The sequence below is a fragment of the Netta rufina genome, assembly GCF_964035555.1.
Source record: "Netta rufina genome assembly, chromosome: 13".
In the NCBI taxonomy this organism is placed as follows: Eukaryota; Metazoa; Chordata; class Aves; order Anseriformes; family Anatidae; genus Netta; species Netta rufina.
In genome coordinates, this window is record NC_140136.1 from 9,395,915 (window position 1) to 9,458,006 (window position 62,092).

General features: G+C 41.7%; 2 protein-coding genes across 2 annotated transcripts; both read left to right on the forward strand.

Annotated features, from left to right (window-relative positions):
* Window positions 1–250: 250 nt before the first annotated feature.
* Window positions 251–49,736, forward strand: BEAN1 (brain expressed associated with NEDD4 1; the record flags this gene model as incomplete). Its single annotated transcript, XM_084294427.1, has 6 exons — window positions 251–357; window positions 1,057–1,131; window positions 11,163–11,297; window positions 35,242–35,451; window positions 38,022–38,163; window positions 49,388–49,736. The coding sequence occupies exons 1-6, from the start codon at window positions 327–329 to the stop codon at window positions 49,734–49,736; spliced, it is 942 nt and encodes a 313-aa protein (XP_084150553.1). The 5' UTR covers window positions 251–326.
* A 6,180-nt stretch (window positions 49,737–55,916) lies between these two features.
* LOC311214058 (uncharacterized protein) lies at window positions 55,917–60,088 on the forward strand. Its single transcript, XM_084294454.1, has 2 exons — window positions 55,917–56,337; window positions 58,130–60,088. The coding sequence occupies exons 1-2, from the start codon at window positions 56,011–56,013 to the stop codon at window positions 59,633–59,635; spliced, it is 1,833 nt and encodes a 610-aa protein (XP_084150580.1). The 5' UTR covers window positions 55,917–56,010; the 3' UTR covers window positions 59,636–60,088.
* Window positions 60,089–62,092: the final 2,004 nt, after the last annotated feature.

Below are 62,092 nucleotides of genomic sequence, written 5' to 3' on the forward strand. Positions count from 1 at the left end.
CTGCAGCGCTCCCGTTCCCCAGAGCCGGCACCGGGGCGGGGAAGGGGCCGGGCGGGACCCCCCTAGGCCGCGGCCGGCCCCCGGGGATGCGCAGCCCGGAGCCCCCCTCCCCGCGGCCTGCCCCGGGGGCGCCCCTCCTCTCCCCCCGGCGGCGGCGGCGGGCAGGGCCGGCCGGGGGGGGCCGCGGCGGCCGGCCCCGGCGGGGCGGAGGTCGGCCGCCTCCACACGCCCCCCGTCCAGCAGCCGGCGGCGGCTGAGGGAGGAGGAGGAGGCGGCGGCCGCGCCCGCCTCGCCTCCCGCCCGCCGGGGAGCCGCGGCTGAGGCGCATGGAGACAGCGGCCGGCGCCGCGGGCTGGGGTAAGGCGCGCTGAGGCGGCGGGGCTGCGTCCCCACGGGGCTCTGTCCCGACAGGGCTCTGTCCCGACAGGGCTGCGTCCCGGGGCGTGGGGCGCGATCCCGCGGCGGCTCGGGGCCCCCCGGTGCTCTCCGTGCCGAGGGGCAGCGGGGCGGGCGGGGCGGGCTGAGGGGAGCCCCGCAGCTCAGCGGGGGCTGACAGGAGAAGCCGAACCCCGCGGGGTTTGGGGGGCTCGGAAGGAAGCCCCGAGGTGCAAGTGGCAAATGCCGAGGCTCGGTGCGCCGGGCGCTGTGTGCCCATGAGGTGTGCTCCTGCCCCACGCAGCCCGGCGGCGCTGAACTGGGAACCAGTCCCTCGGTGGTACTGGGCGCCTGCCCCCCGACTGGGGACGACCTCCCAGCGATAATTACCATATTTACATAACCCGTTGTTGTTTATACGTGGGCTTCTGAACCCAGAGGCATTAAAGTCCTGTAGAATATCATTTCCTGAACGGGAGGGATTCCTGGAAGTATGAAGCAACGACTTGCTTATTTATTTTTACCCCATTCAAGCTCCATCTGTGTGCATATCAGGTCAGAAACGTGTAACGCTGCCCTAGAGAACAGGACCCTGTTAACCACACCATGTCTCCATCTGACATCTGGTCCCCAAACAAAACCAAACTGCTATTAAGGACCTTTTTTTTGTTCCCTCCTTAGTTCTTTTCTTCCATCTTCCTCTGATCTCTGGAAGCTCCATCCGTATTGGAATAGGCAGCAATTATTCCAATCTCTGTAAGTAGTCTCTCTTTTTTTTTTTTTTTTAACTGCATTAATGGCATGCCTTGCAGTCATGTACAGCTGTAGGAATATTGTATTTAAAGTCCTCTAGCAGATAAACATCAATCCATTAAAAAGCAAATAGCTTCCTGACTAAGAAAACAACTGAGTTAACTGAAACTGACTCGAGCTTGTGATCTCTGTACAGGCAAAACTCGCAGAAATTAGAGAAAGAATTGCCTGAAATAGAGGACTGTACAACTAGTCCCAGGCACAAGTACTTCACTATTTCTTTTTCAAAAAAAAAAAAAAAAAAAGCTTCCTCCTTCTCAGCATTTTCTCCTACAAGAAATTAGCACATAGCTGCTGAAACTGATCGACAAATTGAGCACACTGACATCAGTCAGAATTTATGTCATTTTGGCACTCACTACTGAAACAAATGTGGCTAAAAATTACTTCCACTCACCGAAATACAACATAACTCCTGACATTTGACTTCCTTCCATTCTCCTTTTAATGACTGACTTTTGTAGTTATTACATGAAAGTTTTTTGAAATGAAAATATGACATTGTAAGAGCCAACTCTGCCTATGTCACTGGCTGTATTTCAGTAGAAAACCACGTGTATGCAAGGAATCACATTAGCACATCCAACCTCTTCGATAAAAGAATGCATAATGATAAAATACCTAACAAAAAATACCTAACAAAAATTAAACTACCAGGGTATCTCAGAGCAAGTGCTGCATCTCAAGAAAAGTCATACTGAAATGTTATAACTAGATTATGTCTTCTATAACAAAACTTTCAAGCCAAGATGTCCTTCATGGGTGAGAAATAATAAAACCTGAAATTTACAGAAACAGGCAGCAGGCAAAAAGTTCTCGCATTTACTTTGGAATACACATAAAGCATGACAGAGTCAGGCAGCTGTTATCTTCATAGACTGGAAAAACTACCAAGGTGAGTGAGTGCTGCATGCCCTACCAACTTGGAGGAGCTATTCGTATTGTCACCACCAGCATCTGTCAGCACTAGGTATTTGGAGGCTCTAACCCTAAGAGGCTCTATGGCAACTAAGAGCAGAGTTTGATCAGTAAAGTTGGTTACAGTGCAAAACCAAGTAAACACAAACTGCTTTTCTTCAGACAGTCTGGTAATCCCTTAAACTCCTAAATAAAACCGTGCTAAAGTTGGGCTTGAGTAAGTGCAAAACTAGTAGCTGCTAATTAAAACTTTTCATCCTCTGTCTACCTAATGTATGACCAACTAGCATCACCTAAGTCATAGAAAAAACAAAATAACACAAAAATGACAGGAAATTGTAAAAGCTAACATTGCTATAGCCACGTGTAGCAGTCTATAGATTTATTAAAAATTTCCTGTAGATATGGCAAAAAAAAAATAAAATGTACTTGCTCATGTTGTTACAGGTTAATATTACAAAATATCATTTCCATTATTTCCCAAGATAACCATTATTTTAGTATTATGCGCACAATGACATTCCACAGCACTTCATTGCATACAAAGTCACTATGTGCTTAGTTTGGGAATTCAGAGCAGAGTAATACAGTTCTCTATCCAGTCTTTGCTTTTGTGTTTTTTGACCCTTCCCTACCACTGCCCCTCCCAAAGAGACCAGTTCTTCACAGCAAGACAAGTTAGGATTGCATTAACTGTATGTTAGAGGAGCTTTGTGAAGCAGGTATTGCAGCAAACATAGTTCAGAGTAGTCCAAGTATTGCCCTAATTTCCAAATGGGTGCCTACTTCTCTTCAAAGTTAAGTGTTGGTAAGAGAGCTTTTCTGAGTTCAGTTCAGGTAGGCCCAATGTTCTGGCCTTCTTTGTGTTTAATTACTGTAACGTTTGGACTGTGAAATGTTAAATTATGTATTATATCTAATGAGTTAACACAATAACAGGCGGGTGTTAGCCAAAAAGAAAACCCCATAAAATGTGGCTTGTGCATTTACTGCAAACCCAGAAAGTGTCTCCTGTTACATATGAATTCATGTATACCCAGTACTAGACCCATCTACTGTCCAAACACTGAATTTCCTACGTGAATGGAAAAGCCCAGGAGCAGGACTACAACTCTTCTCATGCCAGGTGTCCGCTGTGCCTTGAGAACACCGCATCTCGTACAGGACAGAGAGGTGAAGTCACTCAAGCCAAGTCCACGCAAGCTAATACTCAGGAATGGAGAGCTGTGTGACTTCAACCACACAGTACCAAGGCAGGTGGAGAATGTCAATGTTTAGTGGAACTTTCTGATTAGAAATAAAAATTGCAATTAGTTTTGTTGCTTTGCATATTGCAGAGAAAAAAAAAACAACTGTATTTTTTAGCTTTTGGTCAGAAGATTGTTTTAATAAGTAGTAAGTCAAAATTCTCTCTCAAAAATGTTGATGTTATGAGTATTAATCATTATCAGCCAGCAGTCATGAACCACAGCCACCATGTAATAGATGAATGAAGGGGCCCAGAACTGTCAGAGCAGTAGAACAGCAGAGAAATATTTGTAACTAAATTGCCTTCCCTTCTTGCATGCTTCCTCCTCGGGAGGTCCTAGATTCACCTCTGAAGAAAAGTGTTTCAAGCGTAGGAAAAAAAAAAAAAGACTTTTTCAGTCAATTACACAGTCAATACTTATCAGCTATTTTAAGAACATAGCTATTTTACAACTGTCAAGTGACTGTATAGTTTTGTATTTAAATATTAATATGTCTTGATGATAACCATATTTAACTATAATATCTCAGCTGTTACATCTAAGAGCACAAGGAATGTCCAGAGATTTGTAAAATGTTCATTTTGGCACAGAAATCAAGAAAAATAGAACTATAAGATATGCAGACTGTTTAAAATTCAGCCTTAAGACTCCTGTGTTATAACCTTTGCTCATATTAAACAGTGTTATCTCACAAAATCAAGAAGGAACAAAAGAGCTCACACTGCGGCTTTCTGTATGAAAGCACACCCAGCCAGGCACAGGGACAAACTCGCGTTAAGAAAACGGTGCAGCACATCCTTATCCTACGACCAGTAGGCCCCTGACCAGACACTCTGGCTGCTGTCCCTCACATCCAGCTCCCACAGCTGGCTCCCAGCTGTGTCGCTGACTCCAGCACTGCGAGCTGTGCTTGGACACCCCAGGAAGACAGTGGAAGGTTGAGCAAACTCAGAAGCAAGGAAATCTTTCTGTACACAGCAAGAATAAATTACTCTCTCCCCTGCTATAGACTAGGGAGTCTTTAGCTCTTGTTCTTGATAGAAAATCCTGCATTTTTTCCCAGAATGGTCTCCAAACCCAGCCAGGTTAATACAGTCGGCTAGATAGCAGTATTCAAGGAACGTAACATCAAATTCGTGTGCCAGTGGAGCCCAGTGCCTCAGTTCAAACAAGAGAAGGAACTGGCTGTGTAGGTATCTTAGAGTGGTCTGTTAGCTGCACCAGCTGTGAGACATACAGAGGGACAAGAGATTGCTTCTAGCCTGTGTGTGACAGCTCTGCTGCAAGCTGTGGAGCCAGGATGATGCCAGGATGTGCTGTGGAGCGAGTGATGGGTGTGCACTAAGACTTGTACCCGCAGGATGCCTTGAGAAGTGTCAGCGACTGAAGCACCACCATCTGCCACTCACTTCCAGCCTGTCTAGCCACAGAACGCCAGAGACCACGTAGGTCTGTGATGCCAGGCAATGGGGCAAGCGCACGCTCTACTAGCCTCCTCTTCTCCAAATACACAGCAAAGTTTAATCTAGAAAAATTGGCTCTTTCTTTTCTTCCACTGTCTTCTTCTCATAGCGTGGATGTTTTCTGATGGCACCAGAGGCTCCCTAATCCCCTTCCTTCAAGGTGCAGCCCATATCTCCCCACAGTTTCCCATGCAGCATTTCAGAATGTGCAGAATCAAGGACATTCGAATGCTTCCAAAACTGTAACTTAGCATTCTTTGTTCTTCTCCCCTAATAAGTCATATCCTGCTCAGTATCCTTCTGCCATCAATTTATTTTGTGATGGCTTGGTATCATTTCAGTTATTCACATCAGGAGTGTTTTTTCACATTTTAATTTATTAGATTGGATCCTGCACTAGGAAGGTATCTATTTCTCACCAAGCCTGACAATTTCTCATTCTCCTCTATGAGGATGTAGGCTGACTATTCCAAATCATTCATTTCCACTTCAGCTACTGACTTGATTCCTCAGTTTCAGCAGCTTCTCCCCACTCCTACCTCCCATGCCTGACTTTTGTTTATTTTTAGTGTGGAGAACAATAGACTGAAATTCATTCCGTGCAACTACTAGGCAAAAACACACGGATTAGAGACCAATCCTGCTCCCTTTTACATAGAAATTATGCTTTAGTTTTTGAAAGGAACTGACCACACTGGTACAAGGAACAAGACTGGAATAAGAGCAGGAGGGAAGTTGAGTTTTAGAAGTGTTGATCACTATTAATTCTGTCCTTCTGTCACTTCATAACTGTGTAATGACTGAGCTAGATGTTAAAGCATCTAAAGCTGCCCAGCCACCTCTCATTCAACATTGAGGGGTAGACACCTAATTGATTAGCAGCTCTTGTAAAGTCTACTCACAGTGTCTGTCTTCAGATGCTTTGAAACTTTGGCTGCAAATTCAGAGCTGGCAGAAGCAAGCAATTCAGTTAGCTTTGGCAGCATTCAGGCAAATAGTAAGTTTGGTTGCAAAACTGAATCCATACAACTCGCTACAACTTCCTGAAACATATTTTATTTTTTTTAATAACGTCATTGACACACCTACAGTCTTCAAGAGTCTGTGTGAAGATAATTTGTTGCAGCCTTTCAGACAAAGCCACCTGATCACCATCTAGTCTCAATGCAGATCTTGCTTCTACAACACTTTCTTTTCTGGGCCTAAATTTCTTATCTTTAATTGTTATTTTTAGCTGCAAGCACGTTAATCCCTTCTCTATTATTAAAATGGAGATTTTCCTTTCAGCAATTGTGTTACTGCATTAAAAGACTACATAAATAAATAATGAAATACATGCGTTTTGGTCACTTTTTGCTTTCGAATCTCTTCTGTTGGCAATTAGTCTTTGTTTAGTTTCAAGGTTTAATAGAAACAGCTCTCCAAGCATACAGTCTTGACAGGCTTTCAGCATCCTCACTTTATTTGGATTTAGCTACACAGTTGTGACATGATTACTTCTACCAGTATGATGGACACTTAAAGACCCAACTGAGACCAAAGCTTTATTGTGCTAGGTCCTGGACAGAGAAATGGGCCCTGTCCTTCCAGATTGTATAGATAAGACAAAAGGTTGGAAGAGAAAGAGAGTGGCAGAGAAATTAATTGCTTTGGATTACACAGCAGTTTAAAGAGAAAGCCAGGCTCTCCGGGCTGCTGGACTGCTATCTGTCCTTTGCTTGGCACACACACCCCGCAAAGAAGAGCAACAAAAATTAGCTATTTGGGATGACTTTTATGCATCGCTTGAAGTGTGTGTTAAACTATGCTAATAATCCAGCTCCTCGCACTAAACACATTTATGAAATCAGATGTTCCTTTGTAAAGAACATGGGGAATTCAACAGTAGATTGACAAAGCAGCTCTGACGTATTTGTACTGTTGTGTGCTGGGGTATGTGCTGCATGGTAAATTACTTAGCATCAGTCCCAATCAGGAGCTGTCAAAACATACAGGAAGAGCAAGAAATTGGTACATCAAGAACAAAAATTTTGTTGTTTCATTTTGTGCTGCCCCTTCCAGCAAACATCATGTTTTTGTTTTCAGTCTTGCAAGACAGTTTGAAGCAGAATGAGCAACTGAAAAAACGCATGGACACTTTTAAAAAGGGCTTTGATTTTAGAACACCACAGCTCTGAATGGGAACATGAGTGGAAACTATGATTTTGCAACTTGATCCTATTAGATAACCTGATCTGAGTGCATATGAAAGCCTAAAAAACTACTTCGTTCAGCAGTACATTTCTGTGTTTCTGATTAAAAAATATTTCTGCTGAATGAAGCAAGCTGCAAATTGGAAACTTTCCCAAAGCTTGAAGACATAAGGTAATAAAGTCCTGGAACATCTTTAGAAAAAGAAATAATATATTTTTGTCCAGACCTTCAAATGTGAAGCTGATTGCCAAGTACAGCATTGTGAAATGCTGGAGTAAAGGTGGTATTAAGATACTTTAATAGTGTAGAATTGACATCTTCTCTAAGATCTCCACTTCAGGATTAATGTAAATTTCCTTAGTTGCAATCAATGCAAGAACTCTTAGGAACTGAGGGGCACAAGAAGTCACCACAGATCAGAATCTCTCTTCTTTATATGGTGTGCATGCTCCTCTAAATCATACAAGCACAGTAGAGCATTAAGCATCAAGTTAACACGTGCCACAGGCTTTCTCTTTCATCTTCTCACCAAACTTAAGAGCGGTTAAATGATCTCTATGTAGCTGGAGGATCCTTCTTCACCAGGCCTATTTCCCACAGCTGGCTGCAAAGGTTTCAAAGCCAGGCTGCAGTCAGGAATGAGGACCATGCTTTTACAAAGCCCAGATGTTATGTTGCTGGTGGATGATCCGGGCATTATCAGACTCAGTGGTTGATGTAGGAAGTGTGCTCCCACTTTAGCAGATAAATTGTTACTTGGATTTTTTTTTTTAAATAGTGTTAACAGAGAAATAGAAATTCGGCTAACCTAAATCTAAAACAGCTGTAATTTGTTATGTGTATTTTAATGGCACGGGTTCATTTTCAACTTGTGGATTAATTTCATGCATCACAGTTAGATAAAACTGCACCTTAACCTAAATTTAATAGGATCGCTCTATGTTTTTAAATTATTAATTTTGAAGTCATAAATTAATTCAATCGTGTATAGATTTGGAGTACAAACCCTGAAAACCATCATCATGCCTGTGCCTGGCACACTCAGATTGGAACAGGTGGGCTTAGAACTGGCAAGTGCTTCTCCAGTGGAGACTTTGTTAGCTCCCTGTCATCTGTAGTAAAGAATGTTTTCAAATCAATTTACCTCAGGGTACAATGTCCTGTAAAGACAAAACACTGTGTTCTGGCCTCTACTGAGATAGAAACATCATTTGGAAAGTAATTCATTTTTCACAAATGAAGCTATCTGTGCTCCACAAGAGAAATCTGATTACCTGAAACTTAGACAGTATCATGTGTTCCGTCAGAACTAAGACCAAATTATATGCCTATGTCCCTGACTGCTCCACGAGGCCCCAGCCTTGATTTCCTCCTAAAAATCGTATTTACATATTTTTAGTCATCGTGTTTTACCAGGTATTTTGCAGCTTCCCTTGGCAATAGCTGGAACATTTACATCATCTGGATTTACTAAAGACATATTTTACTCTTGCTATATTCTGAACAGGCAGCTTTATGGGAAAGGTTTGCACACCCTTCTGTGACTGCCACTGTCCCCCACTGCTCTTTAGTCCAACAAACTGCATCTGCCCCTATCATTTCTTACAGCATTCAGTCTTAATAGTTTTTCCTGAAGATAATAAAACACTGCTGTGGTTTTCTAACATTTTCATAAGGAGTGTACCCCAAAGTGGCTTAGACAGTTCAACAACAACTAGCAGAAACATGTACAATTACTTTCTGGATGAGGCAGGAGGGGCATTTATTAACTGACCTTCAAAGAGAAGCCAGTAAGGTGGTAAAAAGTAAAACAGAAATTTGCTGTCACAGGAACTGTAGAAAAATTTCTAGCGTCAAAAATGGATGCAATTGTAGCCACTGATAGAGGGGAATTGTGTTGAACTAAAACAGGAACTGTGAAGAAGAAAGATACGAAAGGGTATAAACTGGAGCAGGTTCTAAGAGGATTAAAATAATTAGTGCACTTTTAGATTAGGTTATGAACTAAATGGGCATTATAGAAAACATAAATGTGTATGTGAGATGCATACGGGGACCAATGACTTGAACAAATTTGCAAGCACTGTATTTTTTCATTGGCATCATTTCTTGCAGGTGAATTCCTTCTTGATATTTGCACTGACGATGCAAACAGTCTAAAGCTAACAAAGTTGTTGCACTTCCACGATGGCTACCTTTGATACCACAAAATAATTATTGCTTAGCTGCTTCTTCTGTAATACTTTAACTCTCTAAAAAACAGACAGGAATCCCGGCAACCTTAACTGCTGGGAGCTCTATTCCATTTTACCCAAAGATTGTCTGAGATACCCACCAGAAATACAGAAGCCATTTGGGAAATGCACTGCAAGATGTTCTGAAAGTACATAACACTGTGATCTGATTATTGGCCTCTGGATTGCTGAGCTGCCAGGTACAAGCACACAGCATAAGATTTACTGTAACAGTATGTCCTCGTGCTGGCGGCATTTGGGGTACCGACGTTTTCCACTGCAGCAGCTGTGTGGAGAACTGGAAGTCATGAACAATTACTCCTAGCTGCATGATTTTGCAGATATGAAGACTGACAAAAAAGCACCAAATTAAAAACATTGGAGAGGAAACAAAACCCTGAAGTAGCAAAATTGTTGGTGTTCTGTTGGGTACCAATTTGAACGCTAGTCCTCTGTGCATTTGCTTTCAGGAGCTGGTGTTTCTCAAGTTGGGCCTGAACTTTTATTTGTCTGCATTTGGAGTATTTTAGATTGGTTAGAAAGCATATATATATTGGTTACACCGTATATAACCATATATACATATATTTATATATATACGTATATATATATATACACACGTATATATATATGTATATATGGTTATATATGGTTATATATATATATATATATATATATATATATATATAGGTTTAGAAAGCACATATATATGCTTTCTTTGAAAAATACACTTTTTCCCTCTCTTTTCCCCAATAACTTTCTGACTTCCTGATCTCCCATGAATTTGTTTGCCCCATACAGTATACAAGTAGATTTTAACCTAATGAGCTGGAATACATTTGAACATAACCAGCTCTTCTTCCAGCTTTCTGTCATTTTCTCAGCCTGTTTTCTATGTATGGCTAGGCACTGGCATTCCATGGGGTATTTTGCAGTGTGCAGTTATTATGTCCAAAAAAAAAAACAACAGATCCTCTTCCTTGCACAGAGGTAGTACCCCCAGCTCCTTTAACTTTTGAATCGGGATGCTATTGATTGTTTATGAAGATCAAATGTAACAGCTATTTTGAGGAGCCAGTAGCCACTCTCTCCTCAGGCATGCCCTTAGGATATTTGGATGAGGAAAAAGAGGTGCTGTTCAGACATGAGAAGTGACATCCCTTTACACAATGCCTCCATTTCTTGTGCAATATTATGACTCAAAACCCTATTTTTCTTAAGTAACGGGGTTTAGGCAGATATATATCTCTCGCTTAAGAAAATTTGGTTTCCCAAAGGAATCAACAATTCTGCTGGGAAGGCCCTGCACTTAAGCAGCCAGAGGCATGGTGTGTACACAGAGCTGCAAACCCTACCACAAAGTATCTAGGAGCTCCACAAACCAAACCTAAACATTTGTCTCCATAAATTTACCCAATGGTTTAAGTTTATTCAAAAAAAAGAAAAAGCTTTCCCACCCTATCAGATTGAGTTCCTATCTTTCTCCATCAAAGGGTTGAGAGAAGCCCTTAATCCAGTCCTTCAAACCTATACAAGGTAGTACACAATAATTTATTTATTCACCTCCATACATTTTGTGTTACTAAACTGGGGTAAAGAGGGATTGTTTTGGTTTGGAGTTGATGCCTAGAGGTAAGGAGGCTAGGTGCCTCTCAAACACGGTGCCCTGGTGTTTTTGTTGGAGTATTTCACCCAGACCTCATCCTTCTCTAACACTATTTAAATGAGCAGCAACAATAGCCTAGGAAGCATTTGTTTAAGTCTCAGACCCTTCCCAAGTCTAACAGAAAACAGAGTATTTTCATCCACCCAGGGCTTTCAGAAGCAGGAAGGCTGCCTTGCAGTAGACACTGCGCTGTTACCCAGGAGGGAGTTGCTTGTTACACAGAGTCATCAACCGTTTCTTCTCCTTTCAGACGAACAGAGCATTCTGCCTTGTAAAAAAGAAGAACTCCAGTGTGGTAACGGCCTCTGCCTCTCAAACTGGCTGCGCTGTCACTACAAGAAGGACTGTGGCAGAGACTACATGTCCATCAAGCTAACCTGCTCAAGTGAGTTACCCTGCACCTTCCTAAATTGTGACAATGTCCTATATGAATGCAAATCCATTTTCTCACTGAATCTGTCTTTGTAGCAATATACTGTTCCACATACGAGATTTGATCTGGTTTTGCTGTTGCAAGGATACAGATATTTAGAGCTTTACTTATGTCTAAATCATTTATGCTACATGCATTTCAAGTGGAATAGTAATCAAGTATCAGCGGTAGCGGGAAATGGAAGATTTGGTCCAGATCAAAATGCATTAAGCTAATGTATTGTGAAGGAAACTGCTCTGAATTGCCAGTTGGGAAAATAAAATATAATAAAATAAAATAGAATAAGGCCTTAAAAGGCAGTCATCACTGCCGGAAACAATTAAACACTGGCGGCTCTACAGAGCAGTAGCTGCTGGCTGGGCACTCTGCCTTTGGAAATGTTGATGCGAATAAACAAACTGCCAGTGGATTAAAATTATACTTTGGGGGAGCAGAGGAGAGGTAAGAATTACTGTCAAGTCAGTGATATCCAGTGTATTTAAAGGAGTAACAGGGTAACCACTGTAAACAGTGCAGATAGCTTTAGCCATTTGTTTCAGACCATTCTGTCAAACAGGTTGAAAGATAAGTTGGAGAATTTCTGATGAAGGAGCATGTTGTAATCTCAGCATAGCCATTTACTAGCAAACCTGGTGGTTTAACCATCTTATCTTCTTCTGTTCCTACTTATTCTCATCATGTTTACTTCTTAATTTCAAGCTACAGCTCTAACTCTAAAATCTTCCTTTTAACATACCCATTTTGTAGCTAGCAACATCCAAGAGCACAAATACTTTTAGACGCCTATTTCATGTGGCAAAAACTGGAATGATCCCATACTGCTGTCACTGCTTGCCAGAAATATTTGTTGACTTTGGTTTTCGAGTTAACACAACATTGTACACAGAAGAGCACAGCCACAGGTCTGCAAAAATACCACAAGTTACAATAGGGAAAGCAAAATGACAGCTACTGGCAGATGAAAGTAAACCCAAAACTGAGCTTCAGGAGCGAGCCCAGTACACCCATCCTCTAAGTGGTACTCAGATCCACAGAGGCAAGGCAGAGCTAAAGCAAAGTCAAAGCCTTTGAAACATGCACACCATAGACAGCAGGTCCTCGACTCCAAGTGTTTAGTCCACAGAGCTGTGCCTGTCACAACCCACTACCTGGCTTTACACTGGAGTTCAAACATTAATACAGCACGAGCACTCTATAGAATTGCTCACAGCCCATTAAATAGAGCGGGCTCTGGATCCATGGAGCATGGAAAGATTTGGGGTTTATAGACGAGAATACAGAAGGACTAACATGCCCAGGAGGACATGAGCTGAATTTAGGCAAGACCTCAGCTCTCCGTGCTTTAGTCATTAATCTAATCAGCAGAGATTAGAGCTAGACATGTTTTGTTTTGTTTCTGCAAGAATGTGTTGGGGAGTGGTGGTGGAAGATTAGTAGGAACAGCTCAGTTTTGATGATCTTATATATCTTGCCTAGATCACATGAAAACCTTTTAACAACTTATATCTCACAGTAGTATTATTTTCTGCCCTTCCACAAAGGTGTGCATAAAGTAGTGAGTGGCAACTGGCTCTTTTTAATATACAATAAATATATATTTTTTGAAATGCAAAGCTGTCAATTCGGTAGTAAAAAGCTACAACAGTGACAGCTGACAAAACAGAGTCAAATAGTCACACATTTGCTCTGAACACATTACAGTTTGAAGAGCTCAAAAAGACAAAACCAACAGATCATTTGCAATGGTTACAGAAGCGCACACAAATCAGAAACTGCCTAGAGGAGTTTCCATTCCATTATTTGGAATGGAAAGACTGGTTTCTTGTTCACAGCTGAACTTGAGAGCAGAGTGTTATCCAGCAAGGCACTAACATCTGTCACTTCATCTATACTTCACAGACACAGAAATGTTTCAGACAAGACGGGTGCCAAAGCACCTCTGTCGTGTGTTGATTTTGCTGAATAGCAGCAAGACCTGCTAAAAAATCAGCACCAACAGAAAATCTACACAGAAAGGCTGTGCAGTTAGATCCGGTTTTGTGGTTCCTTTCAGCCTCATACCGTCCGAAACAGCAGCACTACCTATTAAAGGAGGACAAGGCAGTGACAGAACTAGATAAAACTGAAAACCTGACAGGTTTCCATACACAGCAGCACTTGCAGTAAGAAACCTGAGCACGTGGCTGTGTGAGTACATGAAAATGAAGTGCTTGTGTACAAAAAAATCCCCTTGTGACTAAACTACAGATAACATTATATAATTTGTAAGACGACTGTTTACATTTAAATATTTCATCCATATTTTCTTTCTTTCTATAGATGTGTAAGATAGAGCCATTCCACTGGAATTGCTGTTTCTAACTCGTTTTTTGTAATACTAACATCTAAACATTTAACCCACAAGACAGACCTTAGTTCACGCTGGCTCATCCTAGCACATTTTAGAATTTCCTGGCAGGAGCCATGCACCTGTGAAGCTCACTGAAAGCAGCACTCATTTAAAGCATTTTACCCTTGAGCTGCAAAGCTTGTGTGAAAGTATCAGGAAAACATTTTATATATTAGTTACCATTGTTCTTTCTCATCCCAAATTCGTTGTTTACTTTACAGTTAGAGTAAATGTCTGGTAATAGACATTTTTCAAGATGGTCTCAACAAACACACTCCCAGTGAGAATTTTGGCCTGTTTATGAAAAGCAGTGCAGTTCAATCCCCGGGAGCTTCCAGACTTCTAAACAGACGCCTAACTTCAGATCATAACATCCAGAAACATGTCATGTTGTGCCTAGTGCAGCTTTTCAGATCAAATAGGTTTTCCAGAGTCTACCTGTTAGAAATTTATTTGCCCAGCATTTTTCCATAAATGGAAAAACAAATGGCCAAGTTCCTCAGTTTGTTTTAGGTGCACACTGTATATGTACATTCACTCCAGGGGATTTCAGATTTGTCAGAATCTAAGGGGAACGCGTGAGATCTAGCTCTTAAAACACTGGCAGTACATCAACCACAGAGGCAAACTAATGATAGAGTCAAAGGGAAATTACTTTCAAATCACCTCCTGCTCAGTGTGTCATTAATGCCTAACAATATTCTGGATTCACTTACATAGGCATTGCGAGTGAATAAAATAAGAACTTTTTGTCCTAGCATTCATGAAATCAGATAGAATAGTGTCTGTAGAGGGGGCTCCCTGTAACCAGTAACCACCACTGCGTGGTCTCTACTCATTTAGCATCAGAGGTTGCTTTGTAGAAGCTATGCAGGTAAGCAGCACCTCAGAAATGGGAAGGGCAAAGAAAAAAAGAGACCGCTCCCACTGCAGAACTCTCCAGATTGTGACTTGCCCAGTTCTAAGCAAATGGCAGAGACTGCAGCATATCCTGAGACAGTGAGAAAGATTCCAGAGGGCTTACACAGTGTGCTATTTATAAGGGAAAGACAGGCTGTAGTATTTTACACATCCTTTCAGAGCCAGGCACGTATGGGAAAAGCTCTGCAGCTAGCCACGGTAAAGTGAATTTTCGGGGACAGGAAGGAAATCAGGAAAATATTGTGTCCTCCAAATCATGAATCAGCATCTACTTAGATGAAAAGCGGACTTCTGAGTGAGGCTACATTCCAGGGGAGATTTCCATCCTACATTTAGCACACTGCTACAAGATGGAAAACGTTTGTACTGTTGTCATCACAAACCATATTCTAGTTCACAACAAGTTTGCAGGATAAGCTCTCTTTAGAGGAGGGATTCTTTGTTCTTTTTGTAGCACCTCACACATCCAGGTTCCTCACCATGTTACCATAATGTCTAGAAGCCTTAAGTAAAAAACAGTACCAGTCTGCGTGTTAAACCACAGGCCTGACATTTCTAAAAGGCTGTTTATGGCACTACAGTAAGCAACAGCAGCTTGATGAGCTGTGTGTGTGCATTCAGAGATGATTCTTAAACAGCCAAGAGTATATGCTTACCGACAGGTGATATGTGCATTTGTATATATAAACATATTTCTGTAAAAGAGGTGACAACTTAAAAAACACAATTACTCATTTCACACTGCAGGATTATAAATTCCCACAATTCTGTTGATTTTTACCCTCCCTGTGTAGGTAGATTTTACCCTCTAGAGTTATTTTAGTGTTCAGAAACAAATAATTACTCTCTTAGCATACTCTGGGAGCTTAGTTTTAGCATTTAAGAGGCAAAACTGACACAGAAGTATTTCATTTAATGTGCAGCTACCAAGAAATTTCAGCCTAATGGGAAAGAACTTGAACTATTTAAAGTGTATTTCAAGCCTGAATATATTTGCCTATATACTTCCTGTATCAGCCAAACAGAATCACCACAAGAAACTGGATTCTTGTGTCTTTCTTCCTCTCTCTTTCTCCCCCTTTCTCTTTCTTGTGCTCCCTTTTCTTAAGTTGACTGACAGTGATTTTTTTCCCATTAAATTCCCTTGACTCAAACGTAGAACCAGTGCTAAGTCATAACAAAAGCAGTGTACTGCATGTACTCCACAGAAACCGCCCTGAGAAGCAATGCATAGATTTGTTCCAGTTGAGAAAACAAGCTAATATTTCCCTTGCCATAAGAAGAAATCAAATGTATAATCTTTGCTCAAGGGTTAACCATGTATTTCTTCAGAAAATATGCTCAACAAAATGGTGTTGACCTGTAACACTTAAGACGTACTTGTCTTTGCCTATTTTTCAGCTCCCAGTCCTTCAGCCAGCTTTATAGGATAGAAGCTCACTTGCATACCAATTTTTTATCTGCCTTTTAGTGTCTCATACAACCTATCTGCTTTTTTAAGGCTCTATTATTTATCTAGACAGATTTCGAGCTCATGAGAAAATAGTATTAAAGGATAAAATTCTGCTTCAGATTTAAACATAAGTTTTCATTGGAAACAAGGAAATTTTTCCCACTGAAGCTACAGACCATCATAACCTGTACAATTACTGCTCCCACTTCCATGGGTTACATGGCTGGAGCCTTTTGTGCCAAAGGAATCGTGTCTCATGTACTTCATACTTTTTTATTACCAAAATAATTAAATACTGCAAAACTTACAGTAAATTTCCCCAATGACTTTACTTAAGGCTCATGTTAACAGGAGCCAGACTTAATGTTTGTTCTAAAAGCTGCATCTATACAGACAATCCCACAAACTGTCTTCCCATCAAGCATCACAGATCATTCGGAATAGCAACCTCCATCACTGTAATTGCAGCTTTATATATTGCCAATCTGGTAATCCTGCCAATGGAAAGTTCTTTACAGGTAACTCTGCTTGGAGTCAACTAGGATAGTTAATCTATTCCTGAGATTATTGAGGGAGGTATGTCTAAATACTATGCAGTCTTTGCTTTTGTACAGTTTTTGTTGGAAAAGCAAATTCTGAGAGAGGCATGGCAGCGTTATTTAAACATCTGTTACATGAACATAACAGCTCTTGAAATAACAGTGACAGCAGTCGCTGAAAATATTAAATTTCAACCCCATTAATGCATCCTGTTGTTTCTGTTCATTCCAGGTTAATTCCATTAGGTACCCTTTCAGAGTCATTCCAACCAAAGAAAAGAAATCTGTCATTTTACCACTGCCTTGCAAATTTGTATCCAGGCTTCAGCTAGTCCTTGCAGACTGTTTCGGGGAGGGTATTCACACCATCTGCCAAGGAGCTTATGTACGCTGTATCAGCTGTGGACAGGGACAGGAGTTCATGAAGCTCAAGGAGTTCATCAAGGTCCAACTTGCTCTGTAGATGCATCCACTCTGTTGTTAGTGCCCAAATGGGAGACCCAGCGAGCTTTGAGTCTTAAAATAAGCTGCTAGGTAAAGTTTCAGAAGTGGGTGAATATTGCACTTAATCTGTACGGTACTGTCACACACCACTGAAACAGAGTGAAACCTAGTTGTAGTGACCACCGAAAGAACCACAACTGGGAGGCATGTCAAGGCACCCTCTTGCAGGAAAGAGCACGAAACTCAAGCGAACTGTCTGTCCTGACTGTGCCAACTTCTTCCTGAGAAAACATTTCATCTTCCTTTAACTTTGCTTCCTTACCTAGTAAACATTTATAAAGCTGTACTTGTCAGCTTTGAAAAACTGCTATATGATAGGCACCCTAACACTCTTAAAGAAGCAACATAAATGTTATTCCTTATATTCAGGAATACCACTGTAGTGTATTCAAGCTTCTCTATTAGGACAAGGACCTAAAAATACCCAAAAAAGATGGAGGGAGAGAATGTGCAGAAGAAAGGGGGAAAAAAAGAAACGTCTGCATCTAATCCAGGGGCATCACAGCATATGAGTTCTGAGCTGACTTGCTAGCTCAGTTTTGTAGTGAAAACCTATCTGTATTGCTATACTTTGAGACATATAGAAACATTTCTTTGATTTTATTTTTACTGGAAGAGAATCAGAAGTTTAAAAGGAGAGCTGCTATCAAGGCAGCAGGCCAAAGGCTGCTCTGTAAACCTACACAGACAAGGAACTGATCCAGTTATGGAATTGTCTCAATACACACTTTCCTCTGAAAAGTAAAATGAAGTATATGAATCTGAAAATAGGCTACTTTAAAACATGTAACTAATTTCTATTGTAACTGTTGTATAAATGCAAGCTTTCAAAAACACAAGACAAGAAAAAGAGCCCATCAGGCAGGCAAATAGCTCCCATGACAGAAATGTGTTTAACAGTGACAGTTTTTGAACATGCATCTCAGCAGTCCCCAAACTGGAGAATTTAGTATGAATCAAATCAAGAGTTTATTTGAAGTGCCTGAAGTATGCACATAAGCGATTTCCTGAATCAAGGCCCAGTACTTTGTCCAGTCTCCTTCTAAATAAGTGGCAAAATCCAGCTTTTTGGCACATTAGCCTTACAAAACATGAGTTAGTGAGAAATAATATATGCAATGGAATTGAGAATATGATGAATAGAGAGCAAATACGAAAAAAAAAAAAAAAAGTCAGCAGGGCCAGGGGAAATAAAATCTACTTAAAATCCTAAATTCAAATATGCCTGAAGTTATGACTGAAATAATTTGCTTGGTTCCATCTGAGTGCCTACCAGAAGAGGTTTGTTCAAACCATTACACTGCAGTATTGCTGTTAGCTGCCGGGCTTTGTTTCAGAGAGCACAGTGGCAAATAAATACAGATTATGTACAAATACATAAGCAGGGCAGAAAAAATACATAATGATAAACGGAAAAGGTATTTTCCTATCTATATTACTCAGCACTGCTAGGCTCCCATTAAGAACAGGAATTCACAGAACTAGTTAATGCTGCTTGTAAATGAATGAACCACTGCTGACACCCTATCTGTAAGATCCCGCCGCATGGCAGAGCCAGAGGAAGGCACATACTGCTCATGTGAAAGGAAAGCTGAACAGTTCAGCTTCTTCAGATCATGCTTCTGTCCTAAAGGAAAGCTCTTCATCTTTGTAACACTGCACCTGCTATAAAAGTTACATGGGCAAGAGGATTCTTTGCTGGGAATTGAGCATGCTTTCATAAAAAAGCTTCAGGGCAATTACAGGGATAGCCTTTGCCTTCCATGGATTTAGTTGTCTGGCTCCAAGACTGAGGGATTACTTTGAATTTGAATATATAGGATTCATACTATGAAGATGCAAATTAAAAAAAAAAATGTAAAAAATCTAACCTGAAGATTCAGGTTACGTTCAAATTGTGAAGATCCCAAAAGCCTGAATGAGCAGGGCTGCAGTTTGAGAGCAAAACCTTTGGTTGCAAGAGCAGAGGGAAGACACCCCGGGTGTTTGGTGTTCGGTGTGCCCCGCCGGCGCAGCGTGGTGACCCTGGGTGTTTGTGCAGCAGGCACGGGGACTGAGCCTGGGTCTCTAGGAGCAAGGTCAGGGTGCTGATTCTGCTTCTAGGAGCAAAGTGGCATGGGGAAGGTTTTTATCTGCTCAGTTCCCTCCTCCAAGGTGCTTCACAACATGGCCATAAAATGTTGCAGTGGGACCTCAGGGATGTGCTCTGCCAGGTGCAGGACAGAATGGGTAAGGCTGGCGTGGCTTCTGTGTGCCTCTGCTCATAAACCCCCAAGTCTGCTGCTAAGAACAGTAACACACTGGGGATTCTCCCGGGAAAGAAAAATGTCAGAACTGACGCAATGTTTGCAGTAATAAGCTGTGTTGGCAAAATTCTTGTGGATGTCACCAAAATGTAAATGAACTCCACTGACTCAGGGAAGCAATCTCCAGAAGAAAGAGACACAGAACTTATTTGCATTTAGCAGGGGATTACAAATAAAATTGTTCTCAGACTGAAACTGTTGGCTCAGTGTCAGCAATGCAGAGATGCATTTCTTTTCCTTGAAACTTTAATGCCACGAGAATAAAATTTGTATCCCTGTGCTTGTTAGCTAGCTGGTTTTCACACATAGTCTGATTCAGGAATCCTGATTCTCAAGACTAGGAACATATCGTGTGTACACTACATAGAGAGCACAGCAGGGATATGTACAAGTCCATAATTGATAGAGAAACAAGAGGTCAGTCCATGAAAATACAAGACATTCGTCGCTTCATTAAGATACAGTGAGGTTACTCCACAAGCTTTGGTTGGGCTCCAGAAATATTCTTGCCCTGAGTATTACACTGGGGATAGCTCTTTGTAAAGCCAGTGCTGAGTACTATAAAATCCCTGTTCTGGACATATTCCATAGGACATGAGCTAACAAGGACAAAAAGTTTACCTGACAATGAAAATGAATGAATGAAACAGAGCTATGTCTCATAGGTCAAACTTTTGTTGACCGTAAGAGGGAAATATCATCAGGATAAAAAACAAAATACAGAAATACAGTAGAGGAATGTTACTTGTGTTTCCTAGGTTTTAAATAATATAAAGCTAAATAAGAAAAATCTAACTGACATAAGTACTATACTTTCAGCATGTAGAATAAATAACACAGTAACCCCCACTGCAGAAGAAATGAAAATGAGAAAAAAAAAGTTCCCTCTGTCTCTCTTTTTTTCTTCTATTTTCCATCTTAACCCATGTAATATTAATCATAAGTAAATCCTTCGCTCAACTAAACATTGTGCTGGTAACTCATCCTTCTTCCAAAGATCACAGAAAGTGCAGGAAAAATATGCAGGATTAGAACATAACAGCACAGAGCACAGAACGCAGATCATACACCACAGCAAATGTCGATCGAGTTTAATTTAAATCACAAGTCAATTCAAGGAAGAGCAGAGTCAAGGGGCTGCCCTTGTGGTTGTTGACTTACAAAACCTCCAGCTAAAGCTCCACGCCACTCCAGTTTAGCGGTGCGTGCATCCCCAGCCTCAGCACAACCATCTGTCCTCAGAAGACTGCAATGCAATTTGATCGTTTCTGGCCCTTTCAGGAGGCACACAATGAAGTGTACTTCTGACAGAATTGGATCATACTTGTACTAATAGAGGTCAGCATGGGATTTCATGACTGAACAAGACAAAAAAAAGGGTCACAGTCTGGATATGCTGAAACTGCACATTTAGCTTATTGTTTGGTGCTTGAGAAATTGACTTCCTTGCCTCATGAGAGATACTGGCATTGTAAGGACTCGGAGTTGGGCAGTGTGCCACCTTTTAACACTAATACCACGCCTTTCCTTTGAAAAGGCATTTAGCCAACCAAGTTCCCGATACACTGTCTTTTCTACCAGGGTACAAAAACACGTTGGATATACAGGCAGTAGCTTTCCAGGCCTATAGCTGTCATTGCTCTGCAAAGTCCAGCAAGTACGGTGTCCTCACAATGCGCGGGCTGCTATTTTATCCTAATAGGTAGCTAATACTACACAAAGTAGGTCCAAGGAACTTCCTTCTGTAACCCACCAAAAGCCGTGGGCCCTGTTACAGAGGGAACCACAAAATGCCCAGCCACATGGTCCTTTCCGAAGTGGTGCACCTGCAGCATCAGTTATACGAGGATAATTCTGCTCCCTGGAGCAGTTATTTCATCCAAGTTGGAAGGGAAGGGGCTGGGCAGGAAGCCTCCTTAATTCTCCTCTGCACTTATGAATGATAAATGAAGCAGCATTCACCAAACGGAAATGGAACATGTCTTAAAGTCAGCATCTCTCCTACTGAGTTAGAGACATGAAAAACTTGTTTCAGTCTGCTAAACTGCAGTGAATAAAGCCTAATTTCATCTGCAGATATTGCCAATGAAACTGAGAAGAGCTCTTCATTAAAGGATGATAAGTGAAAGTTAAGATTAAGGCTGACATCAGACAAACTGATTTCATATTAATCTTGATTTGGGATTGTAACACAGCAACTATTTGTGAAAATATATGCATATACACTTGTAGGAGGCAGGCATGGGTTTGATGTAGTCATATTAAATTAAGAATCCAAAGGACAGTGTTTGCAGAGTACATAAGACTAGTGAAGTATTCCATTAAGTCAGAGACATCCATCACAAACGTCACCACATCCCTACCACAGAAGGAAGTTCTGTACAAATGTTACATGCGTCCTGAAGGGGCCCAGGGCTGCAACCCACTCCTTTCTCCCCAGGCCTCTTAGCCAAAACTGCACACTGCCGCTGGGACTGCTTTCTGTGACAAGGCAGCTCATGCTTCTAAGGCAGCCTCCGAGCCCTGCGGCACACCCAGCGACACGGCCGTGTGTTTCTTTCCCCAGGAAAAGCCTCGGTCTGCCGGTGACAACCCAGTGCTGTACAGTCCCCGTGCTCCCTTACATTCAGGGCACAATATTGGTTTTAGCTTTTATCCAGATTTCCAACAAGAAGTAAAGGTCATTCTTCTCAGGTAATAATGTTGACAACCCTGCACTAAGAACGCAAACCAGATTTTGAACAATTGATTAGTGCCACAACTGCAAAGAATTCGATGCACAGACTTCTGTGAAATGACAATGGATAGATATTTTTTATTCAGTACTTGTTAAGTGGCTTTCTTCTAAGCAGTTTTCTGTGTCTATGGGCATGCTTGAACACTAGTAATCAAACATATAATGTCTGTTCTTGGCGCAGCACGTGCACAGATGTTTGTACTGTGGGCAGACATGAAGGAGAAGCTAACCCAGAACAAGTGGTACGAGCGGTTCATTACGGAGAGCTGCCACGTTACCAAATGCTCAAATAGTGGAGCTGTACTTGTTGCTCAGGTTCCACACGCACACAAAATGCTCATACTTAACAGCATGCAGCACCACAGTACTCATCACCACTGTAGCCGGGGTGCTACAGGCACAACAACATCTAGCTCCCAACTGCCTGTACCCAGCCACACTTCCCAAAAGAGAGGGTAAGACAGCAGCTGGTCTGACTGACTTCCACAGCAGCTCCACGCAACCTCTTCTGTTTGGGCAAGAAAGGATTTCCCTCTCCTTAGCCGTATATATACATAATGCATTTTTTTTCTGCCAGGTTGGAACCTGTAGGAGGTGGATAAAATTGTGGACCAGTCTGGCTGAGATTAATCAAACAGTTATAAAGGGGAACAGAAGGAATAAACATTAAAATTATTAGGATTTCTCGCATCTTTCCTCTTCATAGACAGTGTTTATCTCCAAGTAACACGAGTGAGGAACTGGAGCAGTGACTCCTTTCAGAACCAAGAACCGTACTGAACAGCCTCAGCATTTCTTGAATCAACAAAGTTGCCCACACCTTCACAAGCACTCAGTGCCTGCAAGCTCAGGTATATTGTTAGCAATGAAGCCATCTGTTTTTCTCATCAACCCTGTCTTCCTTGGCCCATCTCTTAAATCTGGTATTTTAAGAAACTATGGAGCAGCTGCTGTTTAGAAAAATCTGTGATCTCATCCCCAGAAGGACTTAACAGGCTAGTATTAAGAAGCGAGACAGTAAATATGAATACATCAATTATTTCCATAATCCAAACAGCGTGATATTTCTTGCATCGTATGCTGTCAGCACAAGGGAGATCAGAGAGAGGATCTAAAGTGAAAGTCCCTGCACTATGTGATATTCAGCACAGCCTTTAGAACAAGATGCAGTATGACAGTAAGCCCAGGCTGAACATTATAAAGCTGTAGCTCCATTAAACAGTGGTTTTCCTTGTTGACTTTTCTAGCACTTTTCTCTAATTAATACCAATGCAGAAGTTATCTAAGAAGGCAAGGGTTCAAATAAGCTTTTAATTTTGTATAGTGTTCATAGCTTGATCAATAATTGCAATCTGCCACTGTACCTCCATGCTAACCATCATGAGTTCACGCATTAAAGGCCAAGAGCTTTCAGGAGAAAATAGCCACTTCTTTAACCTTATTTCTATTACATTTGAGCAACCTGGCTACTTGTATCTCTCCTCATTTAACCAAGGCTGAGCCTTCCATTCTGTCCCAGAGCCCCCGTCTGCCTCCCCTCTGAGAGCAAGAGGCCCTCGGAGGTCGCTGACCAAAAGGGAACATCGCAGCCTCGGAGCCACTGCACCCACCCACGGAAACAGATACCTCTCCTGGCCATCCAAGGCCTGTGGGTTTACTGCTGCTGGAAGGGATTTTCCCCACGTGTTTAATTGCAAGGTCATTATAAGAAAGTGGCCAGCACAACAGAGATAAATCCCACTGTATTTTGCTAGTTGTTATTTCTCTCAGAATCCTGGCACACTAGGTTCTCTCCCTTTTATTCCTTTCAGTGCTACATCACTTTCATAAAAAAAGCCTTTTTCAGAATAGCATTCACTTTCCTACAGCTCAAACCCTATTTCTACTGTGTCATATAAAATAGGAGTTATTTTCATGCTGTCAACTTCTTCACAAAAAAAAATCATTATCTACTAAAGCAAAGAATATAAAATTTCAATTTGCTTTTAATCTCTGAATGTTTTTTACATCCCATTGTTCATGCCTAAAAAACTGAATTTGTTCATCCCTCCACACCAGAACCGAAGCAGCAGCACATCCAGCTATCTCATGCAAATCCTACCCATAGACCAGGTGCATACAATTTACATATCTAAGTTTAGTGACTTCTTTGAAAGGGCTATAAATTCTGATGGGAGCTTTTCACATCACCCTCATAGCAAAGAACATCCTGAATTCTCCTGTACTGCAGGACTATAATGTAATATATAGCTTTTTGTTAAGGAAAAAAAAGTGTGTTGGGTTAATTTGATTAGAAGCACCTTACTGGACTCACTGCATGAAGCCTCTTGGCCTTATTATGAGTCTACCAATGTGGCTTTTATCTGTAGATAAAAATAATTAAGGCAGATAAGAGGAAACTGAATTAGAGGGTCAGCTCTTCTTTTTTTTAATTTATTTTTTTTGGTGGTGGTGCTGGGTTGTTTTTTGTTGTTTTGTTTTCACGTGATTCTCTTTTGACTTATTATTAGGCAATTGTGGAAGTCCTTGCTGTTAGCAAGTACACAGATGAAAATCCCCCTGCAGTCACATGTGATCAGGATATCCAGAAACAGAAATAACTTCATCTTCTATTACAAAGTTGTTTATATCTTCCTCTATGTATTTACTCACATATTTATAGGATTTCCCATCGGCCTAGATACTAGTTTCTCCACCAAGAATCCTGTATCTTTGTTTCTTTTTTTTTTTTTTTTTTTTTTTTAATAGGAACAGAGGGATTTCCTGCAGTGATGGACTAATAGCCAAAGGAAGATCATTTTGTCTCATCTGAAATAGCAAAGTGTATCCAGAGATGAAATCAGTTACTTGATAAACTAAATGTACCATGCTCATCTCTTTGATGTGCACATCACAGCTGTGAAAAAGGTGGAAATAGGTTTTTATTCCTCTGTGTTGTTCCAAGCAGTATCCCTAAAAAAGCTTTTATTTAGGTAGTCCATCTAAATTTATGTAGAACCACCCCTGCAGGACACACACATTGTCTGCGACTGAGGCATTTTCTGGTTCCATTTGTTCAAAATGCTACAAAAACTGCCTGGGCTTAAAATCAGCCTGAATTCCAGTTAAGGCTTTGTCAACCGTGCTCCGTGGGCGTCACAGAGATTCTAACCCATAACACTGTTCATTGCAAGATCTATAAAACTTTTGTACATTGAAATTTAACCAACTTCCCCATAACATACAATTATTTAAATAGTCTAACCTAAGAAGGTGTGCTCACAGCAAAAGGCAAAGTTCACGTCCTAGCCTTACTCTTTCAATTACTTTCTCACTCAATCTTGTTCGGTAGCAGTGCAGAACCATACTCACAGCTATTTCTGCTTTCTTTACAAATACCTGTTTTAAAACCTCTTTGAAAATAATAAGTAGTTTAGTTATAAGAACAGGGAGAAATAACCACAGCCTGCATCTCTTACTGCCTGGAGAGAAACTGGTGCAGCACACACAGATGTTTCTGATGGCATTTGTAAATATCAGCCCCTAACATATGTCTTCTATTAGGGGAAAAACTTCAGACTTCCCAGCAGACAGGACGGTGTAGCTACCCACTCTAGGTGCTGTCAGCACTTACCCTATGCTGAAAATAGCCTTGGATACTCCATTTTATGTTTAAAATGTGCACATTAAACACTGCAGTTTAAATAGGAAGGCAAATAAATAAATACACACTTTCCTAAATGCCACACTTTTTTTTCCTTTTTTAAGAGGAAAAGTCTCAAAGAGGAACCAACGTTGTATTATTTATGAGAAAGAACCATGTGGAACCTATTAAACCAGCTATATATGGAAGGCAGCAGAGTGCTGTGCTACTCCAGAGAAACACCGCTGCCTTTCACCTGGAGAGAAGTTACGTTCTGCAGCCGTTCAGGGCTGCCAGTCTTCCCTCCCACTTGAACCTGACTCAGCTCTGCAGGCCAAATATGACTACGGGACAGGGCAGAATGCAGGATGTGTACTGAGCAGCCCCTAGATACTGACTGGCTACATCATGAGTCCTGTACTCTGAGTTACCCATCCTCTAACTGAACAAGTCTTCTACAGTAAACAACTGTGTTTTAAAGAACGAGATTTTAACCCCCAGGTTTTACAATAGCAATGTCTGAGTAATGCAATTTCTTAACATCTTCTAGTGTCCTTGAATTTTCGTGGCTCCTTTAGCAGCAAAGAGGCTAGGTGATTGCAGCCGCCCCGTGAATCAATATCTGGTTTGCTATTACTGACATTCCTGCAGCTGCCTAAGCAGAAGTCCTTGACAAAATCTGAGTGAGTGAAATAGCTTCTTAATGGTATGGGAAAAAGCCTTGATTTATGCGGGCAGATACTGCTGTAGCTTTTGCAGATACATATGATAGCTTAAGTCCTACTGTAGGCTTTGTATGCTCTGGGACATCAACACCATAATTCATATGGAGCTGCCTAACAACACTACAAAGCCATTTTAATTATTTCAGAGTCACCTTAAAAGGAAGGCAGAGAGATATATTACATACAGTAATACATCTTCAAGTTAGATCTTTCAATTTCAGCATCTGTTAGCTGATTTCTCTCTTAGCAGCCAGTGCCTTACATAACTAGCTAGTTCAGTACTTTTGTTGTAATTATTTTCTACACAATTAACATCAATCATCCCTCTAATATTTTTTTTTTCTGGTAGATTATTACTATTGAAGATTAGCGGTGAGGATGGACTAAGAAATAAGATCATTTCTATAGGATAAGTCCTAAATAAGCAGCAGCACATAGCCAAAAGCACTCTAGGAGACTCATGGTGTAATGTGGCTAGGACTCCTGAAGCCCGGTTAGTAGTTTACTCTTAGAGCTCTATTGCAGCTGTTTATTAGCTCTTTTATTGCAGCTCTTTATTAGCTGTATTCCAGAGTTTCAGATGCCATGAGCAGGTCAGATTACTAACTGGTTTAATTTAAAAAATGTATCTTAAATACGGAAAGTAAAGTTTGTGAAGAACTGAACTTTTCTCTGTGAAAGTTTTGCCTTTTTGGACCCCTCCCTCCCCACCAAATTAGATTGGGTTTCCAACCTGGGCTACATCTTCCCTAAGTTGTTGTCTGCCCTAAGGCTACCTCTTTAGGTCACGTCATAGTTCAGACCTCCTCAAGAGACAACATGAAACTCCCACATCACAGTTCAAGGAGAAACACTGCTGGGGTAAAATAAAAATATATATATTTTCCAACTACAGTTCTTCAAAACTTTCCATCTCAGAATAAAAAGAAAAAATATTATTTTGCTACTCTTCCCTCCCCCCCCCCCCAAAAAAAAATAATATATTCAAAATAAAAAGTTTATATGTCAAAATAACAGAAATTCTCATAATATAAAAATTACTGCTTTTACCCCAGATCTAGTCACTATCAGCCTAAGTTGGATTTGAGCTCAGGAAGTAACTTTACCATAATAGGTAAAATAGGATTCTCATCATACTTATTTCCAAGCACTAATATGGAGTTTCTGAAAAAAGTAATAGCTTCAGGTCCTGCTTATAAAATCGTATTAGTTCAAAGTTGTTTGTATATGAGAAAATAGGGGAAGAAATATATTGTCCATCCCAAAGTGGGCTGTTTTGCCTCCAAAGTGATTTGTTTCACTGCAATGGTATTTATCATGTTGATAAAATAGACCATGGATCTGAAAATTGGAAGATTTTTCCTGTTAATTTGAAACAGCACCTATACATGCTGCTGTGACATCAACATAATACCCTAAAGCCACAGCATCTGAAAAGATTTATTTTCTGAGCCCTTATGCAGCCACATTCTCTTTGCTTCTGACATTCCCAATTTGCAGGCTGCTGGTGATCCAATCTTATTCATTCTGGCTCTATAATAAGGATGTCAATGCAAGAAGAGAAAAGCCATTATCTGATAGCCAGCAGACATGATAAAAAGGCAGAGTTAGATATCTCAGAGGAAAGGCCACCCTTTCTGCCTTGGCTGAGCTTCTCAAGGTCATGGGCAGCTTTTGTACCTGTAAATATGATCCAAACTCACTTGAAGCTGAGTGCATCAGATAAAACTGAAATGCTCCTACCACACAGTCTCATGTTCTGAATATGGATTTGTTTTTTTAAACTACTGATCTGTACAAGGCTTTAATTATGATTAGAACATGTATATGTAAGTGAGAAAGATCAAAGGCAATGTTAGCTGTAGAGAAACTTAATCTAAATTTACAGGTTCTGCCTGCTTAATGGCATAAGTATGGGTTTGGGTTAAGCTAAAAAGCCTCCCACAATAGCAATAATCAGGCAAGACTAGATAACCATTTGTATACAAAGATCTTTACCTCAAATTTAAAAATAATAATGAGAATCGTCTGGTTGTGGGAGCTGTTTAAATGTCACAGCTGCAGCAACTGACAGCAAAAATATATTTATTCTTTGACTTTGTCAAATAGCTATTATGTTCTAGAAGATAAGCTACCATCAAGCGCAAGCTAATGGGCTCTCACAAGCAGTTAAGTGGATGAAATAGTGTGAGCTACAATATACATGAGCTAATTATATCAACTAATCTTTAACCTACGAATACATACACCATACGATGCCCTTTACAAGCCACAAGTTTGAAGCAGTACCTATGCAGTTATTGCTGAATATCAGTTGTAGCTTATGAGGCAGATTAGTTTTACGCATTTGAGTCAGAGAAACACACAAACAGCACTGCAACATGACTGGGCCCCCAGCTGCACACAGCAGTAAGCAGCATGAGAGAGAATTTAATATGCTCCTGGGCCTCCTGAACCAAGAATTCTTTTTTCCCTGTATAATTTATATGGCTCTTGTAAAACTGATTTATAATGGAGGCAGTTTCCAGATTATTCTAGTCTTCACTCATTTGCTCAACTGCAAGATAATAAGATAAATGCAGAAGGACCAACAGCAGCCTTGCCTGTTCTTCGTGTCATCATCTGTTCCTGCTAACACTACTGAAAATCCTAAGGTAGCAGGACTTAGCTGCTCTTTCTCTGTAACATAGGAAGAAGTGATGCTGTCTTCCCATAGTTGAATTAGTACATAACCGGTGTGCTGAGAGGTTTTATTCTTTTGGTGCTAAAAATGCAGAGATGTGAATTTGCACTGTAGCCTGACGGTCTGCACTACTAGAGAGCTTTAAGATGGCAAGAACCCAAAGAAATGCATCCAAGTGTGAAGGCAGTGCCACCTAATTCATTACAGTTGGCACAAGCCATTGCCACAGCCACAGCCAGACCTACAAAACCTCTCCTTACAATCACTCACCAACTCTCCACCTTCCAGATCTTAATGACAGCTCCAACCTCACCGTACTTTCTCAGTTTTTAACTCTTTCTGAGCCCCTGGTTATTCCTACCTGAATACATATGCCATCACAGCTTATGTAGGACCTAAAGTACATTGCAAGAAGTTATTTGAGAACAGGACTTGTTTCTTCCCCATCCAAACTGGTCAGAATCAGGCAAGCAGGACAAGAGTGTGAGCATGGTGTTCTCCTCTTCTATAAAGGACAAGGGGGCAGGGGAAAGAGGAGCAATAGGCTCCAATTTTATCATTAAGCACAGCTCTTTACCAGGGAGTCAGAAGAAAGCATAGATCCATCAGAAGTGATTAATGGAAAATGTGCTGAGTATCATGTCTGACAGAACTGAGTTGTTCTCATCGGCATTTGCTTTTACGGAATAACTGAAATGTTTTCACTACGACCAGGGACTGGAAAGGTTAAACAAAAGACAAAAATAAAACCTTGTTAAATCGCCATTCCATTTTAAAATGGCAGATTGCCTGTACAAAAGTATGAGTGGAACAAAGTATAAATGTAAATCAAATGCAGACCAGATTTAGATCTGGAGCTGCCCTTGAGTAATACCGATAACCAAGGTAAATCCTGTAAGTCGGTGGCATCCTGGTGTTTATGTAACATAAATGAGAGTTTCCAACCTTCCTTATAATCCAAAAGGAATAACTTGGAATCGAGAGGTTCTTTTTTATTTTTAGGATTTAGCTCTTGTGGGACATCTGCATTCAGTGACTTCAATAATATTCCTTTCTCCCTTGCTACAGTGATGCTCTGTACAAAACCAGTGGCTCTGATTCAAAACCTTTTTCGATTTGTTTTTGCAGTGTGCCTACCTTACTCATTTTGTGAGCTCCTGTCTGGGAGCTACAGAAATAAGCAGCATGATGGCAGCCCGATAGCAGCTGCAGCCAGAGGCCTATTTCACAGTATAGCAGCAAGTGCATAATCCAATTGGTCACCCTTGGCCAGACTAAATCATCTTTGAACAGGAACTGCTCAGAAGAGCAGAATCAACAAAATCTTCGTCACTTTCACTAATTTAGTTCACCTGTGGGCCTCACCAGGCTCTCTCAGCTCCTTCTTGCCATCTGTCAATCTCCTCCCCTTGATAAAGAGGCTGCATATTCCAAAACTGTCCCAACCAGAGAAAAAATAATTAAACGAGGCAATCAGAAACATGCTTTGAATTGCTTTGGTGTACGACGTACCTTATTGTGATCATTTAAAATCAAAGCATACTATGCACTATCTTCTACTGAGCTTCCTCCCACTTATTTCCAGTCCCATATGCTTCTGTAGATTTGATTTGTTGAAGATAATAGGAGGAGCTAGATCATCAACCCCAAACAGCTTTTCCTAACCTGGGGTGTAGAAGTAATACAACATTGTTCTGTCAGCGTTTCAGTTCTAGTTCAGCAAGTAATTACCAAACCTATTCTGTCTTCAGACAAAGCATAATTGAGCCTGCCAGGGATGTAGAGGTGGATGATTCTGCACACAAAATCCTTCCAGTACAATGAATCAGCACTTCCTTGTGAGCTGTTCGTACAAAATTCAGTCTGGGAAGCAAAACCACTACTTATAAAGGGCTTTATCTGGAATGACCAAGCTCCCATGACACATCTGCATGCCAAGACTTTTCACTCTGACAAGATCTGACCCAACCGAAACTACACTACTGACCACTGAGTTAGAAAGGAGTAAAAAGTGCCCCTCCAAACCCAGGTTAATGAGGAGGAAAAAGAAGACAACATACACCCCAGAAGCCCGGTCGTACTGCACCTCCCTCAGCTATGTGGAATTACTCTAAAAGCTGGCTGACTGAGATGGCAGGATCACTGGGTAAAATATTGTAATGTCATGTTTAAGGGATTTTGCAGATGGACCATTTACTGTCTAAAAGCAAATGGAGAGTGGGGGCAATTTTCCACTGGTATGTTCATACTACATTAAATGCTTGCTCAGCCACGCGGGTTCCTAGCATTGTATTCACAGCTGCACTTGCCACCATGCACACCATTTGCACCATGACGGGTTACACAGCTCCTACCGGATAAAAGCAATGGTTTGTGCATACAGTACAAATCATATTTAGAGAACTAGATATAAAGTATTTACATTCATGCATGCATTGTTTACAGTTTGAAATTTCGTTGAAAAAATAAAGCTGACCTCAAAGAAAAGGTTAGCACTCGGCTACTGCTGTTCTAGTTGCAGACTCTACATCAATCTACAGGTCCTTCTATTCTGAATAAAAACCTATAGCATTTTTACGTAGAGAAATACACGGTTTATCAAAAGAAGAGGTATTTGGATAAGAGAAGAAAAACGTACAAGACATTCTTTGCCAAAGTAATATGAACATCTTTTGATCCCCAAAAAATAAAAAAATAAAGATTTTCTGTGAAGGCAGGGTCTGTTGTCATTAGTCACTTAATCAATTCCCATTGTAGTAAGCCAGGGCAGCTACTCACAACAGCAAAATCTGGAAGGCTTACAATGTCAAATTGAAAATAATACCAAAAGAGAAGTTTATCAACCACAGATTGTTTTAGGAGCTAGGCTAGGGGAGTGATTCATTCCGTCTAATAAGAGCAATATTGCAATGTAACCTGTCTCTGCCAGAGACTTGGTTCTATTAGATTAAGAACATAAAAAGAGAAAGATTCATGAGAGTGAGAAACAAGAGATAAAATAGACAAGACTTGGAACAGCTAAGGAAGTCCTGAGAATGTGCTAGATAAATTGGCTGTCTTGTAAGAAAAAATTACTCCTTGAGTACAAAAGGAGAGTACAAGAGAGTACTTTCTATTTGAAGTCACTACTAACCCATTACATTCCTATAAAGCAAAACAGGACCCAGTATTAGTGCTCACACTGCGTGGTAACACAAGAATCCCCAGAAGAGTCAACGTGTTCACACACAAGCTGGCTTCTATAGCAAAACAATGTACTGAAATGTAAAATAAAATAATTTTCTTTAGGAAGCCGCCTCCTGTTAACAGGACTGTTGAGAAGTTGTCCAGGTTTCATAAGATCCGTAGGCACTTACTTGCAGCCTTTCTTCTTCCCACTGAACTTGCTGGGAAATTTGTCACCAGCCCATTTCAGTGCTACTTGACTTCAGCTGAACACTACAACCCCAGTAGCGTATGTTGGAACCTCATACCTCAGGCTCACGTTCTCATCATGATAGGAACAAAGTTGATTCTTCCCTTTTATCATTACAAGTCAGCCAAAATTACCAGTAAATTATCTGCTAGTGCTTTCGATTCATCTTCAGAGGTGTCAGTTCCTTGATACAATGCTTTGTAGAAGCTCAGCACATTTCTTGGCTGTGTATCTTAATTGCTCATAAAGATTTTTAGCCAACAGTCAAGTGCTTCTAAAAAAAAGATGAAAAAACCAACCTACTACATGCTAATTCCTCAGTTTGGTTTATATTTCTAGTCAGTTCTCTCAATGTCAAGTGTTAGCCAATGATGAGATATATTGGCCTGAAGCCATCTTCTTCTTTTTAACTTACTGTGACTGCAAGGCACCAAGTTGTATGTCCCAAAGGGAAAAAGCTCAGAAAACACTGCTACAAACTATCGGCTAACAACTATCCATGTAAAAAGCACTCGCACTTTTAAAAGCATGTATTTACTTTACAGAACATGCAAAAGAGCAAAAAATTGTTAGCTTCAGTTTCTGCAGGAAACAAATTATATATCTGTTCAACAGGCATATAGCCAGATATAAAAATATAACCATGCTCTATATGAAAACTAGTCTTGGTAGATATATATATATGCATCTCTAATAATTAATTATTTCTCCCATCAATAAAATGCTGTTTTACTCCAAATGCTGCTTACAACCCGAGCAGCAACCATGAGGAATTTTGTTTGCTTGTTGATTTGTTTTTTGGGGGTTGAAGGGGTTGGCTTTTTGTTGTTTCCATATGCTGTGAATTAGAGCTGTAGTGGGTTACAGGATGGGAAAATGTGAGCTTATTGCTACTTGTTTCCAAGACCTAGGTCCAAATTTGGTTACCGTTACTACTTGCCCAAGCTTTTTGCACAAATAAACACTAAAAAGCCTTTTTTTTTTTTTATGTGGGGATTCCATCTATCCACTGAAATCCCAAATCCTTTATCCGTTTATTCTACCATTTACCTCTTTTTTCCCATTAGCAATGCAGTCTACCCAAAGAACACAACAGGTAAGCTACACATTTTTAGAGTTAATTGTCACAGTTAGAGGACTGATTCTGCTTATCACCCAAATATTCAACACTGTGTCATGACCACCACTTAGCCACTTCCAGATAGTAGTCACCTAACGTCAGGAGCATTACAAACAGTCTGTAACCAAAAGAACTGAAAAACATCCTAGTCAGGTGTTCCAGGTGGACAATTATCTTCAAATTCATTGTAAAGATCACTAATTTTTTTAATCTTTATTTTGAAACTCACTAAAATCTATATTTAGTAAATACAAGAGCAGCTTAGATGGAAATAAAGTAAATATAGTCTTGTAAAGATAATGAAACAATCAACAGAGACAGATGGTTTCCAACACACGGGCTGAATGCTTGCATCCTTACACAGCATGCTTTGCCGTGGTCTAAGAAACTGTGCTTCTGGTTGGGAGCCAGAAGTGTTCTTGCACTCTTTTTTTTTGGAGTTAAAAAGTAGAAACAAATAATATTGTCATCACACGCATTCTCCTAGTGGGACAGCTCCAGTGGACTCCATTAACCCTTTACATAAGCAAGGTCCAGAACAACTTCTCCTCTTCCCAAGTGCAAACTTTGTTTCTCATAGCTCTGCTGCCTTAGGCAAATGAGCGATTCCTACATTTTCTGGTAACTTTAAAATGTTCTTTCGCAGATTTCCAGCTGTGTAAGCTCAGTGTTATCTCTCTGAAGAACACATGCTAGTGTAAATTTAAGAGATATGTAGGCAAAATACAGCTACTTTTTACTTGGATTATGCAAAAACACATGTAATACAGAAAAGTTAAAGAAACAGCAACCTACTTATTCGTGCCTCTCTCTGCCTCAATACCTTCACCCTTTTTCCACACAGAAATGGCTGAAGAGAAGACTCTGAGTTGGCCAAATCTGACAAGTCAGAGGACCCCCTTTTTAAGGGCTGTTCTCCAAGCCATGACTCTCTTCTCCTGTCTGCTCCAAACCAATTTCCTGTAACACCAACCCATCCCTCAAACTAAAACAGGCCCCATGCTACACAGGCATGCTCCTGTTTCACTCTTGCCCAAAACTTTCTCTACAAAACCCTGCAGTCTTGTCATACCTGGTAACAACATCCGATTCCTTTGTTCTACTTGGTATTGAATTTTTTAATTTTTATCATTCTTCCCTGTGCACTGAGGTTCTTTCAGCATCAATCAATTCATGATGCAAAGAATCTTTCCAGAAATCAGCAAATTGACCATTACGCAGCGTACATCATTGACTCCAGCAGGATATTCCCCATAACAGGGGAACGATTGCTCAGTGAATCCCCCATTGTCAGTTAATTAACAGCTCCAGAAATCGGTCTAATAAATGGGTTATCCATAAAAGCCTGAATTTGTACAATGGATCTGGCTCCAGCTGTCTCCTAGCACTGTGAAGAAATCTTTACTTTGGGCATCTGTATAACCACACTGCCTGCATTTCTCTTTTCACAACTGACGCATTCTTCCTCTCTCTGCTGTGCAGAAGTTCACTTGAACCAGAGCAGCCCAACCAGTGAATTCCCCAGCTACGGTGAAAACGGAAATGATACCAGTTTGCTTGTTTCACCCCTTCTGGTGGCTGGAGTAGTGATCGGCCTCGTGCTATTTCTCTCCTGTGTTACAATCATTGTTGGCAGTCTGCGGAAGGACGGACGATTAAGGCACCCACACCAGAGGAGAGATGCTGTTTATGGTAAGACAGCTATGGCAAAATAATGCTTACCTGTATTAATAACTGGTGCTAAAGGCAACACAAAACTCAACCACTATGGAAGGGATAAAAAAAAAAAAAAGTGAGTAGACAGTTGTGAGGAGCAGGTGCCAGGCAGCTCTGCAGTCCAGTACCATCTTTGTGCTGGCCCTCAACTGACGCAGCACAAGGCCCCCAGCTGCTGGTTAACATGAACGAGGCCAATGCCAACAGCATTTCTTAAACAGCACGTTTTTCCTTGATACACTGCATGATTTTTTCCTCCATCACTGGACTCCTGATAGTTTATTTTCATATCCCTTTACAGCCTTGGTACAGAATATAAGGTAATTTTGCTTTGTTGGAAAGCCAGGACTCCCTCACTTGTGCAATGTGCACCAAGCTACAGCAGTGACTTGGCAATTACCTCCTTTCTTAACCACAGAAGTTCAATCTGGGTATAAAGAGAACAGAGCATCAAAATGTCATTACACAGACAATCGCCATCATCATTAAAGAGACTGGTTTACTATTAAATAAGACTTTTTTTTTTTTTCCACGACAAAAATCCTCCATACTTCAAAAGGATTTGGGAATATGAAAGTGCAATTTTGTATTTTGGACCCATATGGGGTTTGCTGACTGAAGTTAAAGCAGAGTCAAGAAAATTACAGAATCAGATTTTTCTATATTTAAGAGAAAAGAGTTATGAAAAGTTACTTTGTAAGCATTCAGCTAATAAAAAAAAAAAAAAAAAGGTAAATGGGTTCATGAGTGGAGCATCAACAGTTTTTGTTATCTGTGGCTTTGCTCTTCTATTTGCAGTTTGTTATGAGCACACTTATTTGCATATCTTTTAATTTTCTTCTTTATATAGAGAAGACAACAATACCATGCTGTTTTAAAATGCATTGGATCAGATCTTGATTTCACTGGGGTAAATCAAGTACCCACTGAACTCTATTGGACTCAGAGCAGGCTTTTTCATTTCTAAAAGAAACATTTTTAGGATCAATATGTCCACCCAAAGCCAGGAATTATTTGTGTTTCTTTTTTTTTTCTTTTACTTTTTTCAGAAATATTTATCCAGATATATGAGTAATGTCTGTGTTTTGAGACTGAAGTTTAAACCCCAAAAGAAGTGAAATGCCAACTCCACTAGTAACATACTGGGGGGAGGAAACAGACAAACAGAAAAGAATCCCCACAACTCTACTATTTTTGTAACATCTTTTTGTCCTATTTTTCAGCAGCTAAACTTGGGATTAAATAGTTAAACACAAACTGGAGTTAGTTTTACTCATGAACAGCAATATTTTGGCATGACAACATGCTGAACACTGGGATCCAATCACTACATTTACATTTGCTATGTTAATTTCACCACCTTTACAGTCCCTGAAGTCAGGCCAAAATGTAAAGGACCATTTTCAAACTGCTTCTTGGAAATAACAATACCGCAGAAATGAAAAAAAGGAAAGCATGGTGACATTTTCAGAGATATTCAAAAGAATAATCTTAAACTAAATTCTGCCAGTCTGCCTAAAAGACAATTTTCCATTAGCACACACCATGCTAGTGTCTCAGCACGCGTCCCCTGGCCAGAATGGGATCAGCGGGAGTCGCTGTGAAGCTGGCTCCCTTCATTTGTCAAGCAAAAGGAATGCACAGTGCGTGATAGACTCGATTAGCCCCAGTAGAATTCCTTGAGCATAAATTGGCAGAGGTGAAAATTGCCAGGAGGAGGAAAAGCCAGCCCAAGGACGGCAGGAGCGAGTCCTGCCCTTTGCCCTCTGCTCAAGAAGCGCTGCTCTGATGGCACTTGAGAAGTTGGCCCTGCCTCCAGGTGCCATTTTAAAGCACTGAGGGAAAAGGAAGGCTCGCTGTATACAAATGGGTGGGGGATTTGGGAATTGCCTTATTTCCACAATTCAGGACATTCTAACAGAAATTGATGTTGGCTGTCACACATTAAGCATCATCACAGATACACACACAATAGCACAAACTGCTTGGCATTTCTAGAGCTATGACACTCTTGTGTGAAAGTATTAAGAAATCCCTGGATCAGGTAGCAGGATAGTTTTTTCTACTATTTGCCATTTTTTCCTCTTTTTCTGTGAGCATTTTTAATAAGAACAGCACTTCCTTAAGACAGGTATACTTACAATCAAACACGTAAGCCTGCTTTTAAACAGCATCACAGCACTGGCCAGGCTGCGATGCACACAGCTCCTGGCAACTTCAGCAATCTTGCCAGTGCTTGAAGTTGCATGCAGCTTACACTCCTTCAAGGTACAACAAGAACTTTAGACACCAGCGTCTCTCAGGATAGTGCTAAATACACGGTCCCTGTGCCACAGCCCAACATGCTGCCATTCACCCACAGGTAACAGACGCTTGCTCTAAAAGGAACAGAAATGTCCTGTGAAAGCTGATTGCTCAGAGTAACAGCAATTCTGCCTCAGATAGGTTTTATTTTCTGATCTACGGATGTGTTATAAACACTGACACTGTCTCAGAGAATCCATCATGTAGGGGAAAAACGCAAGAATTATCTGCTTGTTTTCCAGCTCCGGATGGCTTCTCTTACGGCGGCTCTTTTGGGGAGCTGAGATCCACCTGCATGGAGGAGTTCCCCCCAGCTTTTGATTTTGGTTCCTATCTGGATACGCTTTCTCAGGTCAACATCATGTATCCCGACTCACCTCCACGGTAAGCGCTCTTCTGAGATTCTGTGTGTTTTACAGACCTGCACTTGAAAAGCCTGTTGAGAAGGAAACTAAAATTGCTAGACCTAAATCCACTATAAAAACACAGATCATACAGATGCTAGATGCAAACAGACTATTAATGTTTTTTGAAGAAATTATTTTGAAAGTCAAAGTTGCACTCCTTGAGGAAAAAATATTTTTTTTTCCAAGTAGAGATCTCCAGCCGTGGTTTTTTACTACACTGTTATTGCCTCCAAGAACAAGGAGTGCCTCGGTTGGTGTCCATCAGAGTAGTGCCCAACCCACATTTTACTATCACCAGGTTAAAGGAGACTTCAGATTTATACTCCCTCAGAATCAGAACAGAATTGAACCACATAGACAAGTTTCCAAGTAAGGAGTATTTGCTCCTGTTGCACACAAGCGATATTCCTCTCACCAGCTTTATTTCACTACCTGCATGGATGCAGAAGCCCTTTAATTTTTCCTCTTCTCCAAGTACCACTACCCACTCTCAATTCCATAACGCTTGCAGAAAATGATTTTCAAATAAGCAACCATCATGAAATGCACTTCGTTTTTTTTCTGTTGTTCTTCACACACAGTTAGAAGTATAACCACGTGAGAGCAGGAGTCAGCCTGCTCAGCAGAGTTTCTGCCTAGAGTGCACTGCTATACACATGCACAGAAGAAGTCTAGGTATGTAATTAGTAATCCAGAAACCAGAAAAATCATCATCAACATAATTTAATTGCAAAAAGTAAAAAAAGTAAATCCAATATGCCTAGAATTCAGATACTCACATATGCTGAAACATTACAGATTGCATCCACAAATTAGTATGTAAAACCATCTCCATCATTTCTTACCTGTCATTTACAAGTGCAAAGCTAACAGACGTGATTTGACAATCTAATGAGCCCCACATGCCACACAAAAATAAAAATAGCTCTTAATAAAACACATTTTAAAAGAGATTTAAACTTTTAAGTTACATTTACTACTGGCCTTAAGACAGCTCAGATAAGACTAAAAACCAATAAAAATGCACAAAATCTCTCTAAACCTCTTCATAATTTCCAGCAAGTCCCTCTTCTCAGGAAGCAGAACTGAAGTAAACACACTGTTCTGACACGCCTAGTAATGGTACTTAACCTCCTAGTTTGGGATTCTTCATTTTAAAGCAGTATTTTGTGAAGGAGGAAAGCTACCTTTTTAGCTTTTTAACCCACACCTTCACTGTGGAGCCATAGTTGCCTGAATTGGTAGCATTTTTGGAGAGGAGTGTCCTTTAAATATCAGGCAACCGCAATTGCCTGGACGAGCAACACAACCAGAAGAGACTCGTTCCCAACAGAGTTATTCCAGAAATTATATAGCATCCCCTTCCATATTTATGACTGATTTCATGCATTTAGAGGATACAGGAACTGCCCTCTTGAGTGACAGAAGTCGCTCTTCAGGCCATCTCTATACCCTGCGTACCCTGTGCACCTTGAGTTAATACATGAAGGAATTCAGTTATTCCCTCCAAAGAAGGAGGAGAAATAGCGTTAAACAGAACATTACTCCAGGCTTTCTGTACTGCTGTATCTTACACACAGCAAATTATGGCTGGTCGGCTTTTTTTTTTTTTTCTTTCTTTTAAGCAGACTCTGTTTTGAGTTAAACCTATGCGCATAAAACCAAGCCCTTCTCTGACTGCATGCACACATAGCCAATATGGAGAGAAACATTTTTCTGTTCTTGCTTAACAAGGTCACAAAAAGTGGCTATGAAAACTTTCCTGAGCGCTTCTGGGATCGCCAGAACAGGGAAAGCAGGTAGCAAGGACACAAGCACTAGGTGACTAGCATATGAAGCAGGCCTTAAGAAGAGCTCTTCAGGAGCACCTCAGCAGTATGAATGTAAGATACGTAGACCTTGTGTCTTCTCTGTTCTGTACATGTTCTACAAGCACCCTTTTATGTATTGCAAAGCCATACCAGATACTAAATAGGCTTTTAGAGATGGTGTAAATATTTTAGCAGAAAGCTCACATGTGAAAAATTATTCTGAGGCTGGCATCTAAATTTGTAGAACTTCACAGAAATCCACTTACAAATTTACACTAGTTTTTGGACCCACACCCACAAGTCTTTACTAATAAAAGTAAACCAGCTGACACCCAAGCAACAACTTGAGTGGGCATTTGGCCAGATTTCTGAGAACAAGCCCAGATTTCTGTGAACAAGCTCTGAGAACATGCTTCTTTAGTACACGGGTCTCAAAAGATTGCACCAAAGGTTGCTCCATTTCCACCCTGGAAGAGGCCCAAAGCTGGATTTTCTATCTCTGTGGAGTTTTCTGTTTGGAAGCACATACATGAGTGGTACAGGATAGCACTGGATGATCTCTGCTTCCCTGTGAAATCTCCACGTACTTCTGTCATAAGCCTGGCAGAAGCCAACTGTCTTGTGTCTCACCTTGTTCTACAAAACTATTCTGGGCCGTCAATACTAGGATCAGAGAGACAGCAAGGTGCCCCCAAACCACTGCCTCCTCAAGGTTCACCGCTGAGCTGTGGGACCAAGACCTGGCTCTGGATACAGAGAGCAAACACTGCTCATCCCATCACTTGACAACTGTGCATCACAGGTCACAAGTAAAGATGACTTTTATTGTTAACGATTCTTTCCACTTTCTTATTGCTACCATAGCTAAATGTTTTAGAAAAAAAAAAAGTACTTTTGGCAAATCATCAAAATCTTATTAGATTTTACATCTTAGCAACGCAATTCGGAGAAAACTTCAGGAAAAGTAGAGCTTGGCAGATGGCTGAAAGCAAAGCTATGTAAAAAGACATTTAAACTTACTATTAATACATTTTACATCCCATTGTAACTTTCTCCTCAGAAAAGCACTACATCAATACATTGTATTATGCAAGAGCCTGGTAGATTTCTGTACAGCTGTCTTCACACAGCCCTCCATGGCATAAAACTCCTGTGTGTATTTTCTAATTAGTAGGGCATTAGGAGCGCTGTGGAGAATATTTGGACTGATGGGTCCTAACAGCAGGAACTGGCTGTCAGATGTGGCCTTGAAGCATAAACAATAAACAAGACATGCTTGACCTTGTGGATTTAAAATATTAAGTCCCCAGGATCGGTCCTATTACGGATTACAGCGTTTTGAAGAGTAGGTTTAATGAAATGTAGCGCTGACTAAGTTAATGGAATTCCAACTTCTAATTCATGCAGTGCAAGATGTAATTTAAAACTAAGCTAGCATACCCCTAAGCTAGTAACCCAACTGTAGCATAAACAAGAGCAAGAGATGAAGAGCAGCAAGGGAGGCAACTCCCTTGGCAAGTACCTCTCAACATGCATTTGGAGTGAAAGATTTCAGTGAGTGAAAGCTAGGGGTTTTAACCATGGTCTGCAAGAGGCAGCAGCATTACATCGCTGCACAGCAGGTGCTGCAGAGGTAAGCATTCTTCAATGTACCAATTTTACTAAAACCATACTTTCTGAGTTGATTTCAGTAGAAATTTTACCTTACCAAATCATTATCTTATACATTCTAAACACTTCTTTGAGAAGCTGCTGGGGATAACAGCTTTATAGAGCTTGTGCTCATGCTCACTGTGCCCAGTCAGTGCAACATACTTCTAATGAGCTTTCCTAATTATAGTCATATACATGTATTAAGAAAGTTGTTTAAAAATAATTTTAGCTTCCATGTTTTAAGTGTCTTGAAATACAATACCAATCAAGGATCAAGCAAATTAAGAATATCTGCATTTTCTTGATGAGTCATTCTGAAATTCTAACAACAAGGAGATTTGAGGTTCCCTTCAGGAAAGCAATTTTATCAACCTCTCACCTTTTGGCCAGAGGAGAAGCACTTCACCCTACTTGACTAAGTGCTTTTTCACTCCCTAGAGATCAGCTAGTAATGGTATGTACAAAGCTTTAGGCAACCAAGGCTCTCACCTTTTTCATCTGTGACTCATGACTGTCTAATACAGTAATAGCACCGAGGAACAACTCTTGAGCAAGATGGAGGGATTTAGCTTCAGGAATAGCTTTAATGGAAGCTACACAAGTCCTCTCCATATTTCACACTGAAATGTGTCCTGCAGCGCATGCTGTGATAAAACTTGTTAGTCACTCATTATCCTAGTATGCACACTAGAACATTTTTTTTTCTCCCCTTTGTTTTTTGGTTGGGTTTTGTTCCATTTAAAAATAAGCTTACTACACCACATCTGATCATCTTGCCCGATCTATAGATAGGATCAATTCTAAAGAGAAGTGCGTTATGCAGGCTTAATAAATTCCAGCAGTCTTAACACGTCTGTCCATTCATCACTGTTTAACTGGCAAATCCATTTAAAATTACTTTAAACTAGCAAAAAAAAAATGTTCACATCTTCAAGACAGACCTTGGTTTTCCTCAGAATATGAAGCTAAAAAATAAAAATAAAAAATAAACAACAACAAACTACTTCTGCTACTTTCTTTCCTAAGATATCCTTTTCCATCTCCAATTTCTGAGGAAGCAAGTCAGCCGTACCTGAGACAAGAAAGCTTGAACCAACTTCCAGAGATTTTCTTGAAATAATTAGGTTTGCAGGAAACGAGCACAAAAAACTCGCTATGTTGGGCTGTATTCCCTTGCCAAGGCTACTTTTCACACCCCTCACAGTCAGTAAACTAAAAAATATCACTGGAAGTACAACACGATGAAATCCACTGGCCATCATGACATAAGATAAAACTCGATTCTTTCATCTCCAAATTCTGAATGAGACCCGCAAAACCCCTTCCTTTCACATTCTAGTTAGTGCTCTTCCTAGCTACTATTAGATACAGAAACAAGGTAATTGCTTTTTGATTAGTTGGTCACAATTTGCTGTGGAGAGATTTTTATGACACATTTCAAGGCCCACCAGGTGACCCTGAGAGGTCAGTCTGCAAGCCTCATCCCAACCATTGTGCCTGCACAAGTCCTGCAGATGCCTTTGGGAGCTCTGTAAAAGCAGCCCTGCCCTGGCTAGGTGCTCAGCTCATGAGCATGGCACCAGACAAGGGCAGCTCCACCAATTTATACCTGCTGTGTTGGCAGTTTTCTTCCTCCAACTGCTTTCACCTCACTTCCCTGCTACAAATCATCCTCCAGGTAGCCACTACCGTCAGAGGAATGTAGACTCGAAAGGATCTTCTGCAGTTGCACAGCCCCGTCCCTGCTGCTGCAAGTAACCACTTTTTACAGTCAGTCAGCTATCCCCTAACACAGGCTGCGGGGATCTTTTTCCCCATTATACTCATTCCAGAATACCTACAGACAGTCCTAATTTTAACTATTACGGCAAACGTATTTCCAGCTTAAATTTGTTTACAGACATGTTATGAGTTTCCTTTTGTGTCATTTCCCTTCCTCTAAAATGCCCGTGCCTTTCTTTCTGTTAACTTGCTTGTTGTATTTGTAGTCAAAAATCATCTCGCACCTCAGCCTGCACGTCATGAGGCTGTGGCACAAAGTGTTTTTAGCTTTCTGTCATCAAACATACCTGGTGGGCCACTGTATCATCTGACCAGCCCTTCTCTACACCTGTCCCAGTTTCACTCTGGAAGTGCAAACCATTGCTGCCTCCAAACACCCTGCAGCACTGAAGGCAGAAAACCCTGATGAAAGATAAGCACCAAGTATTTCTAACCAGAAACTTACTGTGCCATGCAGATCAATCACAATACTTAAAGCTCTTACACTAGTACTGAAAAAAAGAGTATTTTTCTCTAGTTTCCCACTAGTTACACTTTCTGTTCCATATCGCAGGTAGTGTTTCCTTTACCTGCTCAGAAGTCTTTCCTAGAATAATTAAAACAAAGCCCTTTTTAGGAATATGATCCTAAAACACATCACGTGGCAAACATTCCCAAATATCAGCAGGTTCTAAGCACTTCTGCTGACGCACAAAAATGAATACTGTTGTTTAGAAATGTATTTGTGGCTTAACTCCATGGTACAGGAGGCTACAAGAGATTATTTTAAAACAAATTTGTCTTTACTGATCATTATTACAGTGCCCATAGCTTAATTGTATAAAAGTCCCCTTTTTAAAATAACCACATTTCATACATAATGTAAAACATATTTTTTTTTGACAAAACCTTCCCAGAAAAAACTCCAGTGACTTTATTGGATCATTCCATCAGGGCCCTGCCTGACACGGCAGTCTGTCATCTGTGAGTGTTACGTGCCTGTTACCCCTCACCACCAGAATCTGGGATCAGCCATAGTAAAAATTCTCATGTTACCCAGGCCCAGAGACAGATGGGTTTTTATTTCATATGAACACAGTAACTAGGAGGACAGAAACAAGAGGTGCTACTTAACTACACTGGCTTATTCTTGCACTATCATTCTACTAATTACTAAGCTCCAACAGTTTGGGGTACTTTTTGTAACACAGAAATACATTTTGGCTCTTCATCCTAAGTTACTGTTCAAGAATTGAAAGTGAATGACTGAGATAGAGTAACATGAATGGATCGCTACTGCATGAAAATATTAAACTAACGTTCAATAAATCACTAACAAAGCATGCAGAAGTTAAAATACAGTTAGCAAATGCACCTATTATCTCTAATGGAAACTGCTGATATCAAAAATAAACCTAAGAAAATGTGCTGTCTCATGACATCTGTCACTGTAAGAGCAGTTCTGCTAAAATGGTTATGTTTTCTCTTGGTAGTTACAGATAACCAAAGCATACAAGTATCATCTAAGAAAACACACTGACATTTCCAAGCTACTGTCCTCCAAACGCAGCTGTTGGCAGATCAGAGATAGCATCATCTGTTGAACTACTTACATTGTTATCGAACACATCCAACACATCCCTTTGATTCTCCTTTAAATAGTTACAGAACATTTGTTCTAATTTCAGCTTTTCTTTCTCAGGCAACATCATCACATAAACATCCTTTGTGGTGTTTTATCACAGTTTAAACCTGTCAGCACATGCATTTTCCAGGAAAAGATTAGTGTTTACCATTATTAAAAGACAGTAGGTCATCAATAAAATGGAAACAATGCAGGAGCAATTTTCATGGACTCACAACATATACCAGATGAATGAAGTAAACAAAAAGACATCCATTCCACACAGAAGAATTTTTCATTCCCCAGATTTGTCTTTTATTCACTAGCTAGTCTGCAACTCAAAAAATTCCATAAGTAGAAACTCCTTCTTTCTCCAGAGAGTAGGTCATAATTTATGAATGACAGCTAGTTAAATAAGCTCTTTTGTGTTTCCTTAGCAACAAAGCCATCCTAATTCTTACTGCAATGAGACCTGACAAATTCATGAAGTTATTTCACTGCCTCCAAACATTCTGAGCCAACAAGGTCAGCCTGAAGATCTGCTGGATTTTTTAAGTAACATTCTTTTCTTTGCGGGTCGTATTTACATGCAGCATGATGGCGCTAACAGATACCAGTCTTCCTTCCCTTTCCTAGAATAGTTATCCCTTAAAAATTCAATAGCATAGTCTGCGATGACAATTAAGTTATTTTGACAGGAAACAAGGCAAAGAAATACAGACAACAAAACATTTCCATGTCAGTAACCCCTTCCTCCTCACGACTAAAAAATAATGAAGTGAATTCACCACAAGTACTGTAATCAAGGTTTTTTAAGATTCAAAAAGAGATGGATGATATTCACAAGATGCAGTGCAACAAGCTCCTGTGGTCCATTACTACGTTACAGTAACATAATGCTTTCCAAAAACATTGTTGTTGTTTAAAAGGATCTTCCTTGTCAGTGCTGTACTGAACATCAAGCATTAGTTACTTCTTATATGTACAATAACTTTGCAGAACTGAATCTCAGATAAATCGTAACTATCATCATATTTTTTGCTAGAGCTCTAGTCACCTCTTCCTCTCAAACATGGCTCTTTATTTTTAAGACAGCCGTGAGGATTTAGTCTAGTACCACTCACATCTGTACTTGGCAATCAACTGCAAGAAATGATTGTTAATAGAATTTTTATAAGTGATCCTTTAAATCTTCTGAGGAATGATTTTTCCAACCATTAACATACATGGACAGTGAGTACCTATGGAATTGTATATTACTTATTTTAATACATTCTTAGAATCCTCTAATAAAAAAAGACTGGGTAAAGACCAGATGCACAAGCTTACATATTGTAGACTCTGAAGGAAAGCATAATTTGTATATATAACCACGAAGGTGTTAAAAGTTACTTATTTGAAAATTCATGTTCCTTACTGTCCTATAAAACTTTTAGGATGTGAATTCAATTGCTAAAAATGATGATGGAGAGCATTACTTGCACTGGAGTATGGAGAAAAAAAAGATTTATTTTTTATCCATCACGTATAATAAGAAAAAATACCCTAACAATAATATATTGATATTTAGAATAAAACACCAAAATGCCAGGTCTTGAACTCTGTAATTTCCTAGCCATGGCTTGATGCTTAAAAGCCTTCTTCACAGAAGGCCATTTTGCTTTTTATTGCACCAAGCATTTTAGTTCGAGCAGCACCATGCAGATGACCAGGTAAGAGCAGTAAGTAGAAGGTTTATACTGTGCCCATTGCTCCTTCAGGCCAGTGGCAGATTTCCCTTGTGCTGGGGCTGGGCCAGAATCTGGAGACAGACAAACTTCTTCCCTTTGGTGTCTCAGAAAAGGGATGCCAGATTTTCCACCTTGGAACTTGCATTCCTGTGGGCTTTCCAAAACCAAAATTCTTTTCCCTCTTTTGCTATGGTAACAGGACCCAGTAGTGCTCTTCATTAGCCTGATTAAGTCACTCAAAACTGGTGGAAAGATTTCAAATAAATTCACTGGTCTTTAGGTCAGTCAAATGTAAATTACGTAAAGATGCAGTTCAGAAGAAGTAATTCTGCAAAGAGAGGCTCTTCCTTTACTCTGAGTTTGTGAAGAATTGAGTTTGGGGCATCAGCTCCTCAGTCTCTGACTGAAGTAACAGAATAACAGGTATGCTTGAAAGTGTCAGTGTGCTTAGTAGACTCTTGACTTAAATCTTTTCCAGGTGCTACATAAAACCAATTTAACCTTCTACCTGCTGAGATTTGAAGTATCCAGCCACCTTAGGGTCTTCAGAGCAGAGTTACGGTTTGCAATACCATTCTTTCTGGTGGGGAAATGAGAATTTTAAGTCCAGATTTAAAACCATTGTCCCCACGAACGTAAAAATAAGATTGTGGACAAGGTAGCTTAAAAACACTTCTGGATATTTAGACTATTTAGTAACCTAGTGCTAAGATTTCCCTTTCTTACCCAAAGATTTCTCTCCCTGCCCCCAAAACCACTTTCATCACCCACACTGGGAACAGGAACAATACCATCAAAACCAACAGGAGCAGTCTGAGGGAGAGGTACGAACGAGTGCCACAGGACTGAGTGTCTTTTAGGACTGGAGGCCCTAAAGCAGGGCCTCCATGGTTGATTTCAGATTTGAGCTCTCTGCAACTGATGTGAGCTGCCCTGTTACAAGTCACTTACAATCTGCAAGTAGGGTTTATTAGCTTGGGTTTAGCCTGGCAGTAATGCAATTACGGGGGGCAGAAAGACTGCCTGCAGTCTACTGGGAAGACGTATGCTAAATATCCCATCTTTCAGGAAATATCCTAGATCTTAATAGCTCTGCAGTTACTGTGGTTGAGGAAATGGATTCTTAATTTGTCTGGCTCCAGCAGAACCATTTTTCAGGTCAGCTGACCGGGAGAAGGTTGTGTGTTTTTCCAGTGGTCATTTTTTGTTTGGTTTTATACGTGTGTGTTCTCTCAGAACACGCGCATGTCCTCTTCAGAATCCAATTAAAAGCGATCAGAAAAATTTTAAACAAGGCAGCCATAACTAAAGCAGGTCCAACATTTAGGAACAGGATGTTATGCCTCTTCCTCACTTTTGCCTGCATAGCCAGTGAGCTCAGAGCACAGGATGCCCCTTCGGACCACCAGACCTGGGCTGGTTGGACAGCAGAGGCAGCGGCAGCTCTGTTTCACACACAAGCAGGTGATGCTAAGGTAGCCAGGTAGCAGAGCACCCAGATAACAAACCAGCACCACCAGTTCTGGCTGAGCACCAAGCCTGCCAGATCACTGCCTGGCTCCTGCGGGGCCACAGCGCGATTTGCACAGAGGGCTGACCAGCACCAGCGCAGTATGGTGCTCACCTTGGCTGCAACCATTCCCAGCCCCCTCCTGCACCATTGGACATGGGAAAACACAAGCACTAAGACACACTGCTCCGTCCTGGCTTATTATTTTCCCCTCTCAGGCCTCCCTAGGTTGCACAGCCCAAGCTCCAATCCTCATCTGCCTGTCTGCATTCGCCCCAGGGCAGCCAGGGCTGAGCGCTGTGGTGCAGCGAGGAGGCAGTCGGTCCCTGGCTCTCGCTTGGTGCCACCGACAGAAGCACAGAGCCTGGGCAGACATGAGCTGGCTCCTCATGGAAATCCCGCAGATCAATCTTTCTTGCTTTCCTGCTATCTGAGAGGAACATGATGAGGAGTCTGCTGAGTCTCAGAATGGCCAGCATGAGTCTGTCAAGATTATTCATCACAGCTCTGCACCTCAGCAAGCAATCCTGCTGTCCCTGCAAGCACAGATCTGCCATCCAGACAGCCCACCGCACATAACGGCTGGCTGAGCACAGCAAGGAAGGATGTCCCAGAGACCTGCGAGTCAGGAAGACAGGATTTGATGGGATATTCCACCTAAAGCTCTCCATATCTATCTTTCATAAAAATGGCAGCACCTCTTCTTTTGCCTCCCCCATTTCTGACCTTGCCAGACACAAAGAGCAGAGATGGGGACTGCACCCCCCTGCACCAGCAGTGACTGGTGCCAGCTGCGTGCTCCCCTGGCTCCCATATAAGCAGCAGCAAGGCTCATCCCCCAGCGTGTCGCTACCGCAGCTGCGGTTCCTGCAGAAGGACGGGGGGCTGAGCCGTCACCAAGACCTCTGCCATTACCTGCAGGTACTGGGAGATGTGCTTTTAAGTCTGGTGCTCTCAGTGTCTCACATTGCAAGGGCAAGCAGGGCTGTGGGCTGAGGAACAAAACACCAGATGATCCTTTTTTTCTCACTTCACCTGCCCCTGTTATGCTGAAAATGATGTACTGTGGCATTTTTCACAGGAATCTAATGAAAAATTTGTTTGTCTTGCAGCTACGATGAATGCGTGGGGCCAGGAGCAACACAAATGTATATTCCCACAGATGATCCCCCTCCCTATTCTCTTACGGACCCCTGTCAAGGAAATGAAATATCTATAAACATTAGCCTGGAAGAGGAAGAAGCATCTGGGACTACAGGACAGGCTGCAAATTATGCAGTCAGGCTGCAGGACTTGCAGCAGCCCATTTCATCCATCTCTTTGTCGTCTCTCACTCTGGAGGCTGCTCCTCTGTACGAAACAGTGGTGTGCGAACAGAACATCCCCATCCCACTGGTTCCAGTGGAAGTACTGAAAAATTCTCCCACTGACTATCAGACTGTTCTTAACCAAATCATGTGAATAAAAGCGGCTTTTTCCTTCCATCTTTCTGAAGAACTCAGGCTGAGAAAAAAAACACATTTAAATGGAAGAATAAAACCTCTGAAAGTTTTACCTATTTTATATCTTTAAAAAGGGATGTAATGGGATTGCTTTTTTATTTTTTACAGTGAATTTTGAAAGTTTACCTAAAGTTCCGTCTTTGTGCTTCAAAGTGTTCCATGGCATCACGCACCACAAAAAAGCAGCAGTGACAAGCAGCACATCCGACCTTTTGAAGCATTTCCAATGACACCGCAGTTAGCCTCTCAGTGTAGATACATGTTACCCAGTCAAGCTAACTTGTTGATTTTACGAAACTTTGCATGCTTTAGAGCAAAAGGAGAAAGAAGAGCATTTTGTTGTCTTTGTAGGTGCCATTAGTACATTTCATTCAATGTCTTGACAACAAAGCGTTTTCTTAAAAATTCTTTGTCTAAATCTGTATTTCAGTAGACAGAGACAGAACACTGCCTGCAAAACATGATTAGCAGTACCGCATAGGAGCCAAACAAAAAGAAGCAGAGTATTTTCATACTCACATTTTTCCTTCAGAAAGCCTGGCCGGTACCAAAGCCTGCTGTAAATGGGCAAGAGATGAAGAGGGGGCAACGGATCCTCACACACCAATTGGCTTTACCCGTCAAGTGGTGCTCCAGCTGTGTGCAGGCCTGGGAGCTGGACACCCTTCACAGGGACTTGATGTAGCTAAGGAAAGGCAGCATCTAGAAGCCCAGAAGATGCTTTGTGTTGATTCCCATCACGCACGACTACATTTTCAGGCACTAACTGATCTCATTCTTCAGTTAGGAGCCTGTAGCACTAAAAAAAGGACCTTGACCTCTAGAAATTGAGCAAGTGGGATGTACGTAATAGATGCTGCACTCAGCAGGCACAATAACAGAGATTCTCACTTTGTACAGAAACTCTTTCTATTAGACACGATCCTCTTCACTGAAATTTTGATACTCATAAACCTGATCTCCGCTCATAGAGCTGGACTTCTCACACGTTCATTTGATGAATGCGTAGAAGTTGCAAATGCATGCTGGCAGGAACAACAGAAGGAACTGCAGGCATGAGTTTAATCTTGCACGGTACACAGGCGTCCTGTCTGCATTTAAGGACTAAGCTGGATCTTCAACCAGTACTAGTTAGCAGAGTTATCAGGCTCATCTGCATTCAATCTCTTACGGGTATTTTCACTGAAAAAAATGTTTAACTTTTACACTGATAAAATGGACTTCAGTTTGTTACCCCCAATGAAGGATAAGTAAAAAGGAGTATGGTACACATACAACTGTGTTTCAAAAGAAGCATCATTCCAATTATGAAAACTGCACTTAGATTTTCTATAAATACAAAATAATTTTCAACAGTAATCATTACTCAACACTCCAAAGATCGACACAAATATAATTAATACTTAGATGGGAAGTAATTACATGATTCTTACTGCTCGATGAATTATATCATTGCTGAGTCATATGCACACAATGGGGTAAGGTAAGTATGTATTTTTTGCTAAGCAGATAAGAGTAAATATGTATTTTGCTAAAAAAACAGAATCTTTTGCAGTTCTCCAAGATTTTCAATAGACTATACCCAAAACAATAAAAATTCACCATTTTGCATTGCAAAACATACTGGCAAGTACTGCCACAATCTAAACTAAATTATTCAGCATTCACATTTTTACCAGACAGAACCATTCTTCTGCATAAAGTACTACTGGAAAGAGTTTTGTGGCATGCAAAACACCCTGCAATCAGAGAGACGAAACTCTACACCATTATGGCCAAGAAAAATCAAAAAAAGAAAATCAACATAGAAGGGTACCAGTCAGTTCCATTGGCAGGAAAATAAAAAGTGAAGGAAGGTGCTGAGGTTTATTTATGCTTCCATAGTTGTGTCTTCCTGCAGCTCTTGGAAACCTGCCTAGAACAGGGTAAGGCACTGGGACAAGACCGTGCCCACTTCACGCTGCTGGCAGGGACTAAAGAGGGAATTAATATAGGTTAGAAAGCAAATGTGACTCTTTTTTTCTTTGACAAACTGTCTCTTCCACCTGTACAGCAAACCTGGCGGTACTTGCAAAGACTAGCTGAGGGCTTTTCATGTCCGACAATCAAGCCTCTAAAGCCTTTACTCTGTTACAAATGCTTGCATTTTCTATGTATTCTGGGAAATGCTTCTGGCTGTTTGGCTTTACACCTGACAGGGATTTCAGGCCCTTCTGCTATCTAAATGTGGAAAGAAAAAAAAATATATATTTAAAAACAAGCTGATTTTAAGCAGGGTTCTGATGAAAATGGGAGACTTGCATTTTATCTCATGACAGAAATGCTTCACTAAAATTTAGTAAACTAATCCAAGTCTTTCTCGATTTGAACACAGTTAAGACATTATCAGTATGGCAATCTGGATTGCAGGTAGCAGCATTACTGACAAATAAATAGCCATCTGCTCCCTCTTGTGGTACACTGCTTCATACAGTCATGTAGTCAGCACACCACTACACCCAGGTCACAGCAGGGCTCATCCAGCCAGATAATCCCAGTTTCTTTGTCACAGGGATGAGGAAGCCAAGCAAAACATACTTCTGTTCTGTCACACTTTCCTTAGTTAGCACTAAATGTACGGGTTACATCACTGACTATCAACTAACATCTTTTTTAAATAAATAAATAAATACATACATACATTTGTGAATTAAAGATACAATGTGATACCTTAGCAAGGCCTCTTGCAAGAGTAACTTAGAATTTTCTAGTCTTGATAATCCTTTTAACTATGTTATATCCAACGAAGTCAAGAGAAAAAGCTTACAAATCCAAACTGTATGTCTCCACAGAGATAACACCATAAACAGCGTCTCCTAAATTTAATGGAAGGTGAGTTATACCCTAAAGAAATTCATATCCTCTTATTAGATTTTATCCTAAACTCTGGCATCATTTTAATGGCAATCCTAAAAACAAGCTGAATGCAGGCCTTTCATCTATTACATGATTAATGTGAGAAAGCAAACTGTTTGGATGAACTGTTTCTTGATACTTGATAACAATGCTGTATTTCTATACTCATCTGTTTTGCTTCGATTTTTAGTATATGAATCTTTACAGACAACCTTTAGTAAAGAATATACACGTATTTGACACAGCTTCTGTGTTTTTTATTGCATCACTATCACACTGGGGCTAGCCACAGCCCATTGGTAAGGCAGCTCAGCACCACTGTGCCTCAGCCACTTGCACAGGGATTTCACGTTTGTCAGAAGGCGCAGGAAGGAGCAGCCGCCAGCACAGGTCTGTGGGGCACTCGGGGCTCCCCAGCTCCAGAAGACGAGGCAGCGTGTGCGCAAGCACAAGCAGGAAGCAATACCACGGCAGAGGAAGTTGTTGCCTTTGAGTGAGGTGTTCCCGGGCTTTTCAAGAAGCATCACAAACCATCACAAACATCCATACGTACCTCAGAAAATTACTAAGGTCAGGAGGCTGTAAAATGTCAACATACCACCGGGAAAAGAAGAGGAGAAGCTAGGAAATAACAAGCCAATCTTTCCGGAAAGTTTTAAACCGATCATTTTTAAGCACAGCAAGATGAGTAACCACATCAAACCTATCTAACTGGTCATGGTACAGTCTGACAAAAAATTCCCCTCCATCTAGAGAAACATGCTATGCAAAAAATTATAATCACAGACTCAAATTAAAGTTATCGTACAAGCAAGTATTTATCCTTTTCCTCTGCTCACAGTAGTGTATGTTTGAACACTGGCTACTGAACTCATAAGCATACGATAAATTCACAGCTTGGATTTCAGACAGCTCCATATGCATATATATTTTCTCACTTCACTTAAAGCAAGAAAAAGTTACAAGCAAAACAAATACAAATGAAGCAGCGCAAGAGCCCTGTAAAAAATACCATTATTTTGTCATAGCTTTACAAATCCTATAATGATCTTACATTTTTTCAAGAGAATAACATCAGTAACAAGCAAAATTAATACACCCACCCAGAAAAGAACAAAACTTATTCACAAAACATTTCAGAGTTCCTGTTGAAGAAGGAGGAGCAAAGTGAGAGCCCTCGTAGCTCGGGGAAATGCAGCTGAACTTTCAGGTATCTGAGCCATGAGCAAGTACCCTAACCTGCTGGCAGTGACGACATCGGTACCGCTCGCATAGCGGGGAAGTGATCAAGCTGTCCTTTTAGAGAACAGGCTTTTGAAGTATTAGGACCTTCAAGACATCCTTGGAGGCTATACTAGGAAATGAATTCAGAGAAAAACAATGCACTGACAGCTAGATAGATGAAGCAACTCGGTACTTACTATATTAAGTAAATTTGCAAGAATGCTGTACTGAAAAGCGAAACACCAGAAAAACAGCAACAAAACAAGATTCTATGTACAGTCCTTTTCAAATGCACCAGACTAACAAAATGCAGCTATTCCCTATGTGAAACAGAACTGCAAAGGTTAAAGAATCCAAACCCCGCCACAGGAATGGGCGTGCAGAAACACAAAATCAGACCCGCTCATTTGGGTCAATAAAGTTTGGCATATGGCGAGAAGCGAGCTGAGCTGCCTGCAGGCACCCTACTAATAGCACAGCCAAGCTTGTCTGTGTATGCATGCACATATGGCAGGGGAGGAAACTCAGACATTGCAGCAGATGGCCAGATGGCCTCATTTTAACATGTGGTGGTAGTACGGGGATTTTTCCCCTCTTCCCTCTTGGCTAGATCAGCAATTTTTATATAGCAATTATCCGTACACAAATACTGCAGAAGTATTACCTAATGACATTTCACTTGGAATGACGATCAAAAACATATGTTTTTGTGAAAGCCCTCTTGCCTAAAAAGTCAGAGAAAAAGCCAGTTTGTTTGCAACAGTCACTTTCAGCAAGACAAGAAATAGAATGACTACGGTCAAGTTAGCCAGAGATTTCCCTTAATCATGAGAAACCAGGCATTCCCAGTGGTTAACGGTATGACTGATATTTATCATAAAATCTATTGAGTAATGAAGACAACCTATAATAAGATGAGTCATTAAAAAAAAAAATGAAGGCAAATTCACACTCGCAGCAAGTCAGGTCAGTGGAGACACAGCTAAAGACACCAGCCCAGCTGGTCTACAACAAAAATTAAGGTCACGGGAGGCCCATGCGGGCACTAATTTATGAAATCACACAGGCATGCAGCACTGTGGCAGCCCTAACAAGTGACTGTAAAATCCAGATTCCAAAATCCAAGATGAGCGAAGTCGTTTGGCTCAAAGACAAGCTCGTTTCCCAGCTGCTGGACCCAGCCTCCACCTCCAGCCCACCCCAGGAACTTCCCCAGCCCTGGCCACAGAGGACACCCAGCCACCTGGCTGAGGCATTCTGAGACTGCGCCCAAAGGGCACAGGGCACGCGCCTACTTTCCTCACGCAATTTAAAGAAGAGAGCTTCCACACAGCAGCCATCCAAGCACAGCTCTCACCTCCCAGCCCACCCCACGCATCGCACTAGGCGCGTGGTGAGGGAAAGAGGCAGCAAGACCACAGGGAGGCCACTACCGCCAAGGGTGAGGAGCAGGAAAGAAGGGAGCCTCACCTCAGCACGGAGACAGCACAGCACACCCGCCGCTATTCGACGCCTCGTCCTTCACACAGCTGCCATTACATGACACCTCGTCCTTCACACAGCTGCCATTACATGACACCTCGTCCTTCACACGGCTGTCATTACTCGATGCCTCATCCCCCACGCAGCTGCCATTACACGACGCCTCTTCCTTCGTGCAGCCACCACTACACGACGCCTGGTCCTTCACGCGGCCACCATTACACGACACCTCCTCCCTCATGCGGCCGCCATTTCGCGACGCCTGGTCCCTCACACGGCCCTGGTCACGTGTCACCAGGTCCTCCACGTGGCCGCCATTTCGCGACGCCCTCTGCCTCTCTCCCACGGCCGCCATTTCGCGACGCCCGCTCCCTGCAGCACGTGCCGCCTCCTCCCTCACGCCTCCCCGCTTCCCGCTCGCGGCCGCCTCCCTCTCGCCCCGCCCCGCGCCCCGTTAGCGGGCAGCGCTCCCCGGCGGCCGCCAGGCGTCGCCGTCGCCATCCCGGGGCCGCCTCTGGCTCCGGCTGGGCCGTGCCGCCCGGCCCTGCCCTGCCCTGCCCGTGTGACGCGGCGGGGCCCCGGCGGCCAATGGCGGGGGGCGCGGCGCCGCGGGGCAGCGGGCGGGCGGCGCCATGGAGGAGCGGCCGGCAGGGGCGGCGGAGGAGGAGCGGGTGCTGCGGGACTTGCTGGCCTACTACGCGGCCCGGGGGGCCGAGGGGCGGCTGGCGCCGTGCGACGAGGCCGCCCTGAAGGCGAGGGCTCGGCGGCTGCTGGAGCCGCGGCGGCGGCGGGGGGGCCTGGACGTGCGCGGCGTGGCCGAGCGGTGCCGGCGGGCCCGCGGGCAGCGGGGGGGCGGCGGCGGCGTCCTGAGGGACCTGCTGAAGGCGCTGGAGGTGCTGGAGCTGCTCTGCGTCAACCTGCTGCTGGCCCCCTGGAGGAAGGAGATCAGGTCGCTGAAGGTAGGAGGCCCCCGAGGGAGGCGAGGCCTTGCCCGGCCCTGCCGGGGGCTCCGCTCGCGGAGGCGCTGGGGAAGGGGGGGCCTGGAGCTGCCGGGCCGGCCCCGCACGGGTGGGCTCCCGGCCCCTCCTCGATCCGTGGGGGCAGCCGGTGTGGGATGGGAAATGCCCTCGGAAGAGGGCTCCTGAGAAGACACGCTGCTGCTGCTGCTGCCGCTGCCCACAGCTGGGGGTCAGGGCTGGCCCCCTCCCCGTGCACGCATCCTCAAGCCACCTGAACTTCAAGTTCTCCAACCCCAAAATGTAATCCTATCTCCCTTCCTACAGCACCAGATGCTGGCAAGGAAAAGCCATTTCTTGCTTTCTTCCTGCCCTTAGGTACCATCTGTGGATTCTCAAACAGCCCTAGATTACCATTTCACATTGATCTTCCTAAAACAGGGTTAAGAATTAGTGTAAGATATGAAGGTCTACAATGAGCAGGCTCAGCTTTTTGTAGTACACAAACTTTAAGTTTAATTTAGAAAAAAAATACAGTAGGTAATGCAAAATACAAGATACATCCTACTGAAGGCCTGAAGTAATTGTACTGAAAGGCACAAGCTGGAGAACTAGCTATGTCTGTGCCCATAACGGTTTTGATAAAAGTTATTGGTTGGAGACATACTTAATGTTTTGTGTCTCTCACCCACACCGATGCCACCCCCATGCCTGCTCATTTCTTCCCATCCAGAAAGAACAGAGGCTGGGCAGTGAAAGCTGCTGCTAACTTACCAGGAAGTAGATTGAGGCTCAGCCCTATGTTATACCGTGGCATTTTAATTTAATAGCCTTTTAGGGGGGCAGTATTGTTTCCCCCAAGATGTCATACTTGTGAGAAGAACACTTAGCAGTAGGAAGTAAGTAAGCAGGTCTCAAAGGGCAGCCAGAAAATACAGCACCCTTACTGGAAGTCAGCTCTGCGTTCCTAATTCCTTTCTCTTGACTTACCTGGAGTTGGTCATGCTTTGGTAAACAATCTCTCCCATCACAAGATTTATGGCAAAACCAAAAAGCACTTTGACTTTACAAACTAGGCCTCATGCCTTGGGTAGCTCCAGAACAGAGCCAATGGTAACTTTCTGAAGTTGTTACACAGCAGCAGCATTTTACAGAAGTCGTGTTGTGCAGGCAGCTTGTGGGAAGAGAGCATGTTTTAGCAGTATCTCCCCTAGAATAGTGTCAGCTCAGAAGGGTGCTTTCAGAGAAGTGGTAACCCAATTTTGGGAAAGTAAAGTTAAAGCAAGAATCTGAACCACTGAGAAAGAAAATGCTATGTTCTTGTCACCAATGAAGAAATATGAGTAACAGTGAGTGCATCGTGTCTTTCACCTTAGGAAAAATTAGACCTCGGTGATTGATTCCATGAATCTTCTGTTGAATAATCTTCCCTTCTTCAGTGGAACACATAAGACTCATTTCTGAATTTCTCTAGTTTGATTAAAATGTTTTTTTTTGTTTTTTTTTTTTTTTTGTTTTTTTTTATAGTATTCATGCTTTTGGCTAGTATCTTAGCAGGTTTAAACTGGCATAACTTCTTTGAAATTATTATGCTACAGCAGAGATACAGTGCTCAAGAGGCTGACAAAATAATGCTTTTAGAAAAGCCTCACTGATTCAAAACTCAAACTTCCAAGAAAATAGTTTTTATAAAGATTTAACTGATTTTGAAGTAGTTTTTATTTTAGGGAGTCTTTCACACATCTCCCCATCCCCCTAGAGTTCATCTGTTTTTCACTGTTGCATTCTGTTTCAGACATTCACCGGTAATTTTGTCTACTATATTCAATCTGTGCTCCCAGATGACATAGTAAAAACAGTACTGGAGAAAATAGGTTACATTGCAACAACAGAAACAGAGTTTTCACTTGTCAGAAAGAGAAACAATGAGGAAACAAAGCAGACTGCATTTGAAATATTCCTGGCAAGAATTGAGTGTGAAACCATCCTCGAAATGACAAATGAAGAAAAACATGGCAATTTGGAGAAGACCCTGCAGAAGCGAACACAAACGCACTGGCATCATGGAAATAAGGACAAAGAAGATGAGACACCCCTGAGAGAAGATTCTGAAAACATAGAAAATAAAGAAAACAGAGAAACATCTTTGTGCCTTGCTACGCAATCGAAGTCTTCAACTAATAGCGATAAATCCTTTGAAGCTGCTGGGAATCTGAAGATCAAAGACGACATGCCTCAGTTAGCGGTTACTCAATCCACTAACAGGCTTCAGGAACACCAAAGGCAAGTCATTAACACAGCACATTTTCCGGGCAAATGCTCAGACAGCGAGGACTTTTTGATCGAATATAGCGACATTGTCATAAGACAGACACCTATTTTCAGTGAGAATCTTTCTCCAAAAGCTTTTGAAAAAAAGCCAAGAGCCAGTCTAAGTGAAGAATGTGTTTTGGCAGTCACTGCACAGTCAGCTGTAAACGAGATCAGGCCTGTGCCACTCTCACCAGGAGCGAGCGGTCCGCCAGCCTTCGCAATATTTGCTGACAGCTCTTGTGACAGTCAGAACGCGTTGGAGTACGAAGCTCAAGAAGTGCCTGAAGAATCAATTGAAGCAAAAATTAATGATGCCATAAATTGTGTAGACCCAGACCCTGCGGACGAACCCAATGAGCTGAAGTCTCTGCCATACAAGGACATTGCCTCTGTCCAAAACTGCGGTGTCACTAAGGAAGAGGAAGTTTGTGAGCTGTCTGTAACCTTCACAAAGCTACAAGTCAAGGACACTCAGGAGGATTTGATGTATCCAGTAGAGGAAACTGGGCAACCTCAGTCAGTATCATATGCAACTACTAGTGACAGGAATGTCAGAGAATTTAATCAGTCCAAAATGAAATGCACATACCTGACCAATGCTCAAATGCAGAACCAAGCAGCTGCATGTACTGAGCCATCTTCAGATCTGTGCTGTACTACTGGGAGCATGGAGGATCCCACTACTGATTCTGATAGCAAGAGACTATTAATGGATACTCCTCATGCACACGCAGCTTGTGAGTGCTTCAGACGTATTAGAGAGCCCCCAAACCCCACCTACATTCCACCACGAAGTATTAATGTTCAGTCTCCGAGCAGAAGAAGCACCAGTGCACCAGGCAGAAGGAACCTCTTGCAGCCTGATAGTGATTCTCCCAAATCCAGTGAAGTAAAGCTGGAGAACTATAATTCAAAAGTAAATGAAATCCAGGAGCCTTATGTCATTATTGACAAAAGTGACCAAGGAATGTTGTGCCAGAACACTTGATCTAAAAGTGCTTTATTTGTAATCCCCCCCGGGGTAACCCAATTAGTTTTTGAACAACTAATTGCTGGAGTCCTGTCATCAGGGCAAGACTGCCTTCAGCTTTCGATGGTGGTGAGGAGCAGGATAAGCAGATACTGTGAACGTGCACACAGATTAATACTTCTGTACAGGGTCTGGCTGGGATGGAGTTAACTTTCTTAATAGCAGCCTGTACCATGGCGTGTTTAGGAGTAGTGGCTAAAACTGTTGATGATGCCCCAGTGTTCTGGCTGTTGCTGACGAGTGCCTGCACAGCGCCGCTGCCTTCTCTCTTCCTCACTCTGCCCCCACTCCCGTGAGTAGGCTGGGGGTGGGCAAGAGATGGGGAGAGGACACAACTGGAACAGCTGACTAAACTTAGCCAAAGAGATAACGTGTAACATCATGCTTAGCAATAAAACTGGGATAGCGGAAGGTGGTGTGTTTTTTTTGTCTGCTTTTGCATCACTTCTTCCTTCCCCTCTTCCCTTCACTTTCTAAACCTCTTTCAACCCCAGAGTTTCTTGGTTTTGCTCTTCTACGTTCCTGTCATGCAGGGAGGTGAGCAAGCAGATCCACAGGTGCTTAGCTACTCACTGAGTCAACCCACCACAGCCTCTTCGCTCTTCTTTCAGGTATTTGTGTGTTCTTCCTAATCATTTTGTTTTTTCTAAGATATATTTTCCTCCTTGTGGGGGGTTATTGAAGCTGTGCTTTAAATCTTAAACCCCTTACAAATGAAGATGCCTCAAGTATTTATGTGACCACCAGTATTACAGATCCACACACCTAACATCCCATTTTAATCTTACCTGTAGCCATAAGGTATTAACAGCAGCTTACACATGTGAAAACACTGCAAGAGGAAACTGAAGTCTACCACTTGAAAATAGACCATGTTGAGCATCTCAACTCTGTTACTGCCCTACTGCTGGGCTTAAACGGTTAACATCTGCTGCGATTAGCTGCCACTCTTTAAATGTTCAACTTCCCCTGACAGGCCTGTTCGCAATTGCTTCTGTCTTCATGGTATCTGGCATACGACATAGCTCTTTACTTTGCCCCATTTTGTGCAGAGTTTTGGACCAGTGTTTTCCATGTCTAGGAGCTCATGGGCAACCTGACAGAGAGAAAACAAAATACAGGTAGGGTCTTTCTGAAAAGCTGACTTGCTAGCAGCCCCACAGCCCGTAGCTCCACCAAATCACAGCACTGCTGGTTGAGATCATGACATGAGTAATATTAACGTATCTTTTTTTCTGCATGAAGCCCACCAAAGAAACAGTTAAACTGCACAACATTTATGGAATATAAAAGGGCTCTGAGAATCTACTTTTTGTTCATGTTTTTGTACCTGAATCATCCTTCTCTATGTCAGACCAGGATTGTTAAGTGTTCTGCCAGCCTTTGAAGGGAGAGCTACTGTCTACTTAGAAGACCTGAATATTTTCATCTGAGTTTCTTTCTGCCACAAGGACATTTTTAACTTCTCTTCCTATGCAAACAGTAGTTTTTTTGAGGTCTTGTACTAGAAACCACTGTCTTTGTTAAGTTCTGTGTGCTAGTGCCCTCCTGTCCTTGTTACTAATGACCACTGCACCTCTCTGTGGCTAATTGACTTAAATGAGAGCAACCACTTCAGCAGCACTGCTAGCCAGCACGAGAGCTGCCTGAGACTCTTTCTAAAGGAGGGTGATTTGTGTTTGTGAAGTGTGTGCCCATCCCCTTGTGTGCTGTCAACTGTAATTGTGCTACAGCTGGTCCTGATTGTCAATGAATTGAATGGGGATTTACTGTTTTTTATGGCTTTCCATTATAGAGACACAAGGCCAACTTTGTTCCCAAATTTATATGCTGCGCACAACCACTTTGAATTGCTCAGCTCTCCCAAGCCTTGGATTAGAGAAATTCTCTTTTGATCTGTGCAGACACAGAGCTTAGGCAGCAGAACCAGTTGCTGAATGATACTATTCAATCACACCACCTCTCCCCCACACATCTCTCAGAATAGTCATTTTCCCTCCCCTTTGCATTCATATCACACATGCATTCTTGCCCTGTCTGGAGCTAAGGTGCTCAACAAACAGTTTGGCTTTAGAATCAACTGTTTTGTTTATAAATCCAAGAACAAAATTTCACTGGGAAGACAAAAACACCCAGCATGCAGGCAGTGAATGAACAAAGAACTACAATTTGCGTCAGATTATAAGCGAAGGTCAAAAACAATATATCCCCAAGACATAAACAAAAGCATACCTGAGAGGGATTGGGAAGCACTTGCAAAGGTAAATGTCTATACTGTTGGAGTTGATGCAAAGAAAAAACAATCTCTGAAATGTCACATTTATTTAACCTTGTATCTAAACACAGAGATTAACCAGTAACCCACCACCACTGCTACAGGGTCCACCCACTGAAAATTTAATGGCACAGTTCTCT

Excerpts from the sequence above, each read along its gene's own strand:
- LOC311214058 (XM_084294454.1), top strand. The coding sequence starts at position 56,011 with ATGGAGGAGCGGCCGGCAGGGGCGGCGGAGGAGGAGCGGGTGCTGCGG. Across the intron at positions 56,338-58,129 it reads AGGAGATCAGGTCGCTGAAG|ACATTCACCGGTAATTTTGT; the intron begins GTAGGAGGCCCC and ends ATTCTGTTTCAG.